The sequence below is a fragment of the Dipodomys merriami genome, unplaced genomic scaffold, assembly GCF_024711535.1.
Source record: "Dipodomys merriami isolate MVZ:Mamm:240054 unplaced genomic scaffold, mDipMer1.0.p SCAF_905, whole genome shotgun sequence".
Lineage (NCBI taxonomy): Eukaryota > Metazoa > Chordata > Mammalia > Rodentia > Heteromyidae > Dipodomys > Dipodomys merriami.
The window spans coordinates 131939-204027 of record NW_027206519.1 but is presented as its reverse complement, the minus strand read 5'-3'; positions in this window follow the sequence as shown (position 1 = coordinate 204027).

The following is a 72089-nucleotide window of genomic DNA, read 5'->3' as shown; positions in this document are numbered from 1 at the left end:
AAGGGTTGAGCAGCCTAGACTGCTTGTGTTTGCTCCTACGGGTGCTCTTGTGAAGAACAGATGCTCTGGATGCACTCTCCCAAATGCTGGAGTCTGCTATGGGCTCCTGATGTGTTTTTGTTTATTTGTTTTGGGCTGGTTGTGGGCTTGAACTCTAGGTTTAGGTGCTGTCCCTCAGCTTTTCAGCTCAAGGCTGGCACCCTACCGTTTGAGCCACAGCACCACTTCTGACCCTTTTTGCTTTTGTGATGCTGAGGAATCAGATCCAGGGCCTCATACATCCAAGACTATCACTCTATTGCTGAGCCGCCTTAACAGTCTGAGCTCCTGCTTACTATCAGGTGCTGGCAGCCTGTGTTGCCCAATTCCCAGTCTAGGGTATATGGGTGGAGTTTTGGTGGGGTTTGGGCTTCTCTTGTCATGGGCCTCCAGGTCTTTTGTTGTCACAGGCGTGCTTCCCGGGGGAGTGTTGTTTCCTGGTTTTCTCCCCTCTGTTGAGGCGTATGCTCAGCTTTTTACTTCAATTGGGAGGAGTTGGTTGTGTTGTTCAGGCGCCGGATCCCCGGGCCTGGTTCCGGCCCCAGCCTGGAGCGCGCTTGTTAGGCCTGTGCTGATGTGTATACCACCTAGGTTATGCAGCCTGGAGCGCACTCGTTAGGCCTGTGCTGATGTGTATACCACCTAGGTTATACAGCCTGGGGGACACAGTTCAAATTTCTTCTACTGTTGGTAGTCTTGACCCAGGGGCGCTGTTCCTGGCTTGGGCATTTAAGCTCCCTTCCAGGGGTGCTCTTGCTCTAGCCTGGCCAGCTGAGTGTGCTCCACGGGCTGGTGGAGCTCTCAAACAGTTCCCAGTTTTAGTGGGTCCTGTGGTCCGGGTGCTGGGGTAGGGAGTCTAGGTCAGGGTCTGGGGATTCCCTCCAGCTCTGGTCTCCCTTGAGGGATACACTTCCCCTGTGGGGTACTCACCCTGGAGCTGGTTGTTTCTGTGTGGTGTAGGTCGTCAGTTGTTGTTGCAATCCGCGCTGGGTTGGGCGGTGGTGGCTCTGTGTGATTCTTTTCTGTCTCTGCCTCTGTCGAAGCTGTTGGGTCAAGAGTGTCCACGCTCAGGCAGCTTCTTCTCGGTACCTCTGGGGCCCAAGTGACCCCGCCGGGTTGTTGCGATCGTGATCGGGTGGGCGGGTGGTCTGCAGACAGGACCCTTTGTTGCGCCGAGTGGCTTTGGCGGGATGGAACCTCTCTGCTCGGGTGGAGAGTGCTGGATCGTTGCGATCGCGATCAGGCGGGCTGGGTGGTCTCATAATGGTATTTATTTTTGATTTCTTAATATTGAATGTTTAATATATAATTTTAATTTTAGCAGCTATAGAAAAGAAGAAAGTTAAACTAATTTTAATGATATATTTCATGAATTGTAAAACTGAGAAACATTAGAATTTATACAAATAATTTATCATTATTATTTTATTTCTGTGAATTAATGTAATAATTCAAAGTGTATTCTACACTTAACACTCATCTTAACATCAAATAATAAATTATTGCACATGACTCGGTTTTCGGTGGAAGGATTCAGAACTGTGGTAAAATTCACATCACACAATACACGAGGGAATGACCCCTCTCATCTTGTTTAAGTTGTGGAAATTTGATTTCTACATGAATGTTAAATTCCTGTCTAGGTGACATTTATACAAGTATATACAATTACATGCATGAGGAGTACTTCAGATGATACTTAAAAGTCATATTTATTAATTAAATTTTTATGATTTTGTACCAAATAAATAATTATAGAGAGACTGAATTTCTGATTAGATGATGGTGCATGTGGGCCAGATTATGCATATTGAGGCTTCTTTTATATTCCTGATATTGTTTCTACAGTTAGATTTAATTTTCCTTAACTGGGTTAAGTGTATTATATTGGATATATGAAAGTAATTCTTTGCCATTAATCCTTTGCCAGTTGTCTAATACTAATATAATTTATCCATGAGTTAGAAGTAATGGAAATAACAACAGATATAAGCAAGATAAATCAGTCTGAAATAGAAAAGTATTTTCACCTTTATTTTGATAGCTGGTCCTCTTTTACAATACAGAATATTCTTGGGAAAATGTGCTCCAGGATGGCCACAACTGCAGAATATTATGGTTTGATCTATCATAGAAGAAGGAAGGATGCGGAACCTCCCTTCCAAAAGTCTGCTCCCAGGGATGTGATCTGCTTTATGGTGGTTACTTGAAAATGAACATTTTTCACAGTCAACCTTGAAAAGCCATCTTGATAGACCATTTCTGTAAGTGGATTACTACAGAGTTATTCATGGCTTTGTAAGGATGCCAAATTGCCTCATTTTGAGACAATTTAACAGGAATTTATTCACCAGTTCTTTGTATCTTTCAGGGAAAAACCAGTTGACTCTAGGCCAGGGAAGCACTGGGGCCCAGAGAAGCTACTACCTTGAATAGTAATCCTAGACCTCTAAAACTAAACATACACAAACATACACACACACACACACACACACACACACACACACACACACACACACACACACACAAATCAAACAACCAAACAAACAAAAAAATTCCAGTTAGTACAGCCAATCAGGTCTGCTATCACAACCTACTTAAAGTCAGGCAAAAAAAGCGAAGCTGAGAGTTATTTAGATGATAACTAATATATTTTTTATGAGGCAGACTGAAATGAGACCCCAGAAAGAGGGTCAGGAAAACTGATCAGAGAGACTAAAATTGGTCACACAAAGATTGGAAAATAAAATTCCTTGCAGAACAAATAAATCATAGTAAGCCTGCACATATAAGAACAAGACAGCAGACCAAATTCCAGAAATGCACATTTACTTAGAGGTCAGCTTAATGAATTATCAATGAAAATATTTGAATTCTTAAATATTTGACAACATGTGGAAGAAGGCTGAAGAGAAAGAAAATGCCATCACTCTGTTAGGAGGTCCAAGATCACATTAGGAAGTAATCAAGCACAGATTTGTAATAAAAAGAGTAAATAATTATTCCAAATGAGGGCTTCATTAGTTTTGATCTAACAGTTCTTGATGTAGGTGCTAGCAATTACCATACAATTGATCCAGTCCCACAGCTGAGTTAATACTGACTGCAGTATTCCCACATGAAGGAAAAGAGAAAATTTTAAAATGTCTGATGAAATGAGTAGAGGGTGAAGTGTTCTAATAGTGATATCTAGGTTTAGACACAGGTGATGAGGTCGATTTTCTTTTCTAAAAATCCCCCATTTTTAGCCTGGTGCCAGTGGCTCACAGCTGTAATCTTACCTACTCAGGAAGCTTTGATCGGAGGATGGCGGTTCAAAGCCAAGTTAGGCAGGAAAGTTCCTGAGACTTATATCCATTTAACCACCAGAAAACAAGAGGTGGCACTGTGGCTCAAAAGGTGGAGCACTCACCTTGACTTGAAGAGCTCAGGGACAGTGTCCAAGTCCATACTTCAAGCCCCTCGACCAACAACAAAAATCTCCCTTTTCTTGGACGGCCTACATCTTTTCCTAACATTCAACAAAGAAGCCATTTTATCAACCACTACATTTAAGTCCTATTCTAGCTACTGCAAATAGAATGATTTGGTATCCTATGTCAAAAGTTCATATTTGCAGAAACAAATAACAACAGTGGTAAGTTTTTTTTTTCCAGTCCTTGAACTCTGGGCCTGGGCCCAGAACATGGTTATGCTGGTAGTTTTCATGTGAGCTTGTTAGTTATTTATTGGATTCCTGCCAATGAGGGTAATTACTGGGTCTAAAGGGAGATGTATGTTTAGTCTTTTCAGGAAACTCCGTACTGCATTCCACAGTGGTTGAACAAGTTTAGTTTCCCACCAACAGTGTAATACAGTTCCCAATTGGTTACATCCATGCCAGTACTTTCTATTGCTAGTTTTCTTGATAATGGCCATTCTAATTGGGATGAGGTAGAATCTGTCTTGTTTACTTGTAGATTTGTGGGCACCTTCTAGCTACCATGAATGAATCCATGAAATCTATATTGCTCAGAGTCTGCATTCCTTTCTCTTTTCTCTTATTTTTATTAAGAAGATCTGTTTTAATGCTTATCAAAGAATTCTCTTTCTTTGGTGAGTCCCTATGTGATTTTGGGAAGTGTGTAATTCTATCTTCATAGAATGTGTTTGATAATTCCCTTTCCTTTTCCATTCCATTGAAGAGTTAGACCTGCATATTGTATGTTCTCCGCAGGCCTTAATTTCATGGTAAATTCATTGAATCCTAGCTTTTTCTGGAATGGGAAGTGGTTTATTGACATTTAATATTCATTACTTCTTATGTGTTACTTCTTGCTTCAGATTCAGTATAGGAAAGCATCAATTTGTCCAGGATTCTCCAGATTATTGGCATAAGGTTTTCAAAGTACTCTCTTATAACAGTCTCAATTTTGCTTATATCTGTTGTGTTGTCTCATTTTTGTCTCTAATTTTCTCTATTTGAGTGAGTCCTCTTATTTTTTTATTATGAAAGTGATATAAAGAGGGTTCATTAGAGTTACATAAGTAATGAGTACATTTTTTTAAGTGTTAACACTTCCCCATTTTTTCCTGCTTCCCCCAACCCTGACATCCCACTCCACCAAAGTTGTAAAGTTAATTTCTAACATGGTGTCTAGTGTATATCATTTTTGCTTTGGTTAATCTTTGTGCCACCATTTCTGTGATTTTTCTCCCCTTTCTCCAAATCAGATAAACATGTATAAGACAAAGCGTACAGAAATAAAAAAACAGTGAGTACAAGGAATAAACCAAAGGGTAAAAACTAAATATAAATAACCCAAAACAGCTCACTATACAATCATCTTGTATACATTTCTTGGAGCTCATTTCGATAAGCATCATTTTATATGGTGATATGCATATTGCTTTTGAGCAATTGTGAATATTGTAGACATATTCTATTGTTTCCAAAGGAGTGAAAATCAGTGGCCTATGATTCTTTGGATCTTGCTTGTTTGACTTATTATATTTTCGAAGTGATTCCATTTCCTTACAAATGGGGCAATGCCATTCATTCTGATGGAAGCATAGAGTTTTGTTGTGAACGTATATGACATTTTCTTGATCCCTCATTGCTGGCTCATAAGGGAGGTCTATTGAGGAACTTCCATACTTCTTTACAGAGTATTTGAACAAGTTTACATATTCACCAATACTGTAGTAATGTTCCTTTTTGGTCACATCCCGACCAGCCCAGCATCTGTTATTTTTAGTTTTCTTCATAATGGTCCCTCTAACTGGGGTGAGGTGGCAGCTCAATGTTGATTTGATTCGCACTTCTTTTATGGCCAGAAATGTTGCATATTTATTCATGCGTCTATTGGCCATGCATATTTCTTCTTCAGAGAAGTCTCTCTTTAAATTTTTAGCCCACTTATTAAGAGAGTTGTTATTTCTTGAGGATATGTTTTTATTTGCGGGGGAGTTAACTTTTGGGGCTCTAAATATATTGAGATATGAGGACATAGTGTGTTGCAGAGCAAGTAAAGATCTTCTCCCAATCTGCTGGCTTTTTATTTACTTATCTATATAAGTTCTCTTCTTAGTCAGACTTGGTATGGTTGTGTCAAGTCTGTTAATTTATTGAAAAAACCAACTCTGGTTTTTTTATTCTTTCTAAGTTTTATTTTGTCTTTATTTATTTATTTCTGATTTTTTTTACATTTGTTTCTGTCTACTGCTTTGGGTTAGGGCTTGCTCCTGTTTTCAAGGAGTTTGAGGTACATAATTAACATATTTATTTGAGATTTCCCCAATTGCTTGAAGTAGGCACTCAGAGCAATAAATTTTCCTCTTACTACTGCATTTCCTGTGTCCCAGAGAAACTAGTATTTTATGTGTTCATTTTTGTTAAATTCCAGAAACTTTCAGTTCTTTTCTAATCCCTTCAGTGTCCCACTGGTCATTCAACAACGTGTTATTCAGTCTTCATGGGTTTTACAATTTTTTTTGCTTTAGCTGTTTAATTCTAAGTTTATTCTGTTACAGTCTGACAAGATATGGGAATTCAATTAATTTTTCTTTCAATTTGGACAGAATTTCTGAGTGACATAGGATATGTTCTATTTTGGATAATCTTCCATGAGCTGCTGTGAAGAATGTATATTCTGATGATGGTCGTATATTCAGTAGATGTCTGTTAGGGCTAGGTGGTCAATGTAGTAATTTAAGTCTGTAGTTTCTTGGTTGAGTTTTTCCTGGATGGTTGGTCATTCATGGATGACAATGATGTGTTGAGATGTGTTTTTAGGTTAAGTAGTATTTGGTTGATGATGTTTAGACATATTGTATCCTCCTAATTGAGTGTTGTCTTTATCAATATGTAATGTCTCTTTGTACTAATTTTAATTTAATTCTACTTTATCTTATGTTAGTAATTCTACTGAAGCCTGTTTATGGTGTCCATTTGCTTGAAAATTTTCCTTCCAGCCTTTCAGTTTCAGTATGTGTTTGTTTTTGTCAATAAAATATGTCTCTTGTAGATGCTAGATGGATACGACGTGTTTTTTGATACCACTATTTAATCTATGTCTTCTATTTGGAAATTTGAGTCCACTGATGTAGAGAGTTAAGACTGAGAATTGCCTGATAAGTCCTGCTATGTTATACATTTGCTGTTAGGAGCTGTGCTTCATCTACTCTCTCTGATAGGTAGCATTTTACATAATCAGTTGATGTTCTACTTGATCTTCTCTATGTAGGATATATTTGATTAACTTCTATCCTGCTGATTTGGTAGAGATACATTGCTTTAAGTTACTTTGTAATGAAATATTTTTATATTTCCTTTAAATGTAAAGGAGTTTGGCTTGGCCCCGTATTAACGATTGGTAGATGTTTACCTTTAATGTTTGTCATATATCATGCCAGGCTCTCTTTTTGCCAAATCAGCTAAAAAATCTGTAATTTATCTCACTGTATATCCTTTATAAATAATCAGTCTTTTCTCTGTAGCAGCTTTAAGAATCCTTTCCTTGATCTTTAATGATCCTCTAATGGATTATTATGTAGTGGTTGCTTGTTCAGTTCTAGAATTCTATGTTTGGTATTCTAAAGGTTTCTCTTTTCTGAATGAGCCTATCTCTCTGGATGTTCGGCATGTTCTCTGCTATATTTCTGTAATATGTTTCCCATCCATTTAGTTTCCTGCTCTTCTCATTCTTGATACCTATCTACCCGAAGTTTGATTTCTAACTGAGTCTTGTACTTCTGGCAATATCATTTCTTGTAGGGAGCCAGGGTAAACGCCATTACAAGATGGCGTCCACTCCCTTGCAGCTTTGAGGTAACCACTCCCTTTCAGGCGGTGCTTGGCGGGACGGTGGGTCCTGGGCTTTGCGCATGCGCGAGCCACGTAGAGTCCCCAGCCAATCCCATGGCACCTGGTGACGGTGAAAGGCAGACAACCAATGATAGAAAGACCCGTGTTCCTATTCCCTATATAAGTGTCCATGTTTCAGGTGCACTCTCTCTCGCGCTCAAGCTCTCCCATCAACTAAAAGGCTCTCCAATAAAGCGTGATCTGAGAAGACTCCTGGTGTGGTGTTCGTTCTTCCTCGCTGGTCGAGAAGGCGCGCGCCGCAAAGTGGTGCCGAAACCCGGGACCCGCGCGAGAGGCAGAACCGGAGCCAGAACTCAACACGCGGAGAGGGGACGTCGGTAAGTATCCCCCGGTATGCTGTTCACGGTAGATTTAGATATGTATTGGTTGCTTGCATTGCTTCTTCCTTTGTGGCTTGTCTTTTTGATGGTGCGCACTTGCCTCGAGGAGGGAGGGTTTGATTTAATCCAGGAAGGATGCAAAGTACTAACACAGCATCAGGATAGTCTATCAGAGTCAGCATCCAGTAATGGGGAGGAAAATAGGCCTAAAAGAAAAAGGGAAAAAAGACAAAAGGATCCTAAAGAATTAAAGCAGGAGGGACTGCAGCCCTCACAAAAGGAGAAGGGTCTTAGGGAGGAGGGGGTCTCAAGGAGACCCCCATGCCCTTCTTTAAAAGCAAACCAGTTCTCAGCCCTACATGTGGAAGGGCGGGACCAAGAATGCAGTGATCTTGTGAGTGACTCAGAGGAAGAAATGTTAGAGGAGGAGGGAGAACAGCTAGATCCAGCTGATAGTGAAGAGTTAGAAGAGGCTGCGGCGGAGTGTGAGGCAGACAGATATGGGGGGTGGCGCCCCCTAGGGGTAGGAGTACTGCAGCAGCCAGGAAGAGGAAAAGGAGCTGGCCCTCACCCGTCGGCCCCCCGGGCGTTCCCCCTGGCGGGGCAGAGTCACTTTATAAAAGGGAGCACCTGGTCGTGGTTAGCAGCCGCTTTCCCAATCTTTGAGAATCCCATTACCAATGAGAGAATTCTTGAGCCGGTTTCCTACTCCCAGTTAAAAGATTTAGTTGAGGCAGTCAGGACTTATGGGGTGACAGCCAATTATACCACTGCCTTGCTTCGAAGGCTAACTATTAATGCTATGACACCTATGGATTGCTTTGAAGTGGCCCGTACTTGCCTTAATCACGGGCAGTTCCTTGATTTTCGGTCAATTGTACAAGATAAAGCTCAAGCCCAATATAGACAAAATGTCCATGATGGGTACCCGGAGTGGACGGTGGACATGCTTCTCGGGCAGGGACCCTACACGGTAGACCAGACAGGATATCCCTTTGAAGTATACCGCCAGGTAAACGAGATCTTTTACAAGTCCTGGTGGGCCCTCCCAAACAAGGGAGAGATGGCTGGAAATCTAACAAAAATCATGCAGGCCCCTAATGAGCCATTTTCTGATTTTGTTGCCCGTATGCTAGAGACAGCCGAGCAGGTGTTAGGAAATCTGGAAACAGCCATGCCATTTGTACTGCAAAATATTTTTGAACAAAGCACCAAGGAATGTCAGAGGGCAATTACCCCAGTAAGAACTCAAAGCCTAGAAGCTTGGTTAAAAGCCTGCAGAGAAATAGGTGGCCCCCTGACCAATGTGGGGATGGCGGCTGCTGTCTTGTCGGCTGCCGGGGCCGCAAAAGATAGTAAAGGAAAAGGGTGTTTCCGGTGTGGTCAGTTGGGACATTTTAGACAACAGTGCCCAAAAAATGGTGGTCCTGCGCAAAACGTACCCAGGCCGCCAAGGACTCCAGGAATGTGTCCTCATTGTAAAAAGGGAAAGCATTGGGTCAACGAGTGCAGGTCAGTTAGAGACATCAATGGACATTTTATCCCCCAAATTACTCCAAATGCTGATTCGGAACCAGAGCCAAAAAACGGGAAGGAGGGCCCTCGTCCCCAGGGCCCGAAAATTTACAGGGCATTTCAGACTCTGGCTCCCGGACAGCAGCCGCAACAACCCCCCAGCCAAAGAGAGCAACCTCAGACTCTGCAGGGTTGGACCTCTGTGCCAACTCCAGACGGGTATTAACACAGCAGATGGGAGTCCAGATTGTGGAGACAGACATGACAGGACCCCTAGATGAAGGCACTGTAGGAATAGTTTTAGGACGCTCCTCCTCCACAATGAGAGGATTAATAATTTTCCCGGGAGTGATTGACCCTGACTATACGGGGACTATCAAGGTCCTCTGCCATGTCCCCCATGGAGTGGTGTCCATTTCTCCCGGGGATAGAATTGCACAGCTCCTGCTTTTGCCTTCTCTTCATGGCAACTTCCCTGCTAAGGAGATAGAGAGAGGAGATAAAGGGCTAGGCTCCACTGGAGTCGACCTTACATGCCTGTCCATAACTTTAGACCAAAGACCCATGCTAACTCTCCAAGTGGAAGGGAAAAGATTTGAGGGACTGGTGGATACAGGGGCAGATCGAAGCATCATCCAAAGAGGGGAGTGGCTAAAGCAATGGCCAACTCAGAAATCCTCCCAGACCTTACAAGGCATGGGCTATGCCGATGCCCCACAGTTAAGTGCAAAAGAATTGACTTGGAAAACAGACGAAGGCCAAGTTGGAAAAATGCAGCCATTTGTGGTAGACGTCCCTGTCAATCTTTGGGGAAGAGATGTGCAGCAACAGCTAAAGCTAACTTTAACTAATGATTATACTGAGGCCAGTCAGAATATGATGAAACAGCAAGGATTTGTGCCAGCCTTGGGGCTTGGTCGGCGTCTCCAAGGACGCAAGGAGCCGAAAGAGCCACTTCCTAAACAGGACAGGAAGGGTTTGGGTTTTTCTTAGGGGCCTCTGAAAACAAAGTTTCCACTGAAGGTGCGGTACCCATACCTTGGTTAACACAATAGGCGGTGTGGGTTCCTCAGTGGCCCCTCTCTCGAGAAAAATTGGAAGCGGCTCAAACTCTTGTCCAGGAACAGCTGCAGCTGGGGCATGTTGAGCTTTCAGTGTCATCTTGGAATACCCCAATTTTTGTGATTAGATAGGCCTCCGGAAAATGGAGATTATTACATGATCTTAGAGCAGTAAATGCCCAGATGCAAATTATGGGACCCATCCAAAGGGGACTTCCATGGCTCTCTGCGCTACCTCGAGAGTGGCCTATTTTAGCTTTAGATATTAAGGATTGCTTTTTTTCCATACCTCTTTGTGAAAAGAATAGGGAGCGCTTTGCCTTTACTTTGCCCTCTGTTAATTATGAAACCCCGGATGCTCACTATCAGTGGAAAGTTCTCCCCCAAGGGATGGCTAATAGCCCAATAATTTGTCAATTGTTGGTAGGGGCTGCATTAACCCCTGTTAGGAAAAAATTTCCAAGAGTACGGATTGTCCATTATATGGATGATATCTTGTTGGCTGCTCCCTCGGTAGAGCCTCTTCATAACGTGTTTGGGCAGGTAACGGAGACCTTAGCTGATAAAGGACTGATTATTGCCCCTGAGAAGGTGCAACAGACTAGTGTTGTTCAATTTCTGGGAACCTTTGTTTCTCCTACTGAGATTAAACCACAAAAACTTTCCATTCGAACTGGTCATCTTAAAACACTTAATGATTTTCAGCAATTGGCAGGAGATATTAATTGGATAAGGGGGTTTCTTAATCTCCCTCGGTCAGAGTTGTTACCTTTATTTGCCATTTTGGAGGGCGACCCTGAAGTCACCTCCTCTAGATCCCTGACACCTTTAGCACTAAATTCCCTACAAAAGGTTGAGGCAGCTTTGTCTAGGGCTCAACTTTCACGGGTTGATTTAAAATTACCTATCGATTTATGTATATTAAAAACAAAAAATTATCCCACGGGGGTTCTTTGGCAAAATGGCCCCTTATGGTGGCTCCACGGCAATTCTGTGGGAGCAAAAACTGTTCAATATTTTCCTGAATTAGTGGCTAAGCAGGCAATTTTGGGTATAAAGTATTGTTTGATGCACTTTGCAAAAATTCCAGATAAATTAATTATTCCATACACCCGTGAGCAAGTTGAAATTTTAGCAGCCACAGTGGATATGTGGGCAATTCTTGTTTGCTCATTTCCAAATGTAATTGATAGCCATTATCCTAAGCATCCTCTGCTTGCCATAGTTAACAAAAATTTAATGTATTTTCCTGTTGTCACTTCAAAGGAGCCCTTGGTTGATGCTCTGACCATCTTTACGGATGGATCAAAATCTCGACAAGGTGCCTTTTTTGTTCAAGGACACAAATAGCCGGTAGTCTTTAATTTTCGGCCGAATGCCCCACAGGCTGTTGAATGTTTAATTGTGCTTGAAGTTTTTAAAAGATTTGATCAACCTTTTAATTTATTTTCTGATTCATTAGATGTTGTAAATGCCGTTGCTTCTCTTGAAGTTGCTGCTTCAATTAAGCAGGCCAGTACAATTTCTAATGTTTTGTTACAGATTCAATCCCTTATCTTAAACAGAAAACACTCTTTTTATATTGGACATATTCGCGCCCACTCTATGTTGCCGGGCCCGATGGCAAGGTGTAATGATTTGGTGGACCAGGAAACTCGGGCTGTGGCTCTGGTCACTGCTGATCCTGTAGAATTGGCAAAAGACTTTCATAGATTGTATCATGTACCTGCTAATACCCTTAGGAAAAGATATAATTTGTCCAGGCATGTGGCAAGAGATATTGTTAAAGTCTGTAAATCATGTGTTACCTTTCTTCATCCTCCCCATGTGGGGGTAAACCCCAGGGGGTTGAGACCAAACGCACTATGGGAAATGGATGTTACTCATCTGACAGAATTTGGTAAGTTAAATTATTTACATGTGTCTGTGGACACCTTTTCTGGTGTCATTCATGCCACACCTTTGGCAGGAGAAAAGGTGTCTCACGTCAAAATACACTGCTTAGAAGCTTGGGCAGCTTGGGGAAAGCCCCTTAGACTCAAGACGGATAATGGCCCTGCTTATACTTCCCATGGTTTTCGCGCCTTTTGCGCACAAATGCAGGTTGCCCACACCACCGGACTGCCCTACAATCCTCAAGGTCAAGGTATAGTGGAAAGAGCTAATAGAAGCATAAAAGAAATGCTTCAAAAACAAAAAGGGGTAATTGCTGAGTCAGCGTCCCCCAGGGAAAGACTTTCTCTTGCACTCATTACCCTTAATTTTTAAATTCTAAATGACAACGATCATTCTGCCGCAGATCGGCATATGACAAGAGACCCCATGGATACTAAAGACATGGTTATGTGGAAGGATGTTATTAATAATAAATGGTATGGACCGGATCTGGTAATAACGAGATCCAGGGGAGCTGTTTGTGTTTTTCCACAGAGTCAAGAAGTACCTCACTGGGTGCCAACGAGACTGACCAGGCCGGTGGAGACTGCAGCAGAACCCCCTCTTGAAGATGCCATCCACTCGTCTCCTGATGCAGCTGATCTTCCTGCTGTTAGCAACAGTGCTAATAGCAACCATTTTGATAGCTAAACCAATGGCTGTGGGCTGTTACAATTTACTGACTGGGCCTCTGTGGTGTCCTTTTTCAAAGAGTGGGTGGGAGTCAGAATGTTTTTAGCCTGCTGCCTGGGAGGATGCATGGTCTGCCTATGGTTGGTCTGTCGCCTTCGAGCCCAAACCAGAAGGGACAAGGTTGTTATCTTGCAAGCATTAGCCTCTCTGGAGAGTGGATCCTCACCCCCGATCGGGCTGTCGGCCCTGAGAGGAAATTAAGCCTTACCATCCTGCATAGCCTTAGCACCCGGAGGGATCAGGGGATCCCATTGCACCGGGACAGGTATGCAACTTGCAATTTGGGACAGGGTGCTAGGCAAGTGCACTGCACTTGAGGAGAACCATCTCCTCAAGAAGAGCATGCTGAGCTGCAAGTGGGTTGATGCCCAAGATCCCACCTCTGCAAAAAGGCATCGGACGGGCCTGGTCATCACTGGGGAAGGCGCCCCTCAGGCGAAGGCCAGTGCAAGGTCCTAATGTTTTAGACAGAGGCCCAACCTCTACTCTTACCTGTTGCCAAAAAACAAAAAAGGGGGATCTGTAGGGAGCCAGGGTAAACGCCATTACAAGATGGCGCCCACTCCCTTTCAGGCGGTGCTTGGCGGGACGGTGGGTCCTGGGCTTTGCGCATGCGCGAGCCACGTAGAGTCCCCAGCCAATCCCGTGGCACCTGGTGACGGTGAAAGGCAGACGACCAATGATAGAAAGACCCGTGTTCCTATTCCCTATATAAGTGGCCATGTTTCGGGTGCACTCTCTCTTGCGCTCAAGCTCTCCCATCAACTAAAAGGCTCTCCAATAAAGCGTGATCTGAGAAGACTCCTGGTGTGGTGTTCGTTCTTCCTCGCTGGTCGAGAAGGCGTGCGCCGCAATTTCTTATTTCTTGTGTTTGTTCTAAATGCTAATTTTCTCTTTCCTGTTAAACCTATTCTGTCTTTGACCCTGAGATTATCTTCTATGTCATTTATTTGCTGTGGAGACTTTCTATTTTGTTTTCGATTTCCCTGTCTTCTAATTGGTCCTTTTTTAGGGCTTCTATCTCTTTATTAAAGATTTGTTTTAGGTCTTGTATGGAGTTTCTGTACATTTTTTTCTTTGGGTGGGGGGATTGCAAAGGTTGTTTTTTTTAGCTCTGTCTGCTCTCATATCTTTTAACTGGGCATCCATTTTTTCCTTGGACTCCCTTTACTTCTCAGACTTTATCTTTGTTTCTTATCTCCATGAATTATTTTGCTAATCTTTGTTTGGTCTCATCTTGTTCACAAATTTCCTTGTAGAGGTTTTCCATCTTTTCATTAATCACATTTTCAGCAACATTTGTAAAATATTTTGATAACTATCTTCGAGGTCCTTGATTGTCTGTTCTAATGCCTGGTTATTTACTGTGTGAATTGAAATACCTTGACATATTTTTTCTTGTATTTTTTTTTTCTGATTGGTTGTGTCCATTTGGAGGTTTTCTCTTGGGAAAACTATGATGTTAATAATTGACTCAATGTTCTTGGTTGATTTGCTAGGTGTTGGTTTGGTCTTCTGTTTTGATTTGTTTTTCTGGAATTAGGTTTTTGTCTATACAATTAAGTGTAGAAGTGTAAATCACTTGTGGTGAGACATTGTGATGTTAATACATATGGTTCCAGTGACAGTTCGGACTGTCCAATGGTATGTTGAATTGTCTCTGTGTATGCATGTGGCTTTCTCTGATGTACATTTCTGTTCCTACTTTTTTCTATGTAGCCCTTTTATTTCTACACTGCAGATGTGCCTTTGAATATGATGGCCAATACAGTCACAGCAGTCACTTGCCTGGCTGGGCACGTTTTCATAGATTTCTGTTTTCTAGTGAAGATAGTATAAAATCTTCTTATGAATTTTATGTCTATAATTATATCTATAATTACAGCTGTAAATCTATAATTATGGCTATCTTGGTGTGACTCTCTAGAAGTGGAGTACTGGCCAGGACTCTAAATCTCTGTTTCATTAGAGAGAGTTAGGGAAATTTTCTGTTGTTTTTCTGCCATTGTTTTTCCTCTTCCTCAGATTTATTTTATATATTGTTGATTTTTTCACATAATTTGGGATTTGTGATGGTTGTATCAGGTTATTTTTGTTTTCCTGCTTGGGTTATTTTGAAGTAGTTATTTCATGCTTCTATGAAGAGACAGAAAGAGAGAAATATTTGTTATTACATTAAGAGAAATAGAGAAGACATTTTAACCTATTTGCTACAAGTAAATTAGTATTAAGCAAAACTAATGAAAATAATTACTTCTTATGCTACAGAGGACGAGTATAGTACTGGGGAATATCTTGGAGGAAAAGACTTTAGACTCATAACAACTGATGCCTTATATTGAAATTACTGGCTAAACATTCTTCTTCAGAAAAGCAAAAGCTCCATTTCTTTCATATTAATATTATAAAGTCATAATACCTGCATGTGGAATTGTTTTCCTAGGCTATTTTCAATTACATTCTTCATCCATTACATATCTTTGAATGACCAATTCCTTAAAATACCTATATTTCTTATATTGTGTTATAAATCTCAGTATTATAAATACGAATTTATCTCTGAGCCTCATCTTGAGCTACATTCATATATAATTTATGCAGTCTCAAGCAAGAAACCTATTTTACTCTATTTTATGTTTTAATCAATAAATGCATTCTTTTTAGAATTATGTTCTCATCTTTTATATTGCTCCAGTAAACATCATGTTTCTAGTACTTTTAATGAAATATAAGGTTTGGAACTGGAAGCCACCCCACCATTATCACTTTAAAGTAAACCCCTGGAGACTATTTTGCATATAAAAATATAAAAGTGCAATGCCCATGTTTATATATAAATAATATAATGGTTAAGACAATTAGACACAAGGACTACCACATCAATTCTCAATTGACTTAAAGCCACCAAAACATTGTGTTCATGAATATCACTCATTGTTAGAAAATGACTAGTCAATACAAAGTTTATATTATATTTGAAGTTTACTAAATGAAAATTACACCCAGATTTGCTGTCAATATCTTGTTTCCAGGAATACATTTTTTCAGGAAACAGGGAAATAAAAATAAGGTTTGACACAGAATGTAAGATGTAGAAGTATACTGTCTTTCTTTAAGATGATAAGTACCTGCAAATCATGTGATATATTAAAAGATACTATAAAAATTCATAAGAGGATTTATGATCAGAAATGATAGGTAAGCAAAGTAACTGGAAAACTGTATATGTAAATAGAACTTTCAATATAAGATGGCAAGTTTTCAATAAATGGGCCCATAGAATGTAATTCTGTATTTCTAACTCACATCCATATTCGGCATTTTTCCACATACTCCCGTTCTCTTACCTCAGTTCCTGATCAATATTCTTCTATTTCATGATGTCAATTCCTACTAAAATAACAAGGTGGATTTTTTTGGTCTCTAGATCCAATACATTTTAGTATTTTGTAATAGTATGAATTCATGGAGTTTGACTTGAATGTCAAGATTGTAGATATTGTATTCAGGTTACTGTTAATTGGCCTGAAGCATATAAAGACACACAGTATACTAAGAAGAAGGGACTTGATCTCAGGGAAACATACAGGTCCAGGCAAGATCCTGAAGCAAAGAAAAATCAATATAGCAAACACCAATCAACTATAATTACAAAGGAATGGAACTGATCTCTGATGTTTCTGGGTAGCAGCTGTGTGTGTTTGCATGTGTGTGTGTGTGTGTGTGTGTGTGTGTGTGTGTGTGTGTGTGTGTGTGTGTGTGTGTGTGTGTGTAGAGAGAGAGAAAGAGAGAGAGAGTGAGAGAGAGAGAGAATTTTAGTGTGGCTTCCATATTTATAGACCATAGAGCATTACTTATTAGGGAGGAGGTGCTCATATCAGAGTTCTGATACCATTGTCATCACCTTTTACTGCGAAAAACACTTGCTTAATCTCTAATTAAATAGGGAAAATAAACTAACATCTAACGTGATTGTTTTGACAATTTATTAGCATATTGAAGGCTAAAGGGAGGAATCAGAGATCAGTTTAACCTTTTTCCTCTCTTCTGAATATTACACAGCAATAGATGTGATTTCAGGAGTCTCTTGAAATGTACTGACAGCTAAATTATTAATGTGCTTAATAATATGGAACATATGATGGAGAAATAGATCAGCCAGCAAGCACAAAGTACTAGTGATAAGATCCAACTTTTGAGCAGGTTGCCACATCTTTTAGGAATGTAATTCTTTCATATGAACTTCAAATTTTGTGGCTTTCCCTGTGTGATCAAATGGTAGGAAAGTCCTATAGGAAAGTACTGTACTGTTCAGCCAAATAGAAAATGCTCATGATCCCATCCTCATGTTACATATTTCCATTCCATACAGACTCTCTTTTAGAGTGCTTTCATTTAATATACTGCAGCACCTCATTCTTCCCTGTGGGAGACAGGAAAAAAGATAATTTGTTTGAATATTAAATTACATAAATTAATGGGTACAGGCATGATTTGTAAAATTATAGAAGTTTGTAATAAATGTAAGTAGGGAACATGTCACAAACAAAAAATATAATTAAAATCAAATGACAAGAATAGAAGACACAGCAGTTTGTGCAGGAAAACATACATTAGATTAGTTGCAGAATTTCTAATTTGAGATAAATTTTATATTAGAGCATAATTCCCTTTACCCAAGGATTGAAACACTATTGAAAAATATATTTCTTAGAGATATTTTTGCTTCATAATATTAGGGATACAGGTGGACCCATTGCAACAATGAGATGGACAAGTCATTATGTCGAAAAACGAACTTTACAACTTTGGCTGGGGGTGGAAGTGGGAAGGTATGGGAAGGGAAAACAAAAGAGGAGGCAACAATGCTTTATAAGAAATGTACTCATTACCTTGCCCATTTAATGGTAACCCCTCTGTACGGTATTTTCACAATAAAAATAATTTTAAGAAGAAAATAATCCCAAAGTAATTATTTTTCTTATTATTTTCCTATTTCCACGTGATTTACCTCCAAATTAGAAATCCAGATATATGATTTAATTTAATTTAACTGAAACTATTATTGAGAATAAGGTTCTTATACTCTCTACATTCGTCACACTAAGATCATCAAATATGGTGACTTTGAAATGATTAGTCTCTTTGTGAACTATGTTAACATTATTTACAATATGAGTGAAATGTTTAAAAATAGTATTTATTTTAGTTTAATTACTCTGAAGAGACAAGAACTGATATAATAAAAGGTTAAAAATGATTAGTTTTTAACTTTAGAATTTAAGAAATGTTTTTGACCACATTGGTTACTGGAGCCTTCACAATAAACTCATGAGATAATTTATATTGATGAAGCAAAAATTCTAGAGCTTAGACATTTACAAATACAAAAATCAAGTCATTCAGAATATTTAGATCATATATTAAACAGAAAACTTAGCATTCAAATATCTGAATATAGTAATACATTTAATTGCAGGGTAAGTACTTGTTCTGAAAGGAGATAAAATTGTATTTATTTTTAAAAGTAAACCTAAGTATATATTTGGATAAAAGACAATGTTTAAAATATCACTCATGCAAGACAAAAGATGTACAGTTCATTGCTTTTCATGCCAATTATGTTCTCTAAACTTACTAGAAATACTAGATTACTAACCCTAAATCATTGCTTTGTAGGGAAATAGAAATTTAGTTTCCTAAAACTCATTACTACAACTTTTTGTCAAGCAATTACTAAGTAATTGTTTACATTTTCTGTTATGGAATCTTATTTGATTTTTATTCATTAAATTAAATAATTAGCCAATAACAATATAAATTATGCATAAACAAAGTTTATCTAACATATATATTTCTTTCAAAAGAAAAATGGCACTCTTAAAGAACACTGGAAGGGGGCTGGGAAGGTGGCTCAGTAGTAGAGCGCTTGCCTTGCATGCCTTGAGGCCCTGGGTTCGATTCTTCAGCACCACATAAGCAAAAAGAAAAAAGCCGGAATTGGCGCTGTGGCTCAAGTGGTAGAGTGCTGGCCTTGAGCTGAAGAGCTGAGGGACAGCACCCAGGCCCAGAGTTCAGGCCCCACGACCGGACCCCCCCCCCCCAAAAAAAAAAGAACACTGGAAGGCAGTGTTATGTATTTATTAATTTTTAGTTACTTTGTTAATGGTTATTTTCAGAAGTGGCATTTTCATTATGCTCTTTCCATAATATATTTTAAACTTTTGATTATACTCCCTCTATTTCCTTTTTATTATTCTTTTCTCCAAAGATCTTCTGTTTTTCACATCAAATTACATCTTTATATATGCACATATAATCTAATTTTGAAAATTTAATGTGAACTGCAACTTAATTCAAGATGTACAGTGGATTAACAGGATGAAAAAAACCTTGAGTATTTTCAGTTAACATCTGAATTGAGCTATCATTATTATTTTGATTAGGGTTAGGATCCCAGAGAGAATTAGAATTAGGGTTAGAGTAACAGAAAATTTAGGTTCAACACAGGATGACCCATTGAAACAATGATACTCACAACACACTCTGTTGAGAATGAACTTTACACCATTGAGAGAGAAGACTGAGGGATGTAGGAGAGGGAAAGGATAGTGGGACAACTACAAAAAAGGGGATAACAATGCTCTACAAGAAAAGAACGAATTACCTTACACATGTAATTGTAATCCCTTTGTAAGCCTCTTTACAATAAAATAAGATTTTAAAATTAATGAAAAATAAAACCTGACATAGAAATATAAATAGAAAATATAAATAGAAAATGAAATAGAAAAACACTTTAAAACTTTAAAAATTTAGGTTCAAAATGCAAGTAAAATTTAGACCTACACGCTTAGCAAGAGATATGATAAATGTGAAATAGAGGCTTGCTATTAACATTATGATTCAGTTATATGTAGGCTTAGGATTAGGCAAGGTGTTCCAGTTAGAGCTGGGGTTAGAATAAGAAAAAAGATGTAAGATACTGTGTAAAACTGCAACATACTTTAGGAAGAATGAATGGCATCAAAGTTAGAATGAATGCAAACCAATGTCGGTGTAATTTAAACATTCAGATATAATTTGGTTTAAACTGTGAGTTACTGTTTTAGTTCTTGTTAGGATTAGGGAAGGACAAGCTTTAGGGTAAAATTTACTTTTCACTAAGAAATAGAAGCAAAAAAATTGAGTGATTTTATAGAATGCAAACAATTTTACTTACATTAACCATTTGTTGTTAACTCGGATTGTGATTAGGATTTGGTTTCTGGTTAAAGCGGTTTGAGGATAGAGTAAAGAAATGGATTAAACTCGTGGCTCACGCCTATTATCCTAGCTACTCAGGAAGCTCATTTCTGAGGAACACAGTTCAAAGCCATCCCAGGTAGGAAAGTCTGTGATAATTTTATCTCCAATTAACCACCAGAAAACAAGAAAGTGGTGCTGTGGCTCAAGAGGTAAAGTGCACACCTTGAGTTAAAGAACTCAGGGATTGTGCCCATGCCTAGAACTCAGGGATAGTACCCAGGCCCAGAAATGATGTCCCACTAATAACAAAAAGAAAAAAAAAGGAATGGGATAAATGTTTAGTAAATCTGAACTTATTTTAGGTTCTAAGAATTCAGGAAAAGATATTAGAAATATATTGTACTTCCATTATCACAGCTTTTCCTGAATGTTCCAGTTAGGGTTCAGATTAGAAAAATAACAAAATATTGAGCAAAACTACAAATTATTTTATGAAAGATGGATTGAATCAAAGAAGGGATTAATAAATCTAATGTATTTGTGTGGCTTTTAGAATCCAAATGCAATTGGTTCTAGGGTTAGTGTTACCTTTCTAATTTATGAACTAATGAATTAAAGGCACAATTCTTTCATTCTTACAAACCAAGACAGTTACAATTGTGAAAACAAATTCAATTTTCTACCTGAAAATATGTCTTAAAATATTTTCCAACCAGGATTAAAGAATAGTGAACAGGGTGTCGTTTATTAAAATTAGGTAAATTGATGATAAAGGTTTCAAAAATATCTAAACACTTGGGATAAAAATTCAGACATGTTATTGGGAAAACAGACATTCTACTAGCTCTAGCTAGGAAATTGTGTGTGTGTGTGTGTGTGTGTGTGTGTGTGTGTGTGTGTGTGTGTGTGTGTGTGTGTGTATGTGTGCACCCACCACAGGTCTTCAACTCAGGCCTGGGTCTTGTCATCAGCTTCTTCTGTGCAATATGGCACTAAACCTCGTAGCCACAGGTTTTCTTCTGGCTTTTTAATAGTTAATTTGAGATACATATTTCATGGATTTTCCTGTCAGGACTTAATCTTCGGATCCCCAGCAATCCTTGGGTGAGCATTACTGTGGGTGCTACCAAAAAGTGACAGTTCATTAAACTGGGAGCAATATGGAATATTTTACTAGATACAAAGTAACCAGTTCATTAATGTGGGAGTAAGAGGATCACACTAGATTGCCTTCAAACACATTGTTTCTAATGAGTTTAACTGAATCCCCAAACATAATCAAACCTATTAGCCACAATGTATGAAGTAGCACATATTTATGATGTAGAATATGTACAATGAATTATATCCTGAATCAAAAGTATTTTCTGGGTTTGCAGTAAAGAAATAGAGTGTCCCAAGTGGAGGCCTGTAGTGAGCAGCAGAGCATCTGCTTAATGTGATTCCAACCCCCAGGAAAATAAAGAAGTAGAAGAAAGTGAAAGTGTAGGAGAAAGAGGAAAGGAAAGGAGGAGGAAGGGGTAAGAAAGGAAGAAGGGCATAGCAGGAGGAAGAAAAGGAGGGGAGAGGGAAAAAGTAGAGGGGAGGAGAGAAGCAAGAGGGGTACATTACCCTGGGGAAGAGGATCAGGAGAGGATGCAGGAGGAGGCAGATAAATGCAATACAACAACTAGAATTGTTGGAAAACATTTTGCATAAGTAATCTTCATGTGCATGGCAGGATTAATTTCTAATCAGAGAGAGATAGCACAGTGACAATAGGTGTGTTACCTGTTGCTCGGTTATTTTATTCATTCTTCAGTGAGGAATTCAGATGAAATCCTGAGTTTGGTGTTTTACAGAACACTTCAGGATTTCTTTTTCATGAATCAAACATGGGAAAGAACTAAATGCAACCTTCCTGAGTTAAAAAAGAAAGTTTTAGTGGATGCTTTTAAGTTTTTTGTCTTTTCTTTTTTTTTTTTTTTTGGCCAGTTGTTCAGTGCTCCAAGGCTGTGCCTTGGAGCCCTTTCCAAGTCCCCATGTGTGCATCCATTCCTGTAGTCTCTGTTGTTGTGGGTGCTTTCTCAGATCACTCGTTGAGAAGTGTGGCCCCTTCCCTTGCAGTGGATGTGCAATGAGTGTATGTGTGGGCATACTCCCCAGCATTGTCAGATGAGTCCCACCCACCATGCCCACCTAACTTCCCAGTCTCAGTTTTTCCATTTCACCCAGGAGCTGGCAGTCATGGGGCTGGAATTGAGTCCACTGATGACCTCTCCTCCAGTTGTGCTGGCACTGCTCGTCAGTGGTCCTTGGTGCGAGTGCCATCCCAGGGAGACTGTTATGGGTTCACTGCCTACACCCATGGTGTGGGGTGGGGGGACACTATGTTTATACACTGCACAGTCCATGTGAGAAGGAAGGCTGGGTGTGCAGCTAGCCACCTTGAGGCCAGGCAGCACAACCTCGGTTCACCTCATCAGTCTTTAAGTTCATCTGTGGACTGGAGCCATGTGCTAGCCCCTCTGCCAGTGGGCTTGTGAAAGCTGCAGAAGCTCAGCAACCTGGATCCCCTTCAGCATCTCTGTGGACCTCCATTTTCTGGTCCCTGTGGACTCGGGTGCAGGTCCATCCTTGCATATGCCCATCACTACCAGAGGAACCTGGACTTGCAGAGTATCAGCTGCAGCACCGGGGGCACGAAGCCTCTTTGGCTTTGCTGTGTAGCCTCCTCCATCGTCCTTCTGGTCCACATGGGCCCATCTCTTGATGCCATTCCAGGGATGCTCTTTTTGGAGGCAATGGGCTCACCCCCTACCATTGATGGTATCCAAAGCAGGGGAATGGATTTGGCCTTGGCAATGTAGGCTGCACAGGGGGAAAGCAGGACTTGGGGTCTGCCCTGACTATCCCTATGCTTCGGCACCTGAGTCTGGATTGCTTGGTTAGGTCAATGATGGAGCCTTGTTGGCTACAGCTTACTGCAACAAGTGCTGCACTTGCTGCAGCACCAATGTAGTGTCTTGGACCCCCTCGGACACCAAATGGACATCTAATGGGTCTACATGGGCTGGAGGTGGGTTTCATCCAAGGACTTCATTAGAAAGTGCTACTCCCCTTCATTGTACTGTAAGCAAGCGGTGCCACATATACCTAATGGGTGGATATGCGTGATACTTTCCTTCCTAGACTGATTCAGAAATGTGATCCTCTCAAATTCTACCACTTTAATAGTGTGTGCTCCAGTTCTGCTTACCTCTAGAAGATATGACAGAAATAAATGATTACAGGTAATTTGAGTGAATCATTGGCTAATATAGGTGATTTTATATTAAAATGTAGGGTAAGTTTGAAAGTAGAACCACAGTAGTTAGATATTTTGCTAAGTAATTTTGTTTCACATTAAAAACACATCTCTACCAGAATTAAGGCTTTATTTTGCTGTTTGTCAAGTTGTATGTCATTTGGGAAACTTCATGTCTTCCATATGTAATAAAGGACTTTGAATGGTCTGATGTGCTGGCTCACATCTATAAACATGTTTAGCAATCAGAAAAAAAATAGATCACAATTTGAAAATAGCCTAAACAAAAATTTAGGAAGTATCAATCTCAACAAAATAGTGAATCATGTTGAATCATGCCATTCATCTCAGCACCACCAGAGGCTAAGTCGCTGCTCAGTACCTGTGTCACATACATCCCTGGCTCACTTGGAGGCAGTCACCTCTCCTGATCCAGAAGCTGGGCTGGGATTTAGCCAAGAGGAGGAAGGAGTCTGCCTCACCTTCCCTGGGTGGACCTCACAGAATGCAGTGTATTTGCTTGCTTTCCTCCTCCAAAAGGCTTGAAATACCATGCTGCTAAGTGTTCACAATTTGATTCCAGTGACCTGTGGTAGAGGTGTGAGGAAATATTAAATTAAATTTCACATTTGCCAATTGAGTTGCTCTTCCCAGCCTGTGAGTTCAACTCAGCAAGTGTTCATTATTTGAGAGTTGAAAATACTGAGGTAGAGGAGATTGGGAGGTTGATTGAAAGAGAAGAGAGATAGAGAGAGAGGGGGAGGGAAGGAGAAAGAAAAGAAAGGAAAGAAGAAAGAAAGAAAGAAAGAAAGAAAGAACGAAAGAAAGAAAGAAAGAAAGAAAGAAAGAAAGAAAGAAAGAAAGAAAGAAAGAAAGAAAGAAAGAAAGAAAGAAAGAAAGAAAGAAAGAAAGAAAGTGATAGAGAATGAATTGTTTGGAGTCAGGAGTCACATGGCAGAGGAACTACCAGTATTTGGTATTAGGTCTGACCCAGCATGCAGACCCTATGCAGACACCTCCCCATTTCTTGGCTGTTTCCACCCTTTATGTGTTAACTAGGTATCTGACACACCTGGAGACAGCCACCTACCCTTCCTGCTAAGTCACAACCTGGTCAGCCTCTGGTTACACTTTACATGTGGCTACAGGTGAATCCCAAGCGTGGAGGTAACATCCAGATACAATGTGGCCAGCCATTTCCCTTGCCTGGCCATATCTCATCCAATCCTTGGCCTATTTATGTCCTGACACTAGATTAGGTTGCACCCCCATTTTTTTACACGCCTCTCCGACATGTATGGCATGGGCAGCAGTTCAGTAAATAAACTACTTTACCTGACTGAATACCATGTGGTGTTCTTTTCGATGGCTACCTAATGAAACTTACCTAATTAATATACCTTACACTTCAGTGTTTCTTTTTTCTTTAATTTTAATTTTTTTGTAAACATATTGTACAGAGGGGTTACAATTACATGGGCAAGATAATGAGTACATCTCTTATCAAGCATTGCAGCCTCCTCATTTGTTGACCCTTCACATAGCTTCCCAGACTCCCCACGCCCCCCCCACCCAATCCCTCCCCCCCACACCAAAGTTGTTAAGTTTGTTTTTGACATGAAAACTTGTACTTCTCATAGTTGCATCGGGTCCACCTGTATCCTTAACCAACTTGTTTTTCCCCATCTCCTCCACAAATTATACCGACATCAAATATAGTGAAAGCAGGGGTTGTATTGTGGGGGAGGCACATACAAAGCTACAAAGAAATAATCTTGTAAATGAGTTAGAAACAAATGCATGAAAGAAAGAAACATTTAAATACTTATCTAAGGGTTCATTTTCCTAACATTACATTATCTGACCTTTCCTGCTTGACTCAAACATATACTAGATATCTCAAATAAGGGAAACGATGGGACCTTTGTTTCTTTGGGCTTGGCTTACTTCACTTAATATAATTTTTTCCCAGCCTTTCCTTTTCCTAACAAATGGGGAAATGCCATTCTTTCTGATGGAGGCATAGAATTCCATTGTTTATATATACCACATTTTCTTGATCCATTCATCTACTAAGGGGCATCTGGGTTGCTTCCATATCTTAGCTATGGTAAATAATGCTGCAATAAACATAGTTGTGCTGGTAGTTTTAGTGTGGTCTTGTTTGAAAACATTTTGGTAAATGCCCAAATGTGGGATTGCTAGGTCATAGGGGAGCTCTATGTGAAGTCTTTTGAGGAACCTCCATACTGCTTTCCAAAGTGGTTGAACAAGTTTACACTCCCTCCAACAGTGAAGTAAGGTTCCCTTCTGTCCACATCCCCTCCAGCATCTGTTGTTGTTAGAGTTCTTGATTACAGACATTCTGGCTGGATGAGGTGGTATCTCAATGTTGTTTTGATTTGCATTTCTTTTATGGCTAGGGAGGTTGAGCATTTCTTCATGTGTCTATTGGCCATCCTTCTTTCTTCTTCAGAGAAGTTTCTCTTCAAATCTTTAGCCTACTTATTTATTGGGCAGTTGGTCTTTGAGGATTTGTTGTTGAGGGATTTAATTTTTTGAGCTCCAAGTATATTTTAGATATGAGACCCTTGTCTGTTGTATGGCTAGTGAAGATCTTTTTCCAATCTGTGGGCTTTCTATTGATCTTACTAGCTATGTCCTTTGCGCTGCAGAAGATCTGCAACTTCATGCAATCCCATTTGTCCAACCTTCTTTGATTTTTGGGTTTCTGGGTCTAAATTAAGAAAATTTCAGCCTGAGTCAAGGAGACCTATGGTTTCTCCTATTCCATCCTTTAATGTTTTTAGAGTGTCTGCTTTGACTCCGAGGTCTTTAATCCATTTGAATTTGATTCTGGTGCAGGGTGATATATAAGGATCTAGTTTTAGTTTTCTACAAGTAGTTAATCAATTTTGCCAGGACCATTTTCTGAAGAGGGTGTCTTTCTTCCATTCTATTATTTTAGTTCCCTCATCAAAGATTAGTTGGCTATATGCCTGTAGGTTCATTTCTGGGTTTTCAATTCTGTTCCATTGGTCCTGAGGTCTGTTCTTCTGCCAGTACCAAGTGGTTTTGATTACTATGGCTTTATAGTAGAGTTTGAAATTTGGTATTGATATTCCTCCAGCAGTGTTGTTTGCCTTGAGGAGCGTTTTTGCTATTCGGGATCTTTTATTGATCCATAAGAATTTTTCGATTGCCTCTTCTATTTCCTTGAAGAATGAGGTTGGAATTTTGATAGGTATTGCATTGAATTTGTAGAAACCCCTGGGAAGTATTGCCATTTTCACGATGTTAATCTTTCCAATCCATGAGCATGGGAGGTTTTGCCATTTTCTAAGTTCTGTTTGGATTTCCTTTTTCAGATTTTAAAGTTTTCATCATAGAGGTCCTTCACTTCTTTGTTTAAGTTAATTCCTAGGTATTTTATTTTTTGAGGGGCTATTACAAATGGAGTTATTTTCCTAATTTCAACCACACTTTTCTCATTGTTGGCATAGAGAAAAGACATTGATATTTGAGGGTTAATTCTATACCCTGCTACTTTGCCAAATTTTTGAATCAGCTTGTGTAATTTAGGAGTGCAGTCTATGGGATTGTTTAAATACAAGATCATGTCATCTGCAAAGAGGGAGAGTTTTATTTCTTCTTTCCCTATTTGGAACCCCTTTATGTTTGCATCTTGTCTTATTGCTGTAGCAAGGCATTCTATTACTAGATTGAAGAGAAGTGGAGAGAGTGGACATCCTTGTCTTGTTCCTGAGTTAAGAGGAAATGGCTTTAGCTTTCACCATTAAGTATAATGCTGGCTGTAGGTTTGTCATATACAGCCTTTATTGTGTTGAGGAATGTCCCATGGATTCCTAATTTTTCGAAAACCTTCATCATAAAGGGTGTTGGATCTTGTCAAATGCTTTTTCTGCATCTATTGAGATAACCATGTGGTTCTTATCCTTGCTCTTGTTGATGTGATGAATAATATTAATCGATTTGCGTATATTGATCCAGCTTTGCATCCCTGAAATGAATCCTGTTTGATCGTGGTGTATGATTTTTTTGGATGAATTGTTGTAGTCGTTCGGCCAAAATTTTGTTGAGAAGTTTTTCATCAATGTTCATCAAAGAAATTCATCTATAGTTCTCTTACTTTGATGAGTCCCTGCCTGGTTTTGGGATGAGGGTTATGATGGCTTCATAGAATGTGTTCGGTAGTGAACTTTCTCTTTCAATTTCATTGAAGAGTTGGAGGAGTATTGGTGTGAGCTCTGCTTTGAAGGCCTTGTAGAATTCCGCTGTAAAACCATCTGGTCCTGGACTTTTCTTAGCTGGGAGGTCTCTTATTGCTGTTTCTATTTCAATGCTTGATATTGGCCTGTTAAAATGGTTTAACTCACCTTGGTTTAGTTTTGGCATGTCAATATTTGCTATGAAAAGGTCCATTTCTGTCAAGTTGTCAAACTTATTAGCATAAAGTTTTGAGAAGTATTCCCTTATAATGTTCTGAATCTTGGTTGTTTCCGTGGTGATGTTTCCATTCTCATCTCTGAGTTTATTAATTTGGGTGTCTTCTCTTCTTTTTCTGATAAGATTTCTAAGGGTCTGTCAATTTTTTTAATATTTTCGAATAACCAACTCTATGTTTTGTTGATTCTTTCTATAGTTTTTTGGATTCTAATCCATTTAATTCTGATTTAATTTTAATTATTTCTTTCCGTCTACTGGATTGGGGTTTAACTTGCTGCTCTTTTTCAAGGAGGTTTAGATGTGTCATTAAATTGTTGGTTTCAGATCTCTCCAATTTGTTGATGTAGGAGCTCAGAATTATAAACTTTTTTCTGAGTACTGCCTTTGCTGTGTCCCAGAGTAGCTGGTAATTTGTCTGATCATTTTTGTTGAATATCATGAACATTAGAATTTCCTTTCTAATCTCTTCCATGACACACTCGTGATTCAGCAGTGTGTTGCTCAGCCTCCATATTATACCGGACTTTGTTTGGTGGCTGTTGGTGTTGAGTTCTAAGTTTATTCCCTTGTGGTCAGAGAGAATGCAAGGTATAACGTCAATGTTTCTGAATTTGGACAAGTTTGCTTTGTGGCCTAAAATGTTGTTTATTTTAGAAAATATTCCATGTGCTGCTGAGAAGAACGTTTATTCTGATGCTGCTGTGTGAAATATTCGGGAAATGTCTGTTAAATCTAGTTGATCTATGCAGCTGTTTAGATCTGTGGTTTCTCTGTTGGGTTTTTGCCGAGTTGATCTATCTAGTGGGGAGAGTGGTGTGTTAAAATCCCCAACAATTAATGTCTTTGGATTTATGTGGGATTTTACACTTCAGTGTTTCTAGTTTTGAATCCATGGATATTTTTTCTGACACATGTGTGTTCAGTATCTACAAAACATATGTACTAACTTATCATGTAACAGTATTATTTTGCCTGGAATCTTTTTTTTTAATTTGTTTAATTGTGAAAATACCGTACAGAGAAGTTACAATTACATGAGCAAGGTAATGAGTACATTTCTTATGAAGCATTGTTGCCTCCTCCTTTGTTTCCCCTTTCTATCCCTTCCCATCCCCCTCCTCTCCCGCCAAAGTTGTAAAGTTCATTTTTTGACATAAAATGTTTTACATCTCAGTGTTGCAATGGGTCCACCTGTATCCCTATTTAAACCATTTTTTCCCTTCCCTTCCACAAAGTATAACAACATCTGAAACTTTAATAGCATCCTTATTAACCTTAAAGTCTATTTTCCTTGCTTTGTTTTGTTTTTTGCCAAACATAAGCAAAGATTTGGTGGGACATTCTGAAAAGATCTCTGCCCTCATATTTACTAATCACCCTGGGATTCAACCAGTGAGGTACCAGCTCAGATGATGGAACTTTGAAATTCGGGAAAGCAGATGCACATCATAAGGCCCATGGTTTTCGGTTTTCTCAGATTATTTTTTAAATGTAAGTGTTACTAATGTGTGTACAGTGAGTTTACCATTTCACAATTCATGTCATGTGTATATTTTTCTTGTAGACAATGGCATCTTTTTCTGAGCTTTCTCCCAGTTTCTTTTTTTGTTGTTGTTGATGTTTTTTTATTTGTGTACCTGACCTTCAGCTTGAAATCAGGATTGGTTGCTGCCCCTGGGTTTTTGTAATCAAGCGTACTCTACCTCTTGAGCCCCAGCTTCCTTTATGGCTTTTTGGGTGTTAATTGAAGAGAAAAGTCACAAATTTTCTCACTCCTGCTGTCTTTGAACTGTGATCATCAGCCTCCTGAGTAGCTAGGATTATAGGCCTGAGTCTTCAGTGTCCAGCTACTAAAGTGTTGGTTTTATGCTTCCCTGGTTGTGTTACAATTTTCCTCGACTCTTAGCACTAATACTACATATTGCCTGGCTCAAATCTGAATTGGTAGAACATACTTGTATTTTGATGAAGACAAGAATAGGAAACTATAGGCCATAGTAACATATAAACTAAACAAATCCCTTGGAACATGGCATAAAAACAAGTAGGTTTATTGCCAGTTGACTGTGTCTTTTCTTTATTGTTAATTCTACATGGCCTATGAATGATGTTAAACATATCCAAATGACCATTGGCAGAAATAATGTTTCTCATCCTGTTCTAAAATTAAAACAAAAACCAACCAAAAAATACTACTTATGAGTCCAGCAATTTTCTCTAATTAAAGACCAGTCTGCCCCAGTTTATGAAAAAAAATATCCTTTATTCAAGTGCTGTTGCTTTTTCTAACTGCAAATATAACAAAATCTGTTGTAGTCTATAGAATTGTATACCACAGCTGTCGTTTTAATTCACAAGAAGTTCAGCCATTAAAAAGTTTATTTATTTTTTGAGTCAATTGTGGGGTGAACTCAGGGCCTGGCCACTGTCCCTGTGCCTCTGTGCTCAAATTAGGTAGCACTCTACCAATTGAGCCACAGGCCACTTCTGGTTTTTGAGTTGCAAATTGGAGATAAGAGTCTTATGGGGACTGGCTTTGAACTGCGATACTCAGATCTAAGCCTCGTGAGTAGCTGGGATTATAGGCATGAGACACTGGCACCTGTCTTCAAATAGACATTTTTAAAATGATGAAATGCTTGGTGCCTTGGGCTCACATATATAATCCTAGCTATAGTTATTATTACAGGTATGAGAAACAAACACTAGGTGTGTGTTGTTCATGATAGTTTATATTGGCATGTTTTAATATAATTTGTTTCTTATACTACAATGCTCTTATCTTATATTCTCCTAGGTGAGAGTGATAGGTGCTAGGCAATGTTGAAACTTCTTTGGTTGAGATGGAGCCATGTGGAAATTCTTGCCTACAATTGCATACAATTGAAATCCTCCTGCTCTCAGCTCCCCATGGACCTGGGATGATAAACATATTCCATCACGCATAGCTAGTGGTTGGGGAGGGTTGCAGGTAAAACTACAGTGGTCTGGAAGTGATGTCCTAAATAGTTAGCTTTACAGGAAAAATCTTGTTGTATTCCATTTCACGTTGAAGTAGTGTACGTACATACTTACAGCATACAAAGATAACACGCTTCCTTTTAAAAATATAGAATAGTCAATATAATTAGCAGGTTTATGTCCTAAAACATTGAAGCTAATGTATTTTGGTAACCTCCTGACTTTGTTAGCTATTTTGAAATATACCATAAACATGAATACATTGATAATGTGCACTAGAAGATTGGAATTTGATAGAGATAGATATAAGTTAGACTATGTATAGGAAATAAATATATATCTATTGCTGCTCTGAAGAACATTATCACATATTCACCATGACAATAGTTTTCCTGCAGTGTAGAATTTTCCATTTCAAAATCTGCCATTTTTCTTTACATTCTCCTTATACATATGAATGTTTTCCTGCTTCTTATAATGCTTAGAAAGTATTATAAGATGGAATTAAATAATTTGTTGAGTCTAATGAAATTATCTCATTTTGTTTGGTTTTGTGATGCTAAATCATTAAGGCCATGGTTTCCTGAAAGTTATGCTAGCAGACTACATCACTAAATTGTATTCTAATTACATCTTATTATTATATTTTGATATAGAGTTTTGCTGTTGCTGTTTTATGATATAGAGTATTGTGAAGTTGGACCGAAACTTGAAACCCCATTCCCTCCAGTAACAATGCTTCATCACCAGGTTCTGGAGGCTTATAATTATAACTCTAGTTAATCAGGAGGTTGAGTCCTGAGATTTAGTTCAGTTAGCCTGAGCAGGAAATTTTATGAGTCTCTCCTCTCCAGTTCACTACAAAAAGCTTGCAGTGGAACTGTGGCAAAATTGGTAGAGCACTACATTCAAGGGAAAGATGCCCCAGGTTTGCTATCTAGCCCCTGAGTTCAAGCCCTAAAACACACATTTGCACAGACACACATTAACACCCATACACACACACACACTCCACACACATGTATAAACACAGAATTGCAGGCAGTGTTGTACCTTAAATTCTTATCCAGAGATTGGACAACAGCTAACTTATTTCTGAAGATTTTTCCTGATTATTTTGAAGGAGAAAGGTAGTTCATGGGACAGTCATGACAAGACTTTAGTGAGGAATAGTTTATAAACGACTAGCTTATAAAACAGACAGGAGCAGTTTTTATCTTTAAATCTTACATTCCTTCAACCACAGTATTTTTAATCATTGAATTATGAGAAGACAATGTAACCCCTCTTATCTTCTCCCCTTCCCCTCTATCATAAAATATGACAAAAGTTTCAAAATAATCTTTTATCTTACAAGAATGTACACCTGTAAAAATATCTGACTATATGTGTAAGGTTTGTTTCTCAATACTTGTATGATTTTCCACATGACATCACACAGGTACTTCAAGAGCAAACAGAAGATTAGGAAACAAAAACCTAACAATGTTCTAGGAAGTGGATGTCAAAAATAGATGCAAAAAGCACATAGCAGGCTGAGAGGGCCCTGAGAAGCAAAATGATTGGTGCAGATGAGAGGAATAGTGACAAACAAGGCATGGATCTGACTTAGGAAGGGTTCTATGAGGCTGAGACCATGCTGGTTCCTAGGCCTAGCTGAGGATGTTGGGATTTGACAATGTCCACATGTTTATAGATTTTTGTGGGAGAGGAGATTTCAGCCTCCAGTTTGTCTTTGGCATGTTCTTATGTGAGCAAGCAGCTTAGATCATTGGGCTCTGAGAGATGACACTACGTCCCTCACAATGGAATATAATATGGAACTCTGAGAGCTAAGCAACTGTAACTGACAGTCAGCTCAAGACACCTCATGTGGCCTGTAGCTCAGGAACAAGAAAGATGTTCCTGTGTTGTTTTCAAAGTTCAAGAGACTCAGGTCTCAGCATGAGAGGTGTGCGTGCCTCACTTGATGCTGTAGACATTGGATCAGTGCTAAACATGAATCCCATATCTCAGGCCTTTTTATAAGAAGAAACCAAGGGAATCACAAGGCAACTCAGGCCAGGTATAACTAGGACAGGAAATCTATTTAATCTCGACCTAGCCCACAGTACAAACTTCTTATTCTGTGATTTTATATGTGTTTACTGAGAAAATATTTGCTGTGTACTTTTCAATCCACTCTATTACAATTACTCATTTTGAAGTGTACTCCCATTTCCATGTTTCAAAGATCCATTCTTTTTACAACCTCAGTGTGACAATCAGTCAGCACAAACCCTGAATGTGCCTGATAATTTATGGAACTTGGATTCAGGCATGTTGGAAATGCTGATAATGGACCTGGTCCCTGCCTACAAGAAAGGTGATATCTTCTGTGTTGGAAACTTTCTCCAGCATTTTAGAGAATGGGCCAAAATGGAGCACTTGCTGGATGTTCTGTTTAAAAAGTGAGTGTTCCTCTTTCAAACCCAGGGCGGATGAGACCACCTCTGGAAGATTATTGGAATACTTGGTACCTCTCTGAGAGTGTTTCACTGGGGTCTGGTCACAGGAGCTTGGCTTGAGACAAAGAAGTACCCTCCATGACTACTTCCTTCGTATTGGGCTGCCAGAACATTTCATTTGCCTCATAAGCTAGTGGAAACATAGCAGTTTGGTTGCTGAGAAACTATGATTAAAGGAATGATTCAGTGGCACCCAACGTCCACCCTCTCCTAGGAAATCACTATCTTGGAAGCCTTTGAAGGAATATGGACAGAAGAAATAATGTAACTTGAACTTGAATTTGGGGCCTGAGTGCTGTCCCGTTCGTAGCACTTTACCACTTGAGCCCCAGGTCCAAGTCTGGCCTTTGGCTGGTTAATTGAAGAAAAGTGTCTTTACAATTTTACAAACTCGACTGGGTTCAAACTGTCATCCGGATATCTCACTCTCCGGATTAGTAGTATTAGAGGCATGAGCCATTGTGCATTTGTTTGGAGAGAGGCATGTAACCATCCTCACAGAATTTCCTTGAAATTGTGTAGACATATCTCCACTTTTTGTCTGCCATATTTACATTACCATGTGGGACTTAGCCAGTCCCATGTGTGTCCTGTTATTTCAGAAAAGGAAGAGCATAGAGTTATTCTCCTTATCTCCTGCATTGGTACAGATCCTTCTACTATTACTGGGAGGAAGATGAACAAGATGAAGAAATAAGTGGACGTTGGCACAAAGAGAAGTTCTGTCTTTGAAAACTGGGTATCTTTGAAGTTTCTGAATCAAAGTCAAATTCTTTTTTGCACACCAGTTGTGATTTTCCCCAGGGGGTTGATGCTTGCCACGTCAGTGGATAGCAGATTACACAGTTGTGGATGTGGTTGTTATTTTGGACTCTCATGGATGACAAGGAGGGTTGTGTATAACAAGTCAGATCCAGTGGAGAAACAATTTCTTTTCCTGTCACATGGGAAATTTTAGAGGATTGTATTAGAGAAATTCCTAGAAGTGGGTTGTGAGGAGCATCCTGCATGTAGGCGTCTTTACACACTTCCCAACATGCATGTTCTGCCAGAAAAACGATATATTAAAAGGCTCAGGAAGGATAGGGCGTGCTCTCATTTCTCTTGTCACCAATTTGCCAACAGCATGGTTTGTTCCATCTTCCCTATGTGGATGGACTTCTAACTTGATGATTTCTATGAGCAGAAGGACCATGACACCCTGAAAGAACTTACACAGTATGTCAAACTCAAAATGCCCTCTTCAGACTTCCTCTTCTGCTTCCATGTTCTTCTGGACAAGCTGGAGGAACGCATTACCCATGAGACCAAGAAAAATAGGAAGAAGTCCTTGTTTAGATGCCTCAGAGCTGGTGTATAGGGATAGAACCTGGGTCTCTAGGGATGTGCTGAATTGGCCAAGAGCCCTTAGTATGCCCCAGCTTGGCAAAATTCCTTTTATGGATATTCTTTGCCAGGTAATACCTTTTCTCCTTTTGAAAGAACTTGGAAGTAGCCACTCATTAGAAACAGCCTACTTTCTCATGTGTTCAGTTAAAACTCAAATTCTACAGATTCTCCCATTACATCCTCATAAAAGTTTAGTCAAACCTTAACATCAAGAGTTCTAAGACTCCTGTATCTATTTCCATTCTCAAGTTTGCATCACCATAGAGCAGCTCCTGCTGAACTGCAGAAAAAGAACCCATCAGTGATGTCATCTACGGTGACTGATAGAGATTGGAAGCCATTACTGATCTCCAGAAAGCATGTGAACATAGAGTTTTTTGAATTTGTAGAAAGGCCCAAGCAGGTTTGAGTCCTGTTGACATCCTAGTGGTTCTGACCACCACATGTGATGAAGGTGCACCTGCAAATACCATCAAGGAAGAAGACAATCCAGAATGTCTTCCATTAATATTCACAAGCCACCTAGATTGGCTCCAAAACAGTCAAAAAGACACGTCTTGGTATGCAGGGTAAATGTGTGCTAATGGAAAATGACCGCAGTCTATGTTCAGGAAAACCAATAAATGAGGTCCAAAATCTAGATTCAGTTGGGGAAAGGGAATCTTTCCTCAGAGAATACCCAGACCAATCTGTCCTCCTGCAGGGCTTCCAATTTCCAATTGAGAAATTAGAATCTTTCTCTCCCTGGACTCTGAAAGAAAACCCTGTCTTTAGTGAGGAAGTAAATACCTTTTGACTTTGAGGACTATGAGGCAGAATTCCTGCTTGAAGGCAACTTAGAGACCAATTTATATTTAGAGTTTCCTTTAACCCTTCCTGGGAAAATCTTTAATTTTCTTTTTGTTCTGGTTGTTGTAAAATGTTCACTCTATTTATTTTTCTAACTTTATTAAAATGTCAATGTTCTTGATATATTCCCGATTCATTAATATTAACTATGTTTCTTTATAAGCCTACATTATGAAACATCGTACACACGTTTTGTATTGGTGGGGGGGGGACAGAGTGACAGGAGGCTGTACAAGAGAGCCTACTGCATATAAAGGAACTGTTAAATGCACACGGAGAGGCAAAGAAGCCAGGCCAGGCCTGCATAGGGTGATAAGGTGGCTAAAAATGTCTAGGACATCACAGATCTGATGTGTAGAAAACTATTCTGTCAATTGGGAAAATGCACAACATTTAGTGGAATCTGGGACACTCTTCCAACAGTGAGTTCAAATCTTTATACATCTTCATTGTGCTTTCAGTAACATGGAAGAAAAATTTGGCCCCAATAATATAAAAAATCTTTTTAGGTCTGAAAATATTTGACAAAATATATAGGGAATATGTATAAGGGAAAGTAAAAGCCATCATCAATAGAAGAAAGAAGGCTTACGTAGATGAACAAACACAAAACCAGGAAGAAAAATAACATGATTAAATAAATTATATATACATACATGTTATATTCTTGATGTTATATATATATATATTATATTATATAATATATAAGATTGAATATGATTTTTCAAACTACAAAGGCATTTAAATTTTTAGTCTTGAGTATATATTTCACAAAACTTTAGTGTAAATTATTATTGGGGAAAGTAGTGATATAATTTGATTATAATTATATGAATATATTTGTGTGTTTCTAGATCTAACACTGATTATAAATAGATGAATAAACATATACATATATTTTTATATATCTGTCTATGAAGTGAATATAATGAAACTGACTACACTATGTATAAAAAAGCAGTTAAAAGCTGAGTCCATGAGTATCACGCCTTTAATCCTAGTGATGTGGGAAGCTGGGTTCTGAGTTTTAGTCTCACTTACCCCCATGGTCTTAGATTTTTAGAGGAGGTCTGGGACCCCCAGTGTAACAAAGAGACACATATGCAGTGGGATCACACTCCCTGAACCCAGAGGAAAGTCAGTAGAAATCAGGACAAGCCTCTTATGATAGTCTACTCAGTTCCTGTACCAAGATGGCTATCTGTAGAACATCAGATGGAGATTTGTCATTCTCTCCTAAAGGGTCTAAAAATAGCCTTCTGAACTATAGTCTCTGACTCTACTGAATTAAACCTTATTTCCCTTCCTAAGCTGCAAACACATGGAAATATGGCAAGGGCTCAAGAAAGATGGACAAAAACTTACAAGTACATAAAATTATATACTCTGTTTCAGTAATTCAATGACAAATCATCAAAGCATGTATTCAATTGTTCTATTTTTAAAGGAAATGGAAACATACTCTGAGTGTATCAGGAACTGGGTGACAGTTTGTTTGCTGAATTCTTGAAGGCACTCCTGGGCAAAAGAGACACATATATGGGGGAAATTGTGTCGGGGTGGGTGTCTTCACACAGCTTCACAAAACAATGGCCATAACTGCTATGATGTCACAGCCCCCTTTGCCATAGCCACAAATAGGTGTCAGGTACTGGTTTTGCCCTGTAGTGGACTCAACAACACCAAAATAAACAAAGAATGAGAGGAATGACTACCAGCCACCAAACTTCAGCTTGAAGTGCTGTCCTGACCAGAAGCTAGGATAAATTGAGCTGGAGAAGACTGATCTCCATGTAAGGCTCCTGAGCACTAAAGACTAAGCATTGTTACAGATGTTTGAGAAACAGAAGTTAATGTGGCTCTCTCTTTACCAATTCCATGCTGAAAAGAAAACCAGAAATCATAATGAGAATTTCTATAAATCAAAGACATGACATTGATGATTTTGTAGCAACAACTTCACAGTGGGGATGGGAGGAGACATCCCAGAACAAGATATAGTTGATATGAGAGCTATCATCCAGGCAATTATCTAAGAGCAGGTAGTCCAGGCAGTAAGAACAGCAAGTATATCCCCCATTGATAGGATTGGACCTGACTGGCTTCAGAAAAGGAAAAAGCACAGACATGCTTGCTTGTGAAGTAAGAATGGAAATGTAAAATGAAGAAAAAAGAGGTCAGAAATGCAGATAGGAATAAATTAGATAGATATTGTATTCTGTAGATTACAAGAAGAAAACTTCTGATTTTACCATATATCTGAAATGACCAACTGGAACCAAAGTGCTAAAATAGTAGTCAGACATATCTGATTCTCCAAAAGAATATTTTTTTCTTTTCTTTTTTTATTGTGGAAATACTGTACAGAGGGGTTACAAATACATGGGCAAGATAATGAGTACATTTCTTATCAAGAATTGTAACCTCCTCCTTTGTTTCCCATTCCCATCCCTTCCCATCCTCCCCCAAACCAGTCTTCTTCCCCCCCCCACCAAAGTTGTAAAGTTCATTTTCGACATAACGACTTGTACATCTCATTGTTGCAATGGGTCCACCTTTATCCCTATTAAGTGAAGTAAGCCAGGCCCAATGTTTATAGGCCCCTATATTTATAGGTCCTATGGTTTCCCTTGTTTGCAGTAAATAGCATATGTCTGTGTCAAGCAGAAAAGTTCAGATAAGATGATGTTAGGGAAATGAACCTAAGATATATATTCAAATATCTTATTTCTTTCATGCGATTGTTTCTTACACATTTATAAGATTATTTCTTTGTTGCTGTGTATGTCCCTCCCCCACAGTATAACCCCTGCTTTCACTGTATTTGATGTTGTTATAATTTGTGGAGGGGAAGGGAAAAAACCAAAAGAATATTTCTGAAATGTGATTGTAGTTTACAACTGGAATCCTCCTCATTCAGGAGGCTGATATCTGAGGATCAGTTTTAATTAAGCCCAAAGAAGAAATTTTGTAAGACTGATCTGCAATTAACCACCAAAAATATGGATATGAAGCTGTGGTTCAACTGGAAGAGCACTAGGCTTGAGGAAAAATCTAAGCGACAGCACCTAGGCCTTAGGTCCAAATCCCAGGACGTCACAAAACAAAGAAGCCAACAAATATAATTTGGTGCTCAGTCATTCATCACTTAGTATTCTAGTTCAATGTATTTGGTATGAGCCTTGGAAATTATATCCTTAGCAATTGCTCTTCCCCATATTTTCTTCATTACCATTTTTCAAAGCCCCGTTACAATTAGTGTCTCCTCCAGTTAGCATAGCAGTCTGCCACTGGAAATTTGAGGATTTATTTTATTAATCATAAGAATTGTGATCATATTTCCACATACATCAAATGGGTAGTAGCCACATTCCACTATTGTGAATGCCTTTAATCCTCCTTTGAGTTAATGAGCATTAAGGCTTAAAAATTCTAGAGTTGTTATCAAATTAATTCAATAGTCATCATTCTTCCACCCAATCTTGTAACATATGTTTATAAAAGGAGACACTATATGAAAGTGTGCACATGATACCTTCTAATTCTAATACTCTCAAGAAGTAGGGTTTTAAGACATTCTAATTGCTTTGCCAAAGAAAAGGATAAGAGATTTAAATAAGTTACCTGACATCTCAGAAGCAAAATGCTATTGGCTTTAGAACAAATTCATTTGCCTAGAACTGAGGAAATGATTTTCAGAAATGCCAGAGGCAAAGGGTATTATTCAAATGACCGTATCATGAGGTACAAGCAGCCTATCTAGATCAAATTTCCAGGAAAAAAAAGCAATGAAGGAAAAGCAATTAATGCTTCTAAAACATCAGTTGTTGGTGGTTCATGCTTGCTATCCTAGCTTCTTAGAAGTCTAAGATGAAAGGATCTCAATTCAAAGCCTGGCCAAGGAGAAAACCTTCCTCTCTGCAAACAGCGGACAGGAAGCATTAGCTATGTGCCTGATGCCCAGCTGGGCGGCCTCCGACAACAGACATCCAGACACACAACACCACCCCCATCTGAAATATTATCAAATACATTCACATAATATCTCCTGTTTGGGAGATAAGATGTATCAAAGACAGTTCATAAAGGAAGATAAAAAAGGCAGAGTGAAAGTGGAAATGTGTGCTCACTCATTGAAATATAAGTTAATGCCAGAAGGATGTTAATGGGGCTAGAGGCCCATTTGATAACATACACACTGAACCATCTTTCCTCACATATGGTCATTCAGGTTAAATAGTGAGATTTTTGAATGCAAGGAATGTGTGTGAGCATGTAGCTTGTAAAAGTAACAAAAAGCTAGGCATTAGAAGCTCAGGACTGTAAAAGTAGCTACTCAGAACCATGAGATATGAGGAACTCAGTTCAAAGCCAACTGAGCAAAAAAGACTCTTACCTCCAATTAAACAGTAAATGCAGAAACTGAGCTGTGCTTCAAATGGTAGAGTGCTAGCATCGCATAGAAAAGATAAGCAACAGTGCCTAGGTCCTGAATTCAACCCCAGTACTGACTCTCATACACGAAATAATCATGACAACACCAGAGTGTATGCATATATTAGCAAGGGATGTAGATAATTGGATGATGACATCATTTACCTCACCTTTAGTCTCAAGCATTCTGTACAGTGTAGCCCAGTCTGAGAAAGGCCATAGGTGAACTCTTTCCTCAAAATCAGCAGATACATCCTCATTTCCCTCTGCACATTTATATTATGTATACACACACACACACACACACACACACACACACACACACACACACACACACACACACACACACACATATATATATATAAAGGCTATATTTTTCGAACTAATTTTGAAATACATAAATTTACACACATGCTTCAGAATTATATACCCTTGTTTAGGTTTCATAGAGAGCACAATATGTCCATCGTCTGGCTCATTCTTGTAATCCAACCTGATCACGAGGGTGGGATCTGAGGATCACAGTTTGATGGCAAACCAAGCTAATAAATCCTCAAGATTCTTATGCTCAACTAAGTAGAAATAGTCAGAAGTGGAGATGAGATTTGAGTGTCACAGTGACAGCACTGAGTAAAGCAATCTAAGCAAGAGCTCCAGACCCTCAGTTGAAGCCTGAGTACTGGCCCACTTTTACTCCAACAGCCAAATTCCCCCAAACACAAACCAAAAATATGTCAAAATATTTTGTAACTTTTGAAGCAAAATCCAATGAGGCAACATAGTTGTTAGTTTGTTGAAGAGTTGGTGGTGAAACCCATTAAAATGACATAACGAACAAATAACCAGGTAAAATTTCCCAGTAAAGAAACTTCCTTAGAATTCACTGGGACCCCTGACAAAGAGATTTTTTTTCTATGCTTTTTGAAAATGAGTGTTTTTTTCAGTAAGATAAATAGTATAAACCTTTACTGTAAGTTATAAGAGTCATTGGAAACTCAAGTGAAGTGAATGTAAAACAAAATTACACAATATTACAAGTTTCTATGCCTCTGTTGAGACACTAGACCTGTAATAGTGTGGTCTCTCAGAAAGAAAAGAGGGATGCTCAGCATCACTGGTCATAAAAGAAATGCAAAGCAAAACCAAAACCACATTTAGATTCCACTCACCCCAGTTAGAATGGCCATTATCAATAGAACAAATAATAAAAGATGCTGGGGTGGATATGTCTAAATTGGAACCCTACGACACCGATGGTAGGAATGTAAGCTGGTTCAACCACTCTAGAAGGCAGTATGGAGATTCCTCAAAAGACTCAACATAGAAATCCTCCAACAATAGCACACCTCAGCATTTATCCAAATGATCTCAAACTAGGGCACAATAAGCTACCAGCACAACTATGTTCATTGCAGCATTGTTTACCATAGTAAAGGTATGGAGCCAACCCAGTTGTCCTTCAGTAGATGAATGGACCAAGAAAATGTGGTATAATTACACAATGGAATTTTATGCTTCTATCAGAAATAATATCATGGTCTCTTTTGTAAGAAAATGAAAAGAAGTTAGACTGGAGGACCCTGACACTTGCTGTGGTTTCTCTTGCAAAGCATACTGGGGAACTTAGGCCTTTGAGAACGTGACTGCTAATTAAATGCTTCTTAATAATAAGAATTATTTGTAGAATTTGAAAACATATTTGGGTAATAAATAGACTAGAAAAAATGTTGTTTGCTCTTTTTTATCACTACATTTCTTTTTGTCTAAATCTAAAAGCCAGACTTACCCTAAGGTTCTAGAATAAGCAAAATGGCTTATAGAGCTCAGATCATTTCTTTCCACAGAAGATAACAGCAGCAAAAGAAATACAGGTCCACAACTGGCACAAGGAAGATAGATTTTGATGTCTCCTTTAGTCTTAAGATCGAATGTTCAAGGAGGAAACCTTGGGACTGATAACAACTTAAGGACCTAACATTTCCTGTTTTGTTCCATTATAGGAAGCAGTAGGTGCTATGACTGACTGGTGATCCTAGCTGTGTCCTGAGAAGGACCAGTAGGGCTCTCTCATGGTCACTGGAAAGTAAGGATTGCACTCTAAGGGGACCTACAAGAAGGTGGTAACAAGACCTGAGTCAGAGTTTTGCCAGATCTAGATGATTTGTGACAGGCACTATAGTCTTCTGGCTAAGAATGTGGATATATCATCAGGGTCCTGCATACAAATTTATCACAAGTCTTAGCTTGCACCATTTCCTTATAATAGCCAACAAAAGGTCATTAATGTCATCTGGAGATATTCTCATCAATATTTAGTAGGTAAAAAGATATAAAATCAAGTTCATCATGAGGAAAAAACCCAGATGAAAACCAAATTGCAAGAGCATTTATAAAAAATGTTTCTCTGTACATATCAATTGTGACAAAGTATTAAAAGTTAATGAAGCTGGGAAATTTAAATGGATTTCTTTTTTATTATGGTTGGAACTGTCTTTTACATTTCAACTACTTAACAAAAAGAAGGTAGGCCAAGCATTACCTATGTCTCACACCTGTAACTCTAGCTTTTTATAAACCTGAGATCTACGGAATGTGTATTATAGCTAGACCAGGTAGGAAAAATGTGTGAAATGTTGATCTCTAATTAACCATTCAAAATCAAGAAGTGGAAGTTTGGTTCAAATCGTAGACTGTTACCCTTGAGTTAAAAAGCTAAAGGTCAGCTCCCTGAGTTCAAGTCCCAATATGGAAACACACACACACACACACACACACACACACACACACACACACACACACACACACACACACACATTTTATCTCAAAAATAGCCAGTGACCAGGAAACATAAACAAGATGATATTTTTCTTTATTTACTTTCATTTTTGTCGTGTTTCTTCATTTATCTCTCTTTGAGAATTTAAAGGGGCAAAGAAAAGGGGAGACATAGGCCGAACATGTGCAACAGTGACCTATGCAACTTGTTTGTGGGGAAGGACGCAATAACTGGAAGAGATGAAGGGAAAGGGTAGGGTTGTCCCAAAAGAAATGCACTCAGGGAAATAGAGCTCAATATGACTTCCATTCTTCAGTGAAAGAGCTCAGAGACAATGTTCTTAGCCCTGGGATCAAGCCTCATTACTGACTGAAACAAAAACAAAGACAAAAGAAATGTAGTCATTACCACCCATGTTTAACTGTCCCCTCTACAGCACAATGATAATAATAGTAATAATAATAATAATTATTATTATTATTATTATAATTATAATAATAATGATAAGAAGAAGAAGAAGAAAAAGAAAAAGAAGAAGAAGAAGAAAAAGAAGAGGAGGAGGAGGAGGAGGAGGAGGAGGGAGAAAAAGTAGAAGGAGAACAAGAAAGAAGAAGAAGAAGGAGGAGGAGGAAGATGAAGAGGAGGAGGAGGAGGAGGAAGAGGAGGAGAAGGAGGATGATTAAGAGAAGGAAGGAGGGAGTTCGGGGAAGATGGTGGAGGAGAAGCTGGAGTCTAAACAAGCTCTCGCATAGAAAGCAGTTTTAGAGTTCCAGTGAACAGTCCTAAGCCAGAGAATCACACCAAGTGTGCCATCACAGGACATAGAGTTAAGCCAGAGAGGGAAAATCCAGGCAAGGAGACACATCTGAGTTCTTGCAAGCAGCCGCCACGGAGGCAGCAACGGTGGGGAATGGCAGCGGCGATCGCAGGATCCATACCTGAGCCACAGAGAGTCCGGGAAAAAGGAGCCAGACGCAGCGGGTGAGTGGATTCTACTCAACACCAGCAAGGACCGACAGGGAGCTGACATCTTCATCCTGCAGTTCACAGACCAGAGATGACCCAGGAACCAAGACTCAGCGTGAGTAGAAGCCTGACATCCTCACACCTTCTTCAGGGAGCAGAGGAGGGAAGACCCCCCCCCCCCAGTACCGGAGATCTCCATCTTGGATACCAACAAAGCTCGGCGAAGCTGCTAGCTCCAACTCAAGCCTTGGAATAAAACGATTCATTTAGCAGGTCACAAGAACTTAACGGTGGCGTGACCTGCCAGACCCAGTTCCACCCAGGGAAAAGTCACCGAGCATGGGCGCCAGCCCTAGGAGTGGCTTTCTTAACTGGGTAATCAGAGCCAGAGGCTGCCACTCCTTCTAGCAGCCTTGACAATCAATTGAAATTCAGTAAACAGAAACCCTGAGAGTGGCTCCAGGCTGGGCTCTGTGAATTTTTCACAAATTAGTCCTCAGGAAAAGCTACTGTTTGTTGAAAGTCCTCAACTCTACCCAGAACCTAGCTTCATCACTGCATCCCCCTCTTTTGTGATAATCAAAGCAGATCTGCCTCCCTTTGAACTAGCCTGGGAGGAGGATCGCAAAATCCTGGGTAAAGCAGAGTATTTTTCTGCCTGTTCGAACAAACTGATTTAAGAAACCAACCAAGCCACAGGACCACAAGCAGACCAGAGACTCCAACAAGAGGCTGGGTACGGACACAAGGGAGATACAGGATTTTTCCCACCCCTCCCCCCAAAAAATCAAAAAACTTTTCTTCTTCTTTTTCTTCTTCTTCTTCTTCTTCTTCTTCTTCTTCTTCTTCTTCTTCTTCTTCTTCTTCTTCTTCTTCTTCTTCTTCTTCTTCTTCTTCTTCTTCTTCTTCTTCTTCTTCTTCTTCTTCCTCTTCTTCTTCCTCTTCTTCTTCCTCTTCTTCTTCCTCTTCTTCTTCCTCTTCTTCTTCCTCTTCTTCTTCCTCTTCTTCTTCCTCTTCTTCTTCCTCTTCTTCTTCTTCTTCTTCTTCTTCTTCTTCTTCTTCTTCTTCTTCTTCTTCTTCTTCTTCTTCTTCTTCTTCTTCTTCTTCTTCTTCGTCTTCCTCTTCCGATTTCTTCTTCTTTCTTCTTCTTCTTCTTCTTCTTCTTCTTCTTCTTCTTCTTCTTCTTCTTCTTCTTCTTCTTCTTCTTCTTCTTCTTCTTCTTCTTCTTCTTCTTCTTCTTCTTCTTCTTCTTCTTCTTCTTCTTCGTCGTCGTCGTCGTCGTCGTCGTCGTTGTCTTCGACTTCGTCTTCGTCTTCATCTTCTTCTTCGTCTAGATCTTCTTCTTCTTTTTATGGTACATTATATAAATAATTTTTTTTCTTTTCTAAAATTTTTTAATCTTTAATTTTTGCCTTTTTTGAAAAAAAATTGTTTTCCAGTAACTTTTTTTTCCTCTTATAACTTTGATTTTAGGGATACGTGAGTATGCGTTTTTCTCTCTTTTTTTTGTTTACATTCTCTTTTTTTCTTTTTTAATTATCTTTTTGTTTTTTTTTATGTTTAGCTCTACTGAACTTCTTATCTTTTTTCTTCCTTTCTTATCCTTTTCACCTTTTCCTCTCGTTCTTCTTTATGTGACTTAATTCTTGTCCTGCACATCCTCAGATAAACCCATAGTTGAATATTAGACCCTATCCCCCATTGTGTACACACTTAATCCACAAATTTATTACTTAATTCAAAACCTCTGACACTTAAATTCCTTAATAGCAGTACTACTTTTATACAAATATAATATTTAAGCATTTTTATATTTAAGTTTTTTCATATCTCCTTTATATCCCTCAGCTTCTCTCAATATATTCACATTCTTCTCTAAATAGAATGTTTCCTAGTTGCATAATATTATTAATTTTTACTTTTGTATTTTTTCTGGTTTCTTCTCTTTTCCCTTTCCCTTTCTTCTTTTTTTCTTTCTCTCTACTTTCATCCTACCCAACCTATTTCCTGCTTTGAGATTAGGACTTAGTAAACTCTCCCTGTGCCTCCCCACATCAATCTATTCCAATTTTTTACCGATATCTCTCCCTAACCCTAATAATTTCTGGTCTTCTAAATTCTTCTTTGCGGTTCATAGCCCATTAACATATAGTTGTTTGATGTTGAATAGATGTATCTGTTGAACTATATTGTATCGGTAGACTATTGACTGTGCAAATTCAGACAAACAAGTCCACACTAAAGCTGCCAGCACAACTATGTTTATGGCAGCATTATTTACCATAGCTAAGATCTGGAACCAACCCAGATGCCCCTCAGTAGATGAATGGATCAAGAAAATGTGGTATGTGTACACAATGGAATTCTTTGCCTCCATCAGAAAGAATGACAGTGCCCATTTGTTAGGAAATGGAAAGATTTGGAAAAAATTATATTAAGTGAAGTAAGCCAAGCCCAAAGAAACTTAGGTCCCATGGTTTCCCTTATTTGCAATATCTAGTATATGTATGAGTCAAGCGGAAAAGGTCAGGTAATGTGATGTTAGGAAAATGAATCCTTAGATATGTATTTTAATGCTTTTTTTCTTTCATGCATTTGTTTCTAATGCAATTATAAGATTATTTCTTTGTTGCTTTGTATGTCCCTCCCCCACAATATAACCCCTACTTTCAGTGTATTTGATGTCAGTATAATTTGTGGAGGAGATGGGGAAAAACAAGTAGTTTAAGGATACAGGTGGACCTGTTGCAACAATGAGAAGTACAAGTTGTCATGTCAAAAACGAACTTTACAACCTTGGTACGGGGTGCAGGGGAGGATTGGGTGGAGGGCGGGGGGACAGAGGCTGGGAAGGGATGTGAAGGGTAAACAAAGGAGGATGCTGCAATGCTTGATAAGAAATGTACGCATTATCTTGCCCATGTAATTGTAACCCTTGTATACAATATGTTCACAAAAAAATAAAAATAAAAATTAATTAAAAAAGTAAATAATATATATATATATATACAAACATATACATATACATACACACAGTATATATATGATGGGATGAATTAAATATAAATGAATATTTGTAATACAAATTTAAATATAACTAAATATATATTTACAATATATACATATTTACATATGCAAGATCATATTATATCTGTATGTTTATAAATATATTTTTAATTAATATCCAAAGAGTATATCTGACGATTTTGGGGAAATTATAGAGTTTCTAAAGGCTTACTACTGACCCATCATACTTTCAAGCAATTTTTTTCTCCTTATTACAATGTCTGGATTACTAACATTGAATGATTATAAAACAGAGTATCTGTTTTAGTCCTTATGATTTTGGATTAGAAACATCTACTTACTCAGTACGAAACCTACCAAAATGTGATCTTGAAATCACACTCCACAAACTGGACATTTGCAGCAAATTAACAACTTACTTTATCTCACATAAATTCAGTTTCCTTAGATTCATCTACATATAAAAACATGCATGCATTTTCCTGCTCACATACACCCCCATATTCACATGACATACTAAATGTGACACTATAATTAATAATAATATAGATACGGAAAAGAACATTTTGCAAATGTAATTAACATTTATTTTTTAGATATAATGCATTATTGAAATACTTATGAAAGAGCAGCTGAGAGGATGTTTCAAATACTAGAGTGCCTGACTAAAGAGCATGTTTCTCAGTCCAAACATCATTATTTGCATCCTTCCTTCTCCCACATAAAAAAAGCAAATAAGTATAGAATTAACCTATATATCCCTTAATCACTAATTGAATAAAGAAATTGTAATATATATGCATATATAAACAATGATGTATTACTTAGCCTGTCATAATACTGAAATCATATCATCTTCAAGAAAATACATAGAAGAAGCAACCTTCATATTAAAGAAATATGCCATACTGTGAAAAACAAATTCTAGCTTTCTCATATGCAGAATCTAGACCTAGAAAATAAAATGAATGACCAAGGTATAAAAGGTGGAACTGATTAAATTTGGACAAAAGTAAGAGAGGAGATGAAGAGAAATATTGTGGAGTATATATGTTCAAATAATTTATGTTAGTATCATGACATAATAAAAGTATAAAAATAAGAAATGAAATTCATAAAATGAATAAAATTTAGCAAGCTACATTATATGGATATGTGTATAACAATAAAATACCTTGTGAAATTAATGTTTGATAATAAAAAGACAAAAATTCATTCCAGCTGTTGCAGATTCATATGTTAATTTCCACTTTTTGTTCAGTTATTTCCCTAGTAAAGTAAAAGGAGAAATTGATTTTGCTTATTTAGAAAGACTATGTTGTACGATTAAAATTAAAGTATTCTAGTTAATTGCTGTCAATATGAAATTGTTCAATCCAATTAATTATTATATTAGAATATTTTCAATGCACTCTTCAAAATATTATCCCTATATGTATATACTTTTTGCTATTTATTGAATATGTTTTCTTTACTCAATCTCTATATATCATTTTCTGAATGTAGTTTGGTATATGCAACTAGGATATATTATACCTGACCTGGAAATCAATTATTCAAAAAGTTTTTATCCAAAATGTCTAAAATGAAATAAAGAGTTAAATCCAAATTTTGTATATTCGAAGACAATACTTGGTTAGTCCTCTTCACACATTCCCCATTCCCTGCTTGAGAATAATACAATTTGTAAGGAAATGCTTAGAATGTTTTGGAGAAATAGGTTGACTTTAAACCAATGAGTTACTCTATGCTGCATTTCTGTTTACTTTATATCCAGAAAAGCTAAATTCTTTCCTTATCATTTTCCTTAGGCTTTATATTCAGGTTTAACACTGTTGGATGACCAAGATATAAACATTTTTTTTTTAACAGTGGTTAAATTGAGGCTGAGGAATCTAGGTACAAGTATACTCATGCAGATAGGGCTCATCAGTCATGAGACCATGATATCAAAATGTTAACCTATGCTTACTGAAATTATCCTTATGAGATTTTGTGCATTATAAACAGTGGTTACTAGCATTTGTTTTGTAATCAACATCATTTCATGGGTTAGGAACTGAATTGAGACATTATACACAGAACTAAATTTATAGAGGCATCCAAAATTAGTTACCAAGATATACATCATTTAACACGATGTTTTAAAAATGCAAGCCAAAGGAAATAATTTATGGAAAAAATCTTTTAAAATAAATACAGAATAAGTATCACTGATTTTTCTTAAATGCCAGTTTGGAATACGGTTTGCATGATGACTTTTCTGATTATATGTTTAGTTAGGTCTTGATATTTAGTTGGAGAAGTTATGTTCTTTCATATATTCATTTGTCAGATCAAAGAGGAAATGAATTCCGTGCCAGAGTCAAATCCGTAATAATGTAACAGTTGTATCCTGCCACTTTGCCAAAGTTTCAAATCAGATCGAGTAACTTGGGTCTTTTTTGGATCTAACTAAGTAGGTATGCAATTTTCTCATTACTAGAAAGATATTGACCAACATTTATTAAAACAGTATTTTCCAGAAACTACTCCTATTCTCTCTTTTCATTAGATTATTTATTTCATTTATATCATATTTTGATGTTTTCATTATGATAACCCACATTAAATCTTCTACAGTGTAATTTGGAGTTGTTTAAAATTATGTACACTCAGGTACACTGCTAGGATTCTATTATTTGCATATTTTGTTCTTGGGAAATCAGTAGGATTTAGTTCTCTATATGGATATTATTGGACTTATTCATTGCATTTCTGATTTTTTTAAGTATGTCATGATTTTTGTGATTTAATACTGTAATATTTTTTCTTTTAAATATGTGCAGATCTTACTTCACATACAGTTACCTTTGTTTTAAACAATTTGATCCATTCAAGGGATTTGCTATATTAGGTTCATCCAAATGAATTTAATAACAAATTAACACAACCTTATTTCGGAAAGACAGTTATCCTTATATCTCTACTCAAGTTAACATGTATTTGAGGTTTTTGTACTTCAAAAAAAACCGGGTATAACATGTTTTTGTTCCTGGGGGAGTTCCAATTTCTTGGTTGTTTTTCAAGCTGTGGTGACTTCAACATATGTGTACATTTATTTTAATTGTTTTGTGTCTATATTTTGTTTCATAAAACAGAAAGTAGAAAAAGCATCAGTGATTTAGAACTTTTCCACATAGAATTCTAAGAGAGACAATTGGAGTTTTGTTATAACTGGGACCCGGGAGTTCTTGTTCGTGAAAGGGGTAGCAGAAAAACAGAGACATTGTTTGACGTGATTGAATTCTGCCTCCTCTTGCCTCACTATTTCCAATGGTAATAATTTTGTCTGTATTAACTTAGAATTTTTGGTTTAATTGGTACACACTACACATTCATATTTGATTTTTACTCTAAAATCTTCTTTCCTTTGTTTAAGACCAGAGATGTGAGTTTATAGTGGTAAAAAGCATCTACTAATTTATATGAAATTGTCCAAACTAGTTTCACTTCACAATATATGCAATATAGAATGTAATAATAATAGTGTGAGATAGTATGTAATAATTGACTTTGGGGAAAGTCAATTAAAGTGGATTTTTGTGAGATACTGAGTAATAGTAAAAATTATACTTAATATTATTAAAAATAATCCCAGTTATATCTAAAAATAACTCGTAGTTATAAACTAATGCTGAAAAAATAATATCATTTTTTGGAAAAATCCAGAAGTTTAAATAAGCTTGTTTTTTAAAAATTGACTTGGATCTGGGCTTCGTGGCTCATGCCTGTAATCCTAGCTACTCAGGAGTCTAAGATGTGAGGATATTGGTTGATAGATAGCCTGGTCAGAAAAGACTGTGAGACCCTTACCTCCAGAAAACCACCTAAAAACTAGAAACAGCACTGTGGCTCAAGTGGTACAGTGGAAGCCTTGAGCTGAAGAGCTGAACACTGGCTCACCCCAGAATTCAAGCCCCACGACCCACAGAAAAAAAAATTTACATGGATTTGTTCTTCATTTTTTTTCTTTTTTTTTTTCTTCTTCATTTTTTTTCTATGAGAGGTTGTTCAGTAAAAAATGTCATTAGTGTTTATATTTTGTGTTGGCATAAATAAGCCTACTATTGTGTTAATTTAATTAAAAAAAACTTTGATTCTATGACAGCATAAATTTTGTGGGTAGTGGTTAAGACAAGGTTGCCTTTCTGAAAAAAATATGTATATCACCCCCCACAAAAGAGGAAGAAAAAAATTATATGCCAGGAAACTTACTCTGTAAATCATAATGGAATAATATTCTGTCATAGGTGAAGATGTTGCCACTTGATTTTAGTATGCCCCAGAAAGACCAATGTGTGAAAGAAAAATGACTTTCCGTTTCCTCCCAGATTGTGGAGAATACCTGAGTAGTTCTTTAGACTGAAACCTATGAGTACATAGAATCTCATCTTCCTTCTATATTTTAATCATTCTCGGTCAAAAACATTTCTCTTTGACATACTCCCCACCTTGACATTGTCTTGTCACAGCCTACCAAAGCAATAAAACAAACTGAACATATACTGAAACCTTCAAACTTTTAAATGTGTAAGCCTTTCTGCTTAATATATGGACAATATCACTTATTATGGAAGGTTATAAAGCTAACACAGAAGTCTAGTCTTTCTAACAATGTAGAGTATATAAAAATGTGCTTTATTATAAAATATCTAACTCCATGTTGTATTTTGTGTTTTTGTTTCTGTTGATCCTTAAACTCAGGGCTGGAGTGGTGCTTTTGTGGTCAAGGCCAGTGATCTACATATAATATGAACTGGAAATCCATTTGCCCGGTTGGTTAATTGGAGATAAGAATCTAATGATCTTTCCTACTCCGCCTGGCTTCAAATTGTAATCTTCAGATCTCAATCTCTTAACTAGCTAAGATTCAACCTTGAACCACCAGTGCTAGCCATGTTGCATATTGTGTGTAATTCTAATTCTCAGCATTGTATATATGTTCCTACTACAATGTAAAAAATCTTAAAATATACTAAGGGTAAATATATAATGAAGGAAGAATTTTTATCCTTTAAAAAATGTTTCCAAAATCTATGATAAACTATTGATATTTTACTGTACCTTTCCTGCAATCAGTTTTATATATTTTAACAATTGTCAGGCCAAGTTTCTCTATATTCTACTGGAGATTTACTATTTCATGCATGCATGTAAATTTATGTGTATACGTATCTATCTATATATCTTCCAGACTTGTTACTTAGCTTTGTTTTGCTGTTCAGCAGTTGAACCCGGTCGGCTCATTCTGTGACAATATCTGTCCTCATTCTCATCATTCCTTATTTACCATACCATCAGACTTCTAAAATCAGCCTTATTTCCTGGAGAATGTTACCAATCATTCCAACCCACAGGGTTTTAATAAAGGAAGCTTTAAGAAAGGAAGTTAACATGAAGTGACAAGTACCGAATTTCCACAGAGACCTAGTAGGTTATGAAAATTATATCTGACACCTTTCACATTTCTGCCTTCCTTCTCTTCTCATACTTAAGAAAACATTACTAACACTATAAATATATTGCATTTATAACTTAAGAATCAGTGTTTTTTTCTAACCTGAAGCCTTCTTTTCCATGATTTTTAACATAAACTTTTGGGAGATTTTTTTTGGATAGTTATGGGATTTCATCCAAAACAAAGCCATGTATATAAAGTAAGCCAATGTTTTCAACATAGATTACTAAACAAAAGAGGGAGAAAATTATGGTTAGTTATATATATTAATCACAAATATAGGCAATATCAAGATATTTTCAAATTGTATACTTTTACTGGATAAAGAGCCTCAGACTTCTAATCTTATCTACTTGGGAAAGAGAGATTAGAGAATTCCAGTTACAGGCAAGCACAGACACAAAAAGAAATTTCAGAAACTCTAACCATTTGCTGGGTGCAATATTTTTTGCTTGTGTTAGGAGGACCACAGTCCAATCAGGCCCAGGCATACTGATACTACCTCAAAATAACCAATCCAATTACAATCTGAAGGTATGGCAGTAGTAGATATGACGTTTAACAAGTGTAGGGTTTTAGGTTCAATCCTCCAGTACAGCTCAGAATTTAAGTATGTACCAGGTAAGAATGTGGCATGTCTAAGGTCAAGACTTCATACTGGTGTTACAAGCTCTAATAAAACCTTTACCTCTTTTGCTAATTTTTTAAAGTATAACCACAACTTCCATGCCCAAACCAAATAATTTCCTATGAGATTTTCTTCACTCCATAAAGTAATATGTTATGTGTTGAATACGGTCCCATTAAAATCTTACTATCAAAAACCCAATGCATTAGAAAGTGATTGTATATTGAAACAGAATCTCAAAGATAGCATTTAAGTGGAAGTCTCCTCCAACAGATGCAGAAGGCCTTGAATATGCTAAGGAAAGAGGACTCAGAAGAAGCCAACTCTGATCTTGGAGTTCTAGTTCCACGAACTCAGAGGTAATATATTTACAGTGTTCATGCTACCCAATCTGTGGTCGTATATTATTACAATTACTATCAAACATGTGGAATCTATAAGACATGAAAAGTCATCGATTCTTGGGGTCCATGACTCATCTCTATAATCCTAGTGATTAAGAAGGATGAGACTTGGGGGATAATGGTTTTCCACCTTGTAGGAAAGTTTATATGGTTCTAACTCCAATTAACTGAAAACATTTCTGGGCTGGAGGCATGGTTCAAATGGTAGACTGATTAGTGTTAGCAAACAAACTGAGTTCGTGAGTTATGTTTAAGCCCCAAACTGTGAGAAAGAAAAAGTCCTCCGAAGAATACTTTGAAAAGACGCATTATGAATAGGAAAACAGAAACAAAAGAAATAAACTTCTTGATATAGACAAAGCTTCCCAATGTGAAATATGGCACAAACTGTAATATTTAGGTTTTTCCTTCCTATACAGAAGAAATAAATGGTATTTATACTTGAGGAAACTAAAATGTAAAACTATGCAATGAATAATCATATTACATTTGTGTTTTTATAATTTAACTTGTTTTCCTACAAATTTCTATAATAGTGTAGCTTTGGAAAATCAATAAATGTTGCATTTACATATAGGATTACATACCCTTGCAAGTGTTGTCTAAAATTGGTCTACACTGAAATGATTGCCATTGATATCTTTCTCAAGATTCCAAATATTTATATTTTCAGCTGATCTTCTATAAAACTCATACCCCAAACATAACTTTTTAGTTTATTCATGCAATCATACGAACATAAACATAAGGCCCCAAACGTTTATTACTTTTATCTGCTGTCATTAATTTAGTACACCTAATAGAATTATATATATATATATATATATATATATATATATACCCTGAGGGAGATAACATATTTCTTTCTAAATATAGACTTCTAGGCGCACACACACAGACACAGACACACACACACAAAGACACACACATACACACAGAGACACACACACACAGAGACACACACACACACACATACATATATATTTACCACTCTAACTCATGTTAGGTTCCTGACACTGGGTATCACACAATGATCTAATAATCAAACTCCACCCCAGACATAAAATACATTCATATTTCCACACAAAAAAAACACCAGATAATTCAAAATAATGAGAATAATGAGCCATCCACACCGTGATTTCATTCATTCATGATGATGCATTTTTCATATCATAATTAAAAATCTTTATGAGTGTCTCTGATTAGTAGACAAAAGTATATTATCATATAATAGAAACTGTAGGTTAAATTACTTTTCCCTAGTTAATCTTTAATATATCATATCAAAGAATTCTCTTTCCATCTTGCAGAGTCTGTTTCTGGCATTTTCCCTACTGTCTAATATTAAATTACAAAGGACATGCCATATTCCTTAATTCATTTTTCCTAAAGGTTATGCTATAGAGTTGAATGTGATTTGTTTACTGATTCTAAATTAACTTTTCTCAACAACTTGTATTATTGTTTATATTGCTCGTAAACTATTTGAAATGTCAAGAAGAACTGGATATTCATCTTAGGAATGATTGTGAATGGCAGCAATGGTTGTGGGGAGATGAAGGACTTGAAGTACCTGGAGTGTCTAAAAGAAGGCAATGTTATTTAAAGGGCTGATGGTTTAGTAAGCTTTTAAAGTGTGGTCTTTTTATTTCATCTAAGAAGAAAAAGTATGCTTTTCATCACATTCTGGCCTGTAAAGCACTGGAATCATTTCCTTTGTATATCATATGCCCTGCTGCTACTGTATTGAAACCCACAAACAACTGAACAACTGTGTTAGCTGCTCTAGATTTTGAAATTTTCTTCCAGTAGCCCTCCCTAGTAATTCAAGCCCAGACTCATGAGATAGTCACATAATCAACAATTACAAACACCACAATATAAAAGACCATGTGCAAAATGAGGTTCATTTTTTTCTTTGTTGTTTCCTTTTTTTATTGATTGTCTTTTAAGGAGCGACGGGCTGTTTATTTCTCATTATTGTTGGTGTGACTTAAATAAATTTACCAGATTTTTCAAATAAAATAAAGAGATATAAAAGGCATATTTAGTCACAAAATAAAAGTAAACATTTGAGTGATTCTTTTCATTCTACTCCTGTTCACAGTTATTTTGAAATACCTTTGAGATGAGAAAAGCATATGTGTAAATTGCCACGCATCAAGCACACAGGACTGTGGAATCTTTGGGCTTTGATTTCTATATCAACTCCACCTAGAAAAGAAAATTATCACTTGCTTCATGTCTTAAGTAATCTACTTAAAACAAGTTTTATTAATTTCATCAATACATCTCATAATCTATGGAATTGATGCATTGCATAAGTCTTTGATTTATTTCCACTACATTAATATTACACTTATTTTAGTTTTTTGCACATGAAATAATGACATTCTTGAGGATAAAACATTCCTGTTTTTCATTTTAGTTGCCGAAATGGAACTATTTGACATTTTGAAATAAAACTTTAAATCAAAAACTTCAAATTTCATAGGACTTGAATTGTGTTAATTACATCTTTAATGTTAGAATAAAAAGCATTATTAAATAGAAAGCAAAATTATGTTATCACACCTCAATCCCTGAATTGACTTTATGATAAAAATAATTTTATTTATATAATATATATGCTGACACAAAGTATGTGATATGAAAACAAAAGACTCCTTTTTTGTTTTGTGTTCGTTGTTGTTGTTTATAGTTTGTGTTGATTCTGTAGTCTTTACCTCATGCCTGATATATTCATTGTATATCTTCAGGATCGTGAGGGGTGGTCACAGAACTTTAGTGAAAAATTGCAGCAGTGGAGTTCATTGAACATTGATAAAAGTGAACTATTTAACACACGGGTAGGGACAGGAGGGTGGGACTGGGAACAAGTGAGGGAACTGAAGATATTTCATAAAAGGAAATGTACTCTTACCTGACTCGTGTAATTGTAATCCCTCTATAAATCACCGTAATAATAACAGACTAAATTTAATTAAAGTCAAACGAAATTTTGTTTCTTAGAATCCTAATAGTTTGTTTTGTTCACTGGTTTGGGCTGGTTGAGTCTATCTCTGAAAATAGATGCATTGACATTCATTGGGAGAAGTTGTCAGCTACTAGTAGATAAGTCAATTATGATTGTCTGTATGGTTTTTTGAGACTCTGATTCATTTATTTCTTTATTCTAATTTGTATTACTTCTGTCTACTAATTTTTGGCTTGGCTTGTTCCTGTTTTGCAAGTACCTAGTGCTGATTCAAGTTTGTTCTAATTTGTTGATGTACACACTCAAAGATATAAATTTTCCTTGAGTATTGCCTGTGCAGTTGTATCCCAGAGGAGGTAGCATTTTGTCTGTTTCATTCCACTGAATTCTATAAACGTTGGAACTTCCCTCCATATCTCATCAGTAACCCACTGATGATTTAGCAATGTGTTATTCATTCTCTGTGAGTTTCAGAATTTTCTGTGATGCCGTTTGATGTCGAGAACTAATTTGGTCCCATCATGGGCTGACAGATTAAAAGGAGTAATTTCATTTTTATTTTTGAATTTTCACAGATTTTCCTTGTGATCTGAGATATGATCTATTTTCGAGAACGTTCTGTGGGCTGCTGAGAGGAATATATATTGTGACACTGCTAGATGAAATATTGTTGATATCTGTTAGGTAGAGTTTGTCAATACAGTTATTTAGCTCTGAAGTTTTTTGCCAAGTTTTTTGCCTGGCTGGCCTCTCCAGAGGTAAGCATGATGTGTTCAAGCAACCAACAATGTGTTTGGATGTATACATATTTTTAGGGTAAGTAGTATTTGTCTTATAAATTTGGGAGCTCTAGGATTCAGGGCATTGATATTTAGAATTGTTACATCCTCATGTTGATAGTTTTCTTTACAATAAGTAATGTCTTTCTTTGTCTCTTTTTACCTTCATACCACTTTTAATTTAAAGCCTATTTTATCTAATATTAGTATAGCTACTCTGGCCTATTTATGAGGTCCATTTTTAATTTTTAAAAATGATGACCGAAGGGTTACAATTACATAAGTCAGAAAATGAGCACATTTCTTTTTGAAGTGTCACCTCTTCCTTAATGTTCTCCCAGTTTTTCCCTTTCAACCTCCTTCCCCCATAAGTTGTATAGTTCATTTTTAATGTAGTGTCTATTGAGTAGCACTGCTGCATTTGTTCACCCTTTGTCCCACCAATTATGCTACACCTTGCCCTTTGAAAACTTACATATAAGACCAAAGGTGCAGAAAAAAACAGCATCAGAAGAAAGAAGGAAAAAGCAAGCCAATAAAAATATTTCATTATCATTTATTGGAGATCATTTTGATGAACATTATTTTATATGATAATATTCATGTAACTATTGAGCCTTTGTGATCCTCTTCAAAGGGCATCCTGCTTTGATCTCACTATATAAATGTTTAAAACCCCATATAATTTATCATGTGCAAGTGTAATGTTTTCTCTTTTACCATCCAAGTGTGTTTACTTGTAGAATTAGAGGCACATTCTAATAAAACAAATGAGGGAAATCAGGCAACCTATATTTCTTTGAGTGTGTCTTTCTTCACTTAATATATGTTTGTTCTAAGTCTTTCCATTTCCTTATAAATGGCGTAAAATTATTCTATCTGGCTCAAATAGAATTGCATCAAACTGAAGAGTTTCTTCATGGCAAAGGAAAAGTTAGCAAGATATATAGAAAGAGAAGAGAATGGAAGAAGTATTTTACTAGCTAATCATCAGAAAAGGGTTTTCATAACTAACCCATATTTATCAATGAAAAAATTAAATCCAACAACAATAAACCCTCAAATAAAAAAGAACCCAATTAATATATGGTTAAAGACTTAAAGATAACTTCTAAGAAGAAGTAAGAAAAACAAATAGACACATCACTCTCCATAAAAAAATGCAAATACAAACAACACTGAGACTCATCTCAACCCTGTTACAATTTCATTATGAAAAAATGAACAATCACAGATGCTGATATGGCTGTGGCCCAAAGGAAACTGTATTACATTGTTGGTGAGACTGTAATCTTGTTCAACCACTTTGGAAAAAAACTATGGAAGTTGCTCACAAAACTGAATAGAGAGCTACCTATTATCCAGCAATTCCACTGATGGGATGCAAGGAGGTACAAGTGAATTATCTGAAATGTCAGAGTCCATGAAGTGTGAAAATACTATAATTCTCTTAAAAGACTGTGAAAGCCCAGCAAAATAAATAACAGTAAATGTGTACTGCAAGAGAGGACAGTGGGGAGCAATGAGAGAGGGGTAGGAAATTGAAGGGGAAAAGGATAGAATACAGACAGCAATCCATTGTATAATTCCCATAGTTGAAATATACAAAGGAAGGGGTAGTGTGAAATGGGAGTGGAGATGTTGAAGTGGTAACACAATTCCAGGTGCATTGTACGCATAAACTGCTTTATTAAATAGCAAGTAATTCCGTAACATATTATTGAGATACATAAGGATTGGGCTTGATTGGGAGGGGTGGATGAGAATGTTGAAAGGGGTAATATTGACCAAGATGCACTGTATCCCATATACTGTTTCAGTGAATGGCAACTCCTTTATACAAATACTTAAAGATTAAAACTTTTTGAAACTTAATTATGAGAATTGAACAGAGTTGAACCTCAATTCAATTCAAATTTAAAAATATTTTTAACCTGGAGACTTGGAGAATAAAATTCAAATAATAAAATATAATAAATATTTTTATCAAGATTTGTGATATTTAACTCCAAACTACTTTGCTTTTTGTTAGCCATTGGGCTTTTATAAGAGAATTCTTCAAAGTAAGTGGCATAAAATCAAAAGAAGTATATTACAAATACTCTAGAAGCTTGAACATTGATAATAAAAATGGTTGTTCCAAGCAATTCCTTTTCTCTAGGGGGTCCACTTTCTGGCTCATTGTAATTATTTGCTGGACATTCATAAGGCAGAGTAATTATATTGGGCTTCCTTAATCAGGATCATTATTGCAGGGTCATCTCTAAAAGGTTGATTCTAATGTCACCAGAAAGGGGAACAGAATTTCCACATGTGTATCTGAAAGGAATTACATCGTCCAATACACTGCAACTTTTGCTTTAACTTAGGGTAGTATATCATTTGGATAATATTTCATAGCAGATAATAACTTAAGGACAAGCTTATATCATGTGAATTATGTGAATGATTCTTCTTATAATGGGAATAATTATAGTCATGGCAAAGTGAAGTATGATAGTTTAATGGCTCTTGAATCACATCATAGGTAACCATGTAAACATTGTACAGCCTTTCTAAGGCCCTTCTGATTTATTAGAACAATCTCAGATGAGTTAATTGCTGTAAGAAATATTCGTTTGTGCCAACAAATACAGATAACTTTTGATTTTAATTACTTTCTGCTCTTAGGACTTTCACAGACACCAAAATCAGATGATATTAATTTATCTGATAAAATACATAATACATTTTTTTGTAATTAATATAATATGAGACTAACGTTAATAGCACTAAAATACTAATATTCACATTATATAAGACACTGACATCCGTTGGTTACATCAATTTTTAGAATATTTATAATTTTAGAATATTTATAAGTGTAAATTGTTTGCAATGTATAGAAAATGAGAAAAAATTTGAATGCATATTACTACAGATGCAAACAGATTCACCTGGTTATTCATGATCCTCTATTCGTTGGTATCATTCATGCATGGAGAACATGCAAAGAAGTGAAAATTGCAAACTTGAATTTACTAAAGGGTTAATTACATGGAGTTTATGTTGGACTAATAGCAGATTTAAGAAATTAGTTTTGTCTCTTTCTTTCACCCTCCTTTCCTTCCTTTGTTCCTTCATTTCTTCCTTCCTTCCTTTTTTCCTTCCTTCCTTCTTTACTTCTTTCCTTTCTCCCTCCTTCCTTCCATCCCTACTCTCTCTTTTTCTTTTCTTTCTTTTTTCTTTCTTTCTTTCTTTCTTTCTTTCTTTTTCTTTCTTTCTTTCTTTCTTTCTTTCTTTCTTTCTTTCTTTTTTTCTTTCTTTCTTTCTTTCTTTCTTTCTTTCTTTCTTTCTACCTTCCTTTCTTTCTTTTATAAGAACATTTCTTATGGCTATAGAAAATATACCAACTGTTGTACTCCAATGTATTATGAGTAATTATAAATATAACTAGATTAATATTAATTTTAATCTCTTATTATGTTTTGACAAATTATACTAAAAACAATTTCACAAGCGTTGCAAGATATGTAACAACTATTACTTTTCATGATATTGTTTATTTCTTCAAATTAAAATAAGAATTTAGACATAATATTGTTTATGTGTGTGTTGTTCTTGTGATTTTTAATTCAAGACCTAAAACTTAGTTTCTTTTTTCCCTCAAAGATATTTCTCTATCATTTGAGCCAGAATTCCACTTTGGCTTTGTGTGTGTGTGTGTGTGTGTGTGTGTGTGTGTGTGTGTGTGTGTGTGTGTTTGTGTGTGTATGTGTGTGTGTGTGTGTTATGATTTGTGTGTGATATGTGTGTGTGTGTTGTGATGTGTGTGAGCTTTGAACCACAGCTTCCTGAGTAGCGAGGATTACAAGCATGAGACACCTATGCTTAGCACAGATTTAATATGTTTAAGATTAAATTAAATTTCATATTAGAGGCTCAATTTAACAAATTAAAGTTTAGATATTTATTTAGTTATTAAACTTGAACTTGCAGTGTGAAAAATAGTTTTCATTTTTATGAAAAAAATATGCACTCAAAGGTTTAGATGACAGAATCTTTGGACAAATTGAAATATTCTATTATTTAAAAGCGAAAAAGAATCATTAATCAAATTTCTCATGTAAACTAAAAGCAACAGGCTCTGTCAGGCTGAATGAAGCTATTTTACATTACATTACTTTAGTCACATAATTTTCAATTCCTTTAAATATAAACTATATTTGACAGAAGAAGTAGATTCATAAATTTTGGGGTATATAAAAATCTCAGTTATTGGTCATGTATTTCTGAGGTTTGAATAACAAGTCATTTCAGAGCAACACTGAATTTCATGTATTTTATGTCAATAGTGATTTTAGAAATGAATCAATCTCAATATGCTATAACTAATGCACGATATTCCATCAGTTATCCAATTATTCCAAAAGACTGTAATGGAACTTATTTTTGAGTAGCTACTTTCTATAGAATAACTAAGAAATAAATGATCATGATAGTATTTATTATTCCTTCAACTAGAAAGAAAGAACATCACTATAGATGACACATACTTGAATGGAAATGCCATAAAATTATGAAACATTCAAGTCATTATGAGTTAGATGAAATAGTCATTTTTGAAGGTCAAAAATGAAATTTCTTGAAGCTTCCTTATCTGTTAAATAAAAGGCATTTGCACTCTAAATATTTGATTAATCTCTCCAGCAATGGTACAACCAAACCACCTTTATGCCAAATAGCTTCTCTGATTAAGTCAAGTAAATATTTAGGAATAGAAGTTATCACAATTATATAGAAGTATCTATCCACCACTCAATAAATTAAATCTGAAATCAAAAAGGATTGGGATTAATATTTAGCTTTCACTATGTTGCCATGAAGAGGTGAACCCTTTCAAGTGGGCATAGTCATAAAGATTTGGTCACTGAGCTTGTGATCAAAGAGGATGTTAAGATCAAAGTCCTTTCTTCCTCTTCCTTCTTTTAATTCTCTTTCTCCTTCTCCTTTTCCTTCTCCCTCTCCCTCGTCCCCTGCTCCTCTTTCTCCCTTCCCCCACTCCAATTCCACCTCTTCTTTACTTCCTGGCTTCCATAAATGCAAATAACCCATCACACGTTCCTGACATAGGGTACTGTGCCACCAGCAATCCAAAGCAATGAGGATGAAAAACATAAAACGAAATATATAAAATCAGAAGTCATGATTTATCTTTCCTCCTTTTAAGTTAATTTTATTATGTATTTTGTCATATTAATAGGAGACGGAAACAGCATGTTCTCATTTATTATAAGTGATAAGATTTACTGGAAAAAAATCTGACCAAAATCACCCTAATGAAATGAATGATTAAATTAATATTATATTAGGACAAATATACTTTAAAATATTAGATATAATTGAATAAGCGGCAAAAATCACCTCTATGATTTCTTATGAAAAGACAGCAGAATACGATCTGTTAACAAAAATGGGTCCCATGGAACAATGGGAAACAAAATCCATACCTACAGATTGTGATATAGCTAGAAAATAGTTTCCACTATGCTAAGTCTTTGACATTTTAGTTTTTATTACACAGCTATTTTCATCTCTTAGAAAATGACTTTATTAATACTCAAGGGTTTGCAGCTTATAACCCAGCAACAAATAATGCTTCTAAATGTAAAAAGGCAGGGGAGTCTAATTCAAAGCCTTGGCTTGGTGCCAGCTTAGTAAGATATAGCTGCACAAGGAAAGAGGGGTAAAACAGGAGTGGTTATAAAATAAAGCACTGGTCTGAAGCCTCAAATTAAGGACACCATTCTGTGTGGACAAAACAGTCTCTAACATGAGGTTCTTTTTAAATTAACAAGCACGATTTTAGATTTTTGCAGAGTGAGATGATGCATAGTTACAGACGAAGTCTGATATGTCAGGTAATACAGTCTGCTATTTCACATGTTACCCAATAGCCAGGTTTCAACACAAATGACGACAATGAGATTGTCCAAATTATACTTCGACTTTTACCTCTCATGAATCAAAATTCTGTCTAATAATTTTTGTCTTCCAGATGTTTTCACAACATTTCTCATGATCTTTTCTACTATTTTGTCTTCATTATTGATGCTCATACTATTTTTTTGTTGCTGTCTTTTGTGTATATGCCATTTTTAGTGCTTGAACTCAATGTTTATAGATCTCCCTTGTATTTTTTGCTCATGGCTGATGACATGCTATTCCTTGAGCCACATCCTCACCTTCTGCCTCCTGCTGGATAATTGGAGATAAGTTTTCACATTTTTGTCTGTTTGGACTGATATAGAGCTAAAATATTCAGGTGTTAGCTTCCTGAGTTTCTATTATTCTACACATGAACAACTAACACCAAGCTTTGCTATACTATTATATTAATTATGTCTTAGAAGAAAGTGAAGTCTATTTGTGTTAAGTGTGCAATTTTCAAATACAAGTTTGAATCTACTTGATATAATGTAACTTATCAATTTTAACAGCTAAATCAATGAATGCTACACATTCCCAAAGAAATATAATTGAAAAAATGCATAATTATTTTCTTTAAAAAAGTAAAGGAACTATGAATTTCTTTAACTTTACAATTCATGTTTTCAATAAATTAAATTGGCAAACTTCCATGACTAAAAGTAAATATATTAATTTTATACTACAGGAAGCAAAGTGATTATAGTTAAGAATAGATATGTCATCACACCAGAAGATAAGTTTTTGAGCATTCTCCCCATAAAGAAATGTTACATGCAGAAATTAATGGATATGATATGGATTGATCATTAAACAACATATAAATGAATGGGATTATCACTCCATAATTCATAAATGTGTAAAAAAATAATTATGTTGCTAGGCGCCAATGGCTCATGCTTATAACTGTATTTACTAAGGAGTCTGAGAGGTGAGAATCATGGTTCAAAACCAGCGTAGGCAGGAAAGACCATGAGACTCTTATCTCCAATGATCCACCAGAAAACTGGCCGTGACTCAAGTGGTAGAACATTAGTCTTGAGCTGAAGACCTGACCGACATCGTCCAGGTCAAGATTTCAAGCTCCAGGACCGACAAAAATTAAAAATAAACAGTTACAAAAAAACTATTTTGGTATAAATGTTAAAATATGTATTATAAAAACTTTTAAATCCTCACTAGATATACTAGTTTATATAAAGATAGAGAAGTGAACTCTGGTTTTAGTTGTCATTGAATCAATTTTGTAAATCACACATTTCCCTCTCAATTCATATTTGTATGCTTATATACTTATATGTCATAAGTATAATTAACTGATATATGATAGGCAGTGTTGTTTTAGGAATCTCTCTTGGCTTTCTAAGATTAACCCTTCTACCCTAAAATAAATAGGCCCTCCAACCTTGTAAGAGGTTTCATCTCATTGAAGCAGAAAAATATAAACCATAATCGTTTTTTGGAACAACTGCAACATTTTACATGCATTTCACTTAGTTTAAGAACCAAAACATTCAAGTCATCTTAACTGTACAAGTAATAACAAAATGTCTTCTGAGCTTTTCAGTCTCTTAAGAGATGAAAACCTTTAATTATATATATATATATATATATTTTTTTTTTTTCTGCCTAAGATCCTATTCCTTGAGAAGATCTTTTGTGTACCCTTGTGTTCCTGATTAGAAGACAGGAACAAATGCAATAATGAAAATAGCCAAGGAAAATATTTTAAACAATTATAAAACAATGGCTGACACTCCTGTTTTCACTGGTTTCAATGAGAATATACGTTAAAGTATCACGTTTTTGCTATCATTTAAAGAGCAATATTAAACTTCAATTAAGAGTGGAGAAAGGAACAGAAAACTGAAGACAGCTTGACTTTGAACAATCCAACATACGTAAAATAGATTTATCTTTTTTTCTATGTAGTTGCCAAAATAATAGAGAGCAACACGCAAAGGCAAGAAAACACCTAATCCAAAGCAGTAAACGTTTGTCTATAAAATAATGGTGAGGGTCTGACTCGTTCAAAGTCAGGCTTGCAAAGAGGAAAAGGGTATTTGCTTTAGTGTGAACAATAAAAAAATCCTTTATTGAAATTTTACATATCTAGACTAGGACTTCTCATGTTGGAGAAGAGGAAAGGTATGAAAAATTTCAAGTTTGTTTGACTATTCCCCAGATCATTCTTCTTTATCAGCTATAGCAATACAAGTAGCCTTGGTTACTTTTAGGATCATGCTTGTTTATATTTAGAAGCATTATTTGTTGCTGGGTTATAAACTGCAAACCCTTGAGTATTAATAAAGTCATTTCCTAAGAGATGAAAGTAGCTAAAATGTCAAAGACTTAGCATAGGGCAAACTATTTTCTAGCTATATCACAATCTGTAGGTGTAGATTTTTTCCCCACTGTTCCATGGGACCCATGTTGGTCAACTTCTTTTTCACCATCTGGTGATCCTATAACATCCTATACCATCCTGGGATCACTTACCTTTACTGGATTCTCTAATTTCTGTTGGAAAGATAGGAAAGAGAGAAGGCTGAGTTACTGTTTCGGTTTTACCTTATTTTTTTATTACCTTAGAAACTGTAAATCAAAATAACATAAATTATCTTTATAACAGGAGACAGATTTCATTTCTATATTCTTACCCTAGCCTTCTACATAACTTTGGTACTTAGTGATTCCAAATATGAAAATGAAAATAGGTATTTTCTTATTTAAATATTATTTAGGAATTCAAGACTTCATTAATGCAAGGCCCTTAGTAGTAAGTACATCATACATGTGTACCATTCTGGTGGCAATTTTTCTTATTCTCAGAAACTAGGACACGTAGTACCCTTGTAGTTGCATCAGGAAAAGGCTGTAGTTGAGTTAGCTTACTACACCAAATCTGCTGTAAAATATTTCTACAAGATAATTGTCATGAATAATCCGTATTTATCATTTACATTTCAAAAGGACAGAAATCTAAAATAAGTCTCACTAGATTAAAATTGAGCCTTCTACAGAGCTAAAATATTTTTCAGGTGATTCTAGTGGAAAAGGCATTTACTTCCTTTTCCGCTTTCCAGAAACTTCAGTATGTTCTTGTCTTTTCCTTAATCTTCTAATGTAGCATCTTCACATCTTTCTGATGATTCTTACCTAATGATGTCCCTTTTGAACTACAGCTGGGACTTTTGAGTATACTCTGCCCATCTGATAATTAATCAAATTTGTGTTCCTTGGGGAATGAAAGGTGATTATTTTACAAACTTATATGTAAAATATAAATCTACATTTGATTGATTAGATATTTCGGGACTATATTTGGGAAGGTATTTTACTGTCTACCACAATGAGTGTGTAAGCATTTTTTCTACAGGTTATAACCTGTTACCCTTTCATTAATTTTGAACAACATATTTCTTCAATAAAATATAACTAGAAAAAATTTGGTTCCTGAAAGCATTTAATCCTGATTAAAACATTATCATGTACTAGAAATCTTAAATATCAGACAGCAGCTCCTGAAGCAGTTTTGGCACTATCACTTTTTGTATATTCTGTTTACAATCTTCTCTTTTCAAGAGCATTAGATTGTTATTATTTTGGAATCATGGTTAATAGTTATTTGACTGCTATTTTTAAAGAATGCACCACCAATACTGATTCTCTTCTTTTAACTTGTTTATGTGTAATCTATTTCTGAAAGAAATACAGTGTTTGAATTATATGAACTTCTTATTGAAGTGTGGAGAGAAAAAGAAGAAAAAAGATGTACCTGTGTGCATGTCATGTTGAAAATGTATATCTTTCATTTTGTTTGGATTCTGATAAAATTTAGCCTCTCAACTCACACAATGTTAATGAAGTCTTATTTCATGCCTACTAAAACCAAACAACAAATTACTATATATTTTAAAATTTTTAATTGTTAAATTTATTATTTAAAAACAATATTTAAAAAAATAGCCAAGGAAAATTGTTTATTAGATGTTTAGAGTCGTGTTCAGACTCTATTGTTGAATCCAGAAGGCGAAAAATCATGCTTTTCTTCTTCCTTGAGTCACTCTGATTTATTTCATATATTTCTGAAAGAATAAAATTCTGGCTTTGAAGCATTTTGCTTGGTATCTACAGTGTGACATTCTTCCTTTATTAATAGGAGAATTTGGAGAAAGGATGAGAATTCTCACTAGAAAAAGAAGAAGAGCAAAAGAGAAGCGCGAAATCTAGATATTTTGTTCTTCCTCATCTCAATCACAAGTTCTTGATAATGATTGTAGATGTTAGATACCGTGCTTTAGAGTGATTAAACACATTTATTGAAAATGTTAAACCCTCAAGTGATCACATAGAGATTGCTTATTTATTTAAAAATTGTAATAGCATCAAACAGGAAGTGTTATCTATTTGTTTAGTACTTGTTTAGTATTTCTTAAATTCTGATGTGCTGTAGTCATACAAGAATGGTAAGAAACTAACATATTAATATCACATTCTAATATTTGCTTAATTCTTGCTGTGTTTGAGTTTTGCTTCAATTTACATGCTATATTCTTCCAGTATATAAGTTGAAAAAAGATTCCCTCTGCAAATATGCTATTTTTATCGGTAAGTGTAAAGAAGTTAGCTCTTAGACACAGACAGTGGGATAGAAATCTTCCCCTAGAAATAGCCTTTGACCACTTCTGGTTCATTTTTGTAGGCCGAAGTAAGTCACATGGCCCATCTTGACATTGCAGTGTAGAGGTAAATCTCACCTACAGGAAGCTGATGAAGGGCAGACTAATATGCCAAGATATGCAATACTTGAGATAAAGAGGAAAAAGAAGAGAACTATAATACAATCAGTCATACTTGCCATCACATGTCTCTGTAGGAAGGACACTATTATTATTCTTTTCTCTAAAACTACTGAGATCTTCAAATCATGTCTTTTGTGCTTCCATGTTACTGGAAATAGAGAACATCTTAATACTGAGACAGCATAAAATCTCAAAGAAAGCTGGACTAATCATTTCAATACTACATTTTGTTCTGCTAGGACATGAAACCATTTTATAGACAATACTTTATACTGCTAACTTTTTTTTTCCAAATCTGGATTTTGATAATATATTTGACTATCCACCAGAATAAATGTCTTCATTTATCTGCATCTTGTGCAGACAGCATATTAAAGTAGATATGGGAGTTCGTCAGTAGCATATTTTAAAAGTGCAAAAAATGTGGACTGGGAGCCAATATACATATTTTTCCAATATCACCTTCCACATTCTCCTTATTCCTTCCTAGGAAATACACTCAATCAATAAAAAGGCTTAGATTTTTTGGCTCTTGAACTTGAAAGTGGAAGTAGAATGTTATGGATGTCGGGGATGTCTTTCTTTGTTTTTTTTTTTTTTTTATATATAATATTGTAACATGCAACATCCCTATGAGTCCTGCACGTCTTAACACTGTACTTCTTTAGGGATGTGATAGGAATGTCACCCTTACTGGACTTAATATTGTTTTCCACTTGCTTTTCTACCACCTAGCCTAAATTATAATACATAGTAATGGAATGAAAAAGTAATGCCATATTAAGAAAGTCATTTAGGGCTCTGGGAATGTGGCTTCATAGTACAGTGATTGCTTAGAATGCAAGAAATCCTGGGTTCAATTCCTCAGTATCACATAAACAGAAAAGGAAGTGGTGCTGTGCCTCAAGTGGTAGAATGCAAACCTTAAGCAAAAAAAAAAGAAAAAGAAAAGAAAAAAATCTCAGGAAGAGTTCCCTGGCCCTGAGTTCAAGCCCCAGGACTGGCAAAAATTCTTTACCTAGTAAATGCCAAATAAAGAACCTATATTTGAATATATAATTTCTCCTTCCAATAATGACTTAAAAATAGTTCTTAATTCATTTACTTTACCTATATTAGAAGGCAGTGTTGAGAAAAAAAACATTTTGTTAGTAAATCATGGCAATTAATGTCAGGAATGTGCTTAGATATCAGGTGAAGATTAATCCTGGAAATTCAAAGATTCTAGGTTTTGAGTGGTCACTGCTAATCACAATGAGAAGGGTAGTCTAAGTGAGAATTGGAATTCTTTTTGGTCAGTATGGTACCAAAAAGTCACCATAATTTATAGATGTGATAGAAGTAAAGGAATAAGTCCAGATGGAAGAAATAAATGAGAATTGTTAGTTTGGTTTTTTTTTTTTTTTTTTTTTTTTTTTTTTTACAAAAAATAGGTAGCAGAGTAAGAACAGCACCATGCAGGTGGTATTCAGGTAAGGAGTAGGTTTATTCTTAGTTCTGGCTTGCACCAGGCCATCTTGGTCCTCCACGTGCTGGGAAAGGCCTGGGAAAATTGCTGGGATATCTAGTCAAGAGAGAGAGCTGGGAAAGATAAAAGAGCTAAAAAAAAGAGAGAAAAGAGCTAGAAAAGAGAGCATCAGGGAAAGAGGTGGGAAAGAGAGAGCTAGGAAAAAGAAGAGAGCTGGGAAAGAGAAGAGAAGGAAAGAGCTGAGAAAGAGCTAGAAAAGAGCAGAGAGAGGGCGTCTTGGCCTGGGCTAGACCTTATCCAGGGTATGGGCAGAGAAAGGTGTGGCCACATCAAATTCAGATTGACCTCAGCGGATGCAGATGTGACCTCTTCCAGGTGTCCTAGTTGCCTAGGTAACACAGGTACTGGGTGGAGACTTTGCTGAGAGGAAGGTGGAGTCTGCTAGCCATCCAGGAGCAGACCTTATAATAATAATAACTAAATTATACAGGAAACTGTTCTAGCGAGCCATATTTGATTATTGAAGAACTAGTTATGAACCAAGCTTATTCCTCATTACCTTTAGCATTCCACTTAGGCTAGATCTTAATCTCTGTGTGATAAATTTTATGCCATTCTATGTTGTTCTTTCCTATCTGATGTCCATTGTTTTCTAAAAATCTCAGTCTTTCTATATTTCTCTACTAACAATTATTTATACTAAGTCCACCATCGCAGACATCAAAGGATGCTAAAGTAAGAGTCCAATAGTACATGAGTCATTAATGTAACAACATGGAAAAGGAGGACATATTTATTGCTACCTCAAAGTTTCTGAAAAGCTGAAATGCCATCATTTGATTCAAATTTCCATTATTTGTCTACAGTGTCATTAAGTGTACATAAATACAAATATGAGCCGGGTGCTGCAGGCTCACACCTGTCATCCTAGCTACTCAAGAGGTTGAGACCAGAGGATTGTAGTTCAAACTAGCCAGGTCAGGAATGTACATGAGACAATTATCTTCAATTAGCCATCAGAAACCAGGAAGTGGTGCTGTACCTAAACTGATAGAGCACTCAATTTGAGCTCAAGAGCTTAGGAAATGTGCCCAGGATCAGAGTTCAAGCCCCACGACCAACCAAAAAAGTCAAATATACTTTAAGTTTCCGCAAAAGGAACTACAAAGTCAATAGTAATCTTCCCAAGCAGAAAAAGTTTTCCAATATGATTCAGTGCACCTACTTTTGATGAATTATTTAAGTTATGGCTTCTTTGCTGCGTGTATTCTCTTCTTTTAAAATTGTCAAATATTACCTTTATAATAACCTTCATCTAATATTTCTTGGTTCAAAAGAGAAGTCCATAGAGTTGATGTCACTTAGCTTTCTTACTATCTCAGTTCAAAGCCAACCCAGGCAAGAGAATCTGTCAAATTCTTATCTCTAATTAAACACCAAAAAGTCCGGAAGTGGACTTTTGTCTCAAGCAGTAGTGTACTAGCTTTGGGGGCAGGTGGGCAGGAAAGACAATTGTTCAGGGACAGGGTCCAGGCTCTGAGTTCAAGCCCCAGAAGCAGCACAAAATAAAGAAACAAACAAGCAAACAAACAAAACCCACATATTTCTTTGGGACAATCCTTAAAGCACTGGTTCGAGAAGAGGCTTCTTTTGCTGATCATACTCACTGGATTCTGCTTTTTGGAATCCTTATTGATATGGCGAACTCAGGACCAGAATAAAGGAATGGATATCTGACTTTTACAACAAGAGAATCATCTCAGGAGTTAAATATCGATGCATAAGACATTTAAAAACCTCCGTGTCTTTGTTTCCTTTCAGTAGAACATTGTACAACAATGTTATTTCCATTTTTCTATGCTGGCCTTCAAATGGCATATTGTTTCCTTTTGTAATACTCTCAATTAGAAATGTAGAGAATGTTTTATGAGTAAAGAGCACACTCGAAAAAGTCAGAGACAGAGTTTCCTTCAAGCCTTGGATTGTTTTCTTGTACAGTAAAAGGACAGCACAAATTAACTTGAACTTGGTCATTTCTCTATACTCAATTTCTTTCCTGGATTCAGTTTCTATGTCCAGTAAATGTTCCTTCCAATTACTTCCAGTAACAATCTATGGTGCTTCTCCAGGCAAAGTGAATGTTTTCTGGCTTCATTGAAATAGCACAAAGACATCTTTGGGCATGAGGTAACACGTGTTTCAGAGACAACTTAGTAATGAGAAAATATGGAATTTACATGGCTTATAAAACATTATCCATGTACGTATGGCCATATAAGAATATGTTAAGTGAAATGAGCCCCAAAATAGGCACACAACTTGTTTTTTTTTCTTTCTTACTATTGTTTTTAATGTATCTATCATATATAATGTGGGTTTTTTTGTTTCTCTTCTATTTTCTTCCTCCATGGTATAACCCGTTTCCACTGTTTGATATTGGTGACCTTGCACATACATTTTTCTAATGTGGGGAGGAAAGGGAGATAAAATTGTGAAAGAAAGATACAGTAATACCTGTTGTAACAGTGAGATCAACAAAACTATATTGAAAACGAATTTTACAACTTTGGGGTAGGAGGGGAGAGTAGGGGCGGTGGGGAGAAAAGGCATGGAAGGGGAAAGACAAAAAAGGGGGTAACAATGCTTGTTAGATAATGCAGTCATTAACTTACTGATGTAACTCTAACCCTTCTGTCCACCATTTTCACAATAAAAAAAC